Genomic DNA, 61,859 nt, shown 5'->3' with positions numbered 1-61,859 from the left:
AAGTAAGTTTACGGATAAGTATGGGGAAGTGGGGGGGGGGGGACGAGTGGCTGTTTGATGTACAAAGAATCAGTAGCGTCTGTAGGGGGGGTGCTATCCGCAATGGGAGACATCATTTAGTGGTTGATGACGACAACACATTTTTTTTTAATTCTATCGAAATAATGCTTTATCCAGTTAAGTTAAAAAGTAAGTAGAAAGGAGATCATACCAAACCGAAAATGCTAAATTGTTGGTGGGAGGTACGGTAACCCCATCAGCCTGTCACACCTTACCGTACCTTCCCTTCTCCCCCCCCCCCCCCCCTTCTATCCACGAAGCTTTTCATTAGATATTAAAAGAGACGTCACTTAGTCAGGTGTCACCCAGCAAAAAAAATCGAACTCTACAAGAACACAAAAAAAACGTGGCCTCACTTATCGATAGCAAAATGTATGCTAATCTAATTCATCTTTTGTGTGATAGGCCTAATTATAGAGTTTTTAGCACACGAACACGGGATGTGTGTTCGTGTATCGGACAATGGGAAGTGTGTGTGTGGGGGGGGGGGGGGGGTATGTGTGTGTGTGTGAGGAGAGTGGTCAGTGACCTGGTTTTCACTCACCACTCAAATCTGCGGTTACTAAAATAAAAACTTTCTGACCCAGATACCGGGCAGGTTTTTTAAAAAATGTAGAGGCCAACATTTCTTGTCAACCAAATTTCTCTCCCCTCACCTCAAGTGGCGCTATGGCAAGTCCGAACTGCCACCCCCTCCTCCCCCACCTTCCGGGTGCTTTACGTCATTTGTGAACAGCCCACATTTTGTTTTATTTTAAAAAATTGTTTTGTTGTTTGTTGTTTTTTTTTTCATCTCTCCATGCTTGAGGCAATTTCAAAATATAAGCTTTCAGACACGTCATCAAAACCTTTTATTTTTTTACAAAAGGGGTCGTCCATAAATTAAATGACGTCACACTCGTAGTTGGAGGGAGGGTCCGTAATTTTGTGACGGTGTGGGATGAGGGGGATGGGGAATCAGATGGTGTGACGTCACACTTTTGCATTATAAAAAACAATGTTAGAAAACTAGTTTTAGCCCTTATTTTGCGGTTTAGAAAACTGTTTTAATAAATTGTAATAGGAATTGATTAAATACTCTATGTTGACAGAGTTCAGACACGATTTTGGAAAAATATCGATTTGAGATATGGGGGGGGGGGGGGGTTGTAGGCTGAGACAACGTCAATTTAGAGGGGGGGGTCTGGCTTTTTGTGATGATGGGGAGGGGGAGGTAAAAATCGTAAAAAAAGCGTGACTTCAATAATGGTTGACCCCAAAACAAAATATAACCGCAGGAGCCATTCTACATAACCTTATTTTTAAACAAACCGTTACGTCAAATAATGTTTGTCTTACCTAGGATACACAGGAGCAGTAGAAGAAAGGTGAGACATGTCGATGGGCTCCGTATGGAAGGGAACAGCAGGCCACATATCTTCCAGAAACGTTTGAAAAACTTATAATTGAAACTTGCTCTGTAAAACAAAACAACAACATACTGAACAGCAGCGTTGGAGGGTGGTGTGTTGTGGGAGGGGGGGGGGGGCTGTCTCACGTTAAGCCTCAGGTAGACATATAGTCTAGGCCTATCATATTGATAAAAAAAATTGGTCCTTTATTATAATTAGCCTAGTGATTATTTATTATGTATCATAGTGTCTTGATTTTTCTTTTCTAAAGCTCTGAGTTTACGTATGAGTATGTATTGATAATTAATAATTATTAATTAGCCTAAGAAGATTCATAGGGAAACGCAAATTGTAAATTAAGTTTTTAAGTACTAAGTACTAAGCAGGCTTGGATCTATTTACAAGATTTAGTATTTACTTTTATTAAAGTAAGAAAATACTTAACGCTATGTGAAACTTAGATAATATCTATATAGTATATAGAAAATAGTAAAATGTGGGCCTATAGTTTTTCTTTAGATAACTACTACTAGATCTAAATCTATATCTAGATTTCTAGGTACTAATACTACTAAAATCTCGATCAAAGGTATCTAAATGATATGTAAAGGCCCATAACTCTAATAATTATAATAATAATGGTTGAAGTTGAAGTAAATAATCCGTGTTTGTGTACTTTAATATTTGATTATTTGTACTGTTGTAAGCATGCTAATTTATTAAAATACCATCGTCGATTGTGTTGTTTTATTACCACAAAAAACGCGTTTTACTACGTGTTTTTTCACAACGGTAAAACATAAAACTATACGCTAAACATTTGAACTCACTCGTCCGACGAGAGCCGCGTTATTAAACGCCCTCCACGATTCTCCATTGGTGTTGAGAAAACGAAACAAGGTTATGTGAGGCCGCATGGTATTTATAGATAAAACATTTATAAAAAAGATGTACCATATTTAACGAATAAATGTAGTCACTTTTTTAAATAAATGTAGCTAAACTTGTGCTTGTTTGTTCAATATATTTAGTTTTTGTTTAATATGCTAAATTTTAAAATTATTTTGCATAACATTACTGAACTATAAAAGAAAGAAATAACTGAGACATAGATTTAGATCTAGATCTAGATCTAGTTGCAAACAATGATGGCTCCCTTTGAATTCCATAGTATTCCTTAGCGTCAAAATGGAGGCTGACGGATTAGGATTCGGTACAGCGCAGAAAAAAGTAAATATTTAGTAAATATTTGAGATTTAATAATTAGATCTAGATCTACCTACTTAAAATCAACATTCCCGAGATTCTAATTAATTATAATAAGTAAACCAACATACTACTATCCTATAAACTAAACATCTAGATCTAGAATCTCATCTGATTCTAGATCTGGAGGTAATCTATCGTTTTGGGTACGTAAAATCGCCCGCGGCTATTAATGTACGAAAACGTTACCTCATTGTCAAGGCTGTAATAGAAGTATATTGTGATATGTTTGTGTCAAATATTATAGATAAATGAATAATAAACCTTAATCAATGGCTAAATATATCAATATAGGCCAGAAATTAACTTTAAACAGCAGTGTCTGCAAGCAAGATTTGCTATATAAACAGCAGCCATTTGTAAAATAGAGTGACTTCCGCCTGAATCTTGCGCTATAGGCCCTATGTCTATAAAAATAAAACTTAAACAAGATGGCTGCTATAGTAAATGAGCATGGTTGCATCTGTTGGAAACATCGCTGGTGTTCATTTATTACTGAAAAGTTTTAATTCAATTGTTTAAAAACAGGTACATAAATGAAACAAGGAAACATTTTTGTATTTTTCAAAACATAAATCCTCCTCAAAATGCGAAATAATTATTAAAATGTAAGGAGTCACCTGTTTTTCACATTACTAGTCGCGGGCGATTTTACGTACCTAAAACGATAGATTACCGATCTGGATTATAATTTGTAAATTTTAAAAATTTTTTTATTGTATTCATATTTTATTATTATTATTATTATTATTATTATTATTATAAAAACAAGTGATATGAATTCACATAAAAAATAATAAGACTATCTATTAAGTGGGCCACTATTTAAATTTAATTCTAACTTAACTAAAGTAATCTAACCTTTACGAATTAACAATTGCAGGGTCCTAAATCTGGAAGACGAGCTGCACAGGCTACAAATAACCCTGCACCAAATCTAGATGAAGAGGTATTAGCTACTGAAACATCCAATAAAAAGAAACCTTCAGTAAGTAGCTAGCCTATTCAAACATTACATACTATTTTTAAAATTTCATTTTATTTATGTTATTAAATGGCAAATAATGGACACATATTATAAGTATTCTCGTAATTTTGTTTTGTTTTTTCTGAAAAGGGTATAGAAGTCTAGTTCTTTCTAATTTATTTTCGAAGTTTTGTTTTTGGTGGCATTCATTCAAAATAGTATAGCTACAATTTGATAGACCCTATGTATATATGGATAAGGAATTTCATCCTTTTGACATCAATACACAATCATTCACTGTGAAATAGGCTATTTATCCTATTAGATATTATATATAGGCCTACTTATTTTTATACTGTGTGATCATTTGCTGTATAAAAATTACATTGCTATAGTAAGTAAAAAAGGCTTTAAAAAATATATTGCAAAGGATGCAACCAAAAAAGTGAAATCCTTAAAGTGAAATCTTCTCCAACTCCAACTGATTACCAGGATATTAGATAAAGAGATCATGGGTTGCTCATGCATTGTAATCCCTTTCTTGACCTTTCCCAGTGTAGTCCAGAATGAATCTAAAGTTTTATTGTTTTTTTTTAGCCTTAATTTTTTGCCTATTTAAACTATCTGAGTTACTTTTCATTTTCACCCGATTAGATGAAGTAGAGTACACCTGTTTCTGTGACATTGGCGCATAAAGAGACAGTGTTTCATTCAGACATTCTTGTCAGGGGGGGGGGAGGAGATGGTGGCTAAAGTATAAATTTCAAATATCTATAAAAAAAAATTTCTATGCCTATACATCTTTACTTTCTATTATTGGAGTCACATTCCATTTACCTGGGTGCGCTCCATATGTTAGGGTTAACAATCAAGTTCAGTACCATATGACCTCATTGTCCCATCAACAATAACACACTTGCATTACTTGCAAGTAATTTGTCTCACCATTATCTAGGATGGTCCACCTGGAAGACCCAACAAGGCTGTGTCAGGCTGGGGTGAAGATGCACCTGCAAGAAAACCACGGTAAGAATTTCATAGTACTGCCATTTGTTAGCATTGGAATGGCTGTTCAAATAACTATTTCTTGAATAATGATAAAACGTGACATTATTTACTACTGTAAAACTGTTTTAGCATTTGTTAAATATCAGTTTTTTAAAAATGATAGGTAAATTATATTATATACAGACTTATTCTGCTTTTAATAAAAAATTTGATGTTTTCATATGCTGCATTTCATTTTTAGTGTAATCTCATTAAAGTGGTTAATCTGTATTTTTTTATATTATGTTCTAAAAAAAAATAAGACTGCGTTCACAAAGTTAGTTTATTTGTCTGCTTAAATGTGCTTTTACATTTAGTGTCTATGATTTGATATGTTCCTGCTATTTCTCTTTTTTTTTTTATTTTTAAATGTGCTTCAAAAGTTTAATAAACTTACATCTAATACAACTTTAAATTTAAATACATGTTTGAAAATTGCTAAGATAATTTTTTAAAGTTATTTTATTGGTTACAAGGGGAGAGTTGAAATGACACAGAATTTGTATTCAGCCCATAACCAATGCCCATATCATTTCTTATATTCATTACTATCTTTCTTTATACATTTTGTCAGTGACAATAGATAGTGTATAATAAAATACTTCATATTGAAGTTCCCTTGTTTACATTTATCTGTAGACAAAGGTGATGAGCTTGTTTTATTATTATTGTTTTGATTTATGTTCTTGTAAATAAACTTTGGTGAGTCCATGTTTTCAGAGCCAGGCAGTTAGGGGAAGGATTTGAAACAGTGGAAGAGTAAGTCTGGGGTGAACCAAATTTCACATCAGTTTCACTTTGAGAATATTTTGTTTTTATTTCTTTTCAACATTTATATTTTATTTATTAGTTTTAACTATTTTTTTTATATTATCTTCTTAAATACTTCTGAAATAATTCATTTATTTATACTATTTTCTTGAATATTAATTTTTAAAACTATTTCTTTATATGATATTAATTATTATATTGCTGACTTATCAAGCTTCAAGTTATCTTTTATGAATGATGGTTATATTCCAACCCTTTATTGAATTCTAATAAATATGACATCAACAATTATAGATATATTTTAACTTTTTAAGTCCAACTTGTCATAGTGTGTTGCTACTTAGAGCTGCATGTTATCTTTCACTTTATCACTTACCTATAATCTCAATGATAACATTTTCTTAAGTGTAAGCAGTTACAAGAGTATTGCACTCTAGATTTTTTAAAATATTTACCATACTGTTTTATCTTTAAAAACAATAATTTTAAATTTTGGTCCTATTCCTTTAATGAAACAAAAGATAAAAAAGATAAAAACACAAAAGTAGTTTTCCAACCTCTGCAGTGTTTTAGACCTGAACTTTCAGTTAAATTACTAAAATTATTGTTGGAAAATAAATTTTAAATGTATTTTGCTACACTTTTACTTTTGAACTAATACTTTTACATTGTTTTACCGTGGACAATCTAAATTCCAAACTGTATTGTTTTGTCTGTTTGTTAGGCTATATAATACCCTTGATTGATTGTTTATAGTATGTAAAGCTTTTCAAATATATTATCAGAATTTTAGTCATTTAATTTTTTAATCTGTTATCTATATTTCTTACAAACGTGTATTAACCTACAAAACAATTCCTGCTTCTGCAATGTCTATAGTAAAAAAAAACTATAGGTTAATGAAAAATTATAACACATTGTAGGTAAAGAGTATAGCTTATTTTGTGGATATAAATCCATTTTGTCGGTTTGTTAGTATTAAAGAATATTAAAAGAAAGAAATGTAATTTTCATTAGAAGATCATTAATCTTACTAAAAATCTTATATTAATCTAATTAAAATTAGGTCTGATAGATAGCAAGTTGTTATGACTTTCCAGTGTCAAACAGATATAAACACATTTATTGTTTCAGTGGTGAAGGCACTTATGGACATGTTTGCTTGTTTATTTATATATGAACATAATTGGTGTATTACAAATAATATTTCCCGTTACTAATATAAAAATTACATCATAGCTTGCCTGCTTATATTTTTATAATTTTAAATAAATTAAAAAACTAATAAGCTGTCTAACTATTTAAAGTAAGATTAATTCAACAGCAATGATCATGTTGGTCTCTATAGCCTTGCTTTTTTTTAAAAAAAACTATATTTTACAAAGTAACATTACTATAAATTACTTCTTTCAATTCCAACTATAAATTGTTGATGGAGCTTTCATCTTTAATTTGGTAGTGTGTTAATTTTATAATGACCTAGACTGAAAAAAAAATTAGCCTATGTAATGTAAGCCAGTTAGTTCAGCCTAAACTTTCAGCAGAAGTAAAATACATGATGCTATTTAATCCCCTGGTGCATGTCAGGGCTTGTCAAAACACCATTAATTAAATGCACCTGATAAAGTGTCAACATGACCATTTGAGAGCTGTCATATCAGCCGCCTGATACCACATGTATAATATTGGTCAACATCAGGCCTATGGGGAAATGATGGAGCTTTTTATTTTATTTTTTTTATTAAATAGCTCTTTATCAGTTTATTTTATCTTTTGCTTTCTATGAATAATAATAAAAAATGTTTAATTTGGTCAAGTAATTAAACTACGCCCCAATTGTATGGTAGCCTAGTATGCCTGTTTGTTCTACATACATATATTATTCATTTAGAAAAAGAAAAATCTTTCTAGATCTATATGTTGATTTAGGCCTATGTTTTTAGAAACATCATATTATTTTTATTTATTTTTACCTGTTTTCCAGTGATAGATTCAATAAAAAGAACTCAGATAAAGATGATGATTCTGAAAGTGGTGAGGACATTTTGCCTGCTTTGAAAAACATAACAATGTTTTACATACTTTAATTTTTCTTTTTTTATGTATCCTAAATGTCATTGTTATATAACAGTGTAGGGGAGTTAATTATTTTCTGGTCATGTCCCTTATCTGAAATGTTTTCTATTTTCTAATTATGTCCCTTATCTGAAATGTTCTCTAGGTTATCATCTCTTAAAAGTCAAATTCAAAGGTTATTTTTTCTAAATCTATCTACTGTGTGTTTTAGATATACCCATCATCCCAGAATTAGAAGAGAATGTTGAAGAAGACTTCACAAGTAAAGTTGCTTTAGCTCCAAAGTACGTATCTGTGCCATAAAAAGTATGCAAGTTCACAAGTGGAATTTGAAGTACTATTTTCATCTCTGTTAGTCAGTGTTAGTCTTTAGGTCCTGAATTAAATTTTAAGCGACAACTGCAGCTACTTAATTATTTTTACAATATTTATTTTAAACAATATTTTTGGTTCATGCTGTTAACATTTTCCTGGCTGCTCCACCCACAGTGTTGCTGTCAACAGAGTCGCGACATACAGGGAACTGGACACAGATCTTCTCAAGCAGGCAGCATTTTTAACATTGGTATGTTTACATAGGTTTTTTTTTAGCCTAGTTTGTTCTATTCCATTGCTAAGTTTACACAGGTCCTTTTCGCCTAGCATGTTCTGTTCATGCGCTCATATCTCCTTTAGTACACATTATTTTTAACATTTGGTGTAATTTTTAAGCCCATTATTTCCTACTCATGCTACTCCTAAGAACCTAAGCACATTTAAAAGCTATTTTTCTAACTTTGAAAATTTACCTTTGTTTTATCTCATGTAGGATAATGAAATAGATCTCAAGCTACTAACAAAAACTCTTTCGCCATCAGAGGACATAATAGAAGTAGGTTGTTGTTTTCAGTTACATAAAAAGTTTGTCTAATTATTTCTTATATTTTTTAACAACAATTGTTCAATGTTTGACAAGTTTTTTTGTGTGTATGTTCACACATTAAGTTTTTACACATCATTCCAGGATGACAAAGAATGGACATGGGATAAATTATTCACTGAGGTTTCATCAGAGTTGCGGTTGGAATGGGAAAAGAAAGAGACAGAAAATGAAGAGAAGACAGAAGTGGAACCATGATCTCAAAATTCTGTACTGCTAATTTGATTTCAGGACTAACCCCTGCTAAGAATTTAATCTAAATTCATATAACTATATTTTGATTTCGTTTTTTTTTTTCAGAAAGTACAATTTTTTTCTATTGCAGTAAGTTTTTTTTTAAAAAGTAGATGCCACACTATAACAAAAAATTGTAGGCCTATTATTTTAAATTTTGTAGACCATTTTGAATTTTTTTCAACAGAATAAGGTGTAACTTGTCACAGTTCAGCTTGAGTTATTATTCTGACACAAAACTTAATACTACAGTAAAAACTGTGATAAAATTAAATGTATATATTTTTTTAAATATCATTATTTGATTATGCACATACACACTGTGGTTGTTTGTACATAGTATTGATTGTTATAATATAAAAAATGGATTCATTAAAGTTTTTTTGTTGTAATACTTTTTTGTTTTCTGATGTTGACTGTTTAGACAGTAGATGTGTTTTTATTTTTAATATATATGATTTCAGCTTTAATAAAGACCTGTGATATCCTAATATATAAAAGCCCATGTGAGCACTTTTTTAATAAGATAAAACAGTGTTGTGATAATGGTGGTAAGCAACCTGAACACATCTCTAATTTAAAACTTCATAAAAGATATATGGGAATGTTTAAAGTGGTTTTTAATGTTAGCTTTATCCTGGCTGTATTAAAGCAATGGAATGCAAAATAGACTTTATTTAATTTCCATCTGAACATTTTTTTAAAAAAACATTTATTTGATGACAGAAACCTCACCTGTTTTTCAACAATTAAAATTATTGCACAAAGATTCACATGAAATAGGAAGAACTAGGAGATCAATGATGGAAAAACATCTTAAATTGCTTTATTCATAGTGTAATAGAAAGGTTTTTCTAAATACCAAGTACATGATCTGTTTTCTTTTTTCCCCCAAATAAATATATATACACATTATAATGTACTTGATGTCATAAAGTTTTGTACAACAAATAATTTATTAAAAAACAAATCATATCAAAATTCATATTAAAAAATGGTAAATGTATATACTTAAACAGGTTTAATTTTATAAATATTACAGGACAACTGTAGTTCATTATACCTCAATGGTTTTTATAATCATTAAGAAGGGAATAACCATTATATTTACAGGTGTGAATGTTATTACCTTAATTAGCTAATGTTTTAACGAAAAGTACAGGGCATTTTTTTTAACTTAAAACATTATCTTCAACTAATTATGTGGTTATCAATAAGCTTAACAATTTCTTATGCGCAGTTAAATGTGACATAAATAAAAAAAACAGTAGTAACCAGGTTATACATGCAGACATTTAAGTAACTGGTCACTGAAAGTTCATGAGATGTTGTATATATATATATATGTTTAGTTCATTTATACTTTCTTAGAGTTAGATATTTTAACAAGCATTGGAATTATAAAGCTCTTCTGGAAGTTGAATATGATTTTTAAAAATAAATTAACTTATAATAATGCAAATGTCTTGTTGTAAAACATTAAATCAGAAGATTTGCTTTTTTCATCGTTCATTTGAAATACTTAAAGTGTTGATTAATTTGGAAAAAATCAAAGACTATTGGGATGTTATAGTGAACTCTTTCAACAAATATGATTTAAACAGTTTCAACACTTTTTAAACATATCAGGCTGCAAAAGAATTATTGTCAATTGCCACTCCGTACTTTTTTATTTTCCTGTGAATATTCATTTTCCAGACTCAATATTGTCCACATGAGTATGTGTCATTGAATTTATCAAAAACTGGTATAGGTGGTACTTGAGATTTAAAATCCTGAAGAGAAAAATATGTTCAATATAAACAATAATTTCTAATTTTTACAACATTTTAGGTAATTCTTGACAGATTTATAACATTAAGAATGAATATTTATAATGTAATGTGAGTTTCATTTAAGTCTACAAACTGATAAATACTAATAGTAAGGTGTAGTGGTATGGTGCTTCATGGTATTTAAAATTGCGTAATGTTTTTACTTACAAAATGATAACTTAATTTCAAATTAAAGCTAATTTTATATTGGTGTGACAAACCAAAAAAATGATTGCATTAATTACACCTCACAATTAGTAACAGTATAAAAATGAACCTTAAATTTTTTTTTTAAAAAGCAAAAGTGATGATTATAATCCAAACTATCTACTCAATAATAATAATTAAAATAAAATAACAGAAAATCTACCAGATATGGAAAAAAAAAAAGATTTAATATTAATTTTTGCAAAGGGGTCATCTGTATATGACATCACACTACTAGGCTTAAACTTTTACAACAAATAATCTTATGAAGAAAAAATTACCCAAATTAATGTGATTGTGATCTGAGTTTCTTCCAGGCATCTCTCCACCCCCACCCCCGAACAAAATGGAATTTATATAGAAAACATATACTTTTACCAGTGTCCGTCCACCACTGTGCACCCCCGAAAAGATCAAGTGCCACCCCCAGACAAAAAAGTCTGGAGGAAACACTGATTGTGGTGTCATTTATGGATGACCCAAAAGAGAGCAAAATGCATTTTGTCCAACTTACTTGAGGGCTTAAAAATTTCTCTACACATCTTTCTCTAAAGAATTTAGTTCCGTAATCAATATGGCCAAACTTTGTTGTCGTATGAAGCAGAGGCTCATATGGAACAAATCGGTGTGTAAAGGGTTGAAGACTGAAAAAAAAAATATTATGAATTCCTATAAGTATGCTTTGTTTGTAAAAAAAAAAAGAATTATTTTTCAAAACGAAACAGAATATTGTAGTATACTCACAGTTAACAATTGTTTAACTAATATTATGTAGTGTATATACACTTACCAATTATTTAATCGGAAAAATGTAGTATGCACAGATTTAACAATGTCATTTACACAAAACTTTTTAAAAAAATAGAATTATGTAGTATACACACATTTAACAACTGTATAATTAAAAAACATGTAGTATATATACACTTGACAATTATTTAAATAAAACTGTAATATGCATAGATTGAACAATTGTTAAAATAGAATAAATAGTTTACTCACATATTGTCATTTAATCTTGTAACCCACTCTTCATCTTTCATTTTCTTCCTGGCTTTCTCGAGCGAGTAAAAATCAGTGGCCACTCGTAATGAGGGCTGGAAAGGTTTGTACCTCTGTTTCTGTACTTCTTCAGGCTCCCTGAATGGACCCTTTGAGAAATCAGAACATGTATTAACAGTTTATAGAAAAGCAAATAATTCTCAATGACAAATACCTTTGATAATTTGAAATAGATGTGTAGATGTAGAAGCATTACTGTATAAATATATGATTCTCTTAGACAAAGGAATAAATACGGTGGTTTAATTTTTCATAAGTATCAAATGAAAATAAATTTTAATATTTTATTAAAGAATTAATGTAAAACTTTGTAATTTAAAATCCAAAGTAATTATAATTTGAACTAACCTTTGGTTTCTTGATCAGAGGAGGTAGAGTTTTGGGTACAAGAGAAGAATAACTTGAGCATGATGGATCAAATTTACATTTGTTTGTTTTCTTCTTTTTATGAGATAGAGGCTGAGCATTACGCAGCAAGAATTCCATCTCTGTGGGATACCTGAGCCAACAAAATGCAATAAAGGTTGTAAACACTAAAACAGTGTCAAAAATTTATTTTAATGTCAATTGCCTTTCAAAATAAAAGAAAATTACAGATTACTTATCAAATGTGTTTGTCTTAAAAAGCAACTCAAAGATAGAGATATTTTTAATATATTTAAATGAGAATTCAAAATATCAACTGACATTTAATTATAACTTACAACTCTAGGTATTTAGTTTAAGTGGTGAGTACTTACAGTAAAAATGGTGAGTTATATACACCAGGTATGACGTAAGTGCTGACAAGATGATGTTGTTTCCTGGCCTCATACGCTTTACGCTGCTTGGCACTTTTCTCCTCCTCTCGTTTTCTTGCTGCCAGCTGCTGTTCAGCAAAATCTGCCAATTCTGACCTGTTTACCAAATTTTAAAAGATGATTACTGCTAAAGGATTTGGGTACAATATTTTTTCAATACAGTGAGGCAATGGATCAATTATATGAAGTAATCATACAAGATATTATTTGAACTTAATGGGCGACTATAACTACAATATCTAAAAAGAAGAAAATTAGGTGCAATATCATGACTTTGTTGACACACTACTCAACAGCAACTTTATAAATTTCCAGATCTCATATAACTCTCCTGACTTTCTATAACAAATAACAACCCTAAACTTTTCCTAACACACTGACCAACAAACTAGCTTTTACCAACATGCCAACATTTTTTTCCCTGTCTTTTTGACACTTATAGATTTAAAATATTTGTCCACTTGCTTAAATATTACAGTCCTGTAATGCTAATGACCCTAGTTTTCTAGCAGTCAGCAGCGTAACTCAACACGAGTATCAACATCTGGTTTCTTTAATCATACCTTATGAGTTCATTTTTGACTTGTAAAGCTTCCAAATATCTCTTTCTTGAAAAGTAATTAAATACATATTTTCTAGCATAGTAGCCTCTCCATGTTCTCTGAATCTGAGCAAATGCACATCATTCAAATGGTTATCAAATCAAAGCATTTTAAAAAGTATTTCAATACATTTTTTTTCATACTTAATACAGTGCAATCATTTCTAGATCTTTTATTTTTTTAATATTTCTTTTTAAAATAGGCATTCACAAAAAAAGGAATATTTACTTAAATTAGTAAAAGAGTTTAACAGCCTGACAATACATAAATTGAAACTTTACCTTGCAAGCCATTCCATTGTAGTAATTTAGTTTAATTATAAATAATGTATTCTGTGGAAGAAAATAAAAGGACATAATCATCCAAAATTAACACATTTTTTTTTTAAAACTATCTTCTTCTTCTTCTTCGTTCTTAATTTTTAGTGTTGGGAGGGATCGAGCCTTATCTGCCAGAGGGTTTGAACTCGAGACTTTCTTTTTCAAATTTATCAACCATGAGCTTTGCCGACTGGACCATGCTTCCATCACAATTAAGGATTACGTGTCAACTGGTTATGCGCCATTGAGGCCATTGACTCCGAATTCAGCCTGCTTTTCTTTTTGGATTTGCTTCCATAGCCTTTGTCCAACCAAGAACAAACTACAAGGCAGCAGTTGTTTTATTTTTGGAGTTGTCTCTCCTAGAAGAGTGGCTGTCCCCAGCTAACGAGCCTCATCTGCCCGAGGGTTCGAACTCGAGACTTTTCGGTTTAGCAACCATGAGTTTTACCGACTAGACCACGCCGACCTTTAAAACTATGTTATCCTCAATAAGAAAAATGACCAACTTCATGGCATGTCTGTACTAACCTTTACTAAAATTCTGCAGAATTTTCTGCCCAAATATCCCCTCCATGTTTTTTGGATAATTGTGGCAGAATGGTTTAAATGTCTGGGAAAAAAATTTAATAATAAAAATATATCTATATATATGTAAAGAATTACTTTTTGTTAATTGTATTCAGATAATCAAAAAATTTAATTAAAACAAGCATCTTACTTTAGGTAGAATCTCACTCTTGAGCCCCTGAACCATGACTGAATTTTGACAGCTGCTGCATACTCTTTCTGGCGGACTACCTCTGCTACACTAAATTAAGAACAAAGATGCAAGCATGATAAGTTATTGCTAATATTGTTCAAACATAACTACATTCCAATCAATTTAGAACAAGGTTTCATTAGTTTTAATAATAAACCTAACATAATAAATAAGTCACATGGCAATCACATGGGTATAGTATAAAGTATAATATATAAACCATAGAATGCTTTAGTAGTGGTTTTGGTAGCTTGATGGCAGAGGTTATTAAAGTTATTTCATTTTTGTTATTATTGTTATGTTATTCTAACTATGACTGAAGCATGGTCTTCGTGACGGTCTTGTCATGTAAAATTCAATTGTGATGTTAGTATTGTATTGTATGTGGGTAGTGTACAGTACTAGATTCTAGATCTAGTAGTACTAGTAATAACTAGTAGTAGTAGTAGTTTTTACTTTAATGAATATTTTTGTTTTGTTTTCAGTTTTGCGTCAGTTAAGTTAAGCTATATCATTAAAGAACCACAAAAAGAAAGAAGATATTCACAAAATTCTGGAGCAAAAAAAAGTACTCTTACTTTTTTTTATCATAAACTCCAGCAATTAAGGTATTAATTTCTCCAGCTAAGCGAATCATCGCCGCCATAATGTTTACAAGTCACTAAGGACCAAAAGCTGGAGTACTTCCGGCTGTCTCATAGCAACGTTTAAGTATGGCAGCAAGATACTGTTATCATCGTACTCACTCATTGTTATAGATCTAGTCTATTGAAAATCTACAACTTATCTTAATTCTTATATTTAATAGTCATTGAATATAATTTCAAAATGACTATGTTTATTCCTCCAATACAGCGTAAAAAGAAAGTTCCTGAAAAATATAAGTAAGGTTTTTTTAAAGTTTTTTTTAATGGAGGTTAACGAGTTGATGAAAAGAAAATCCTTCCATCATAATCATGTTGTTGACATGGTATAAAAACGTGCTTTTTTAGATTTAGCAAACAAAGCGACCGTAAAAATAATAAAAAATTAGAATTAATTCAGACATTTTTAGAATCAATGCTATAAAAGTTGCAAATCCAGAGAACTTGAAAATAATTTGTTGAGTTTAAAGGCTACATTTTACATTTCTATTTATTTTCATCAAGCCTAAGTACTAAGTAAGGCTAAGTTATAACCGGATGTTTCACTTTCATAAGACAAATCAAGACAGACAGGATTTTATATCCCTATTAATTGTAACTACGCAGTGCATGCTTTTTAAATTATTTAATGGGCCTCTTGAATACTTTCTGGCTCGCGTGCATTAAAATTTACTTAATTTAAAATTTTGCCCTAATGAAATGCCCTATTATTAAAATTAATTGTACTATTGAAATAATAAAATAAATTAATGTATTATTATAGTATATTATTATTTAGTAAATTAGTACATAGGGGTCATCCATAAATGACGTCGGGGGGGGGGGGAGGGGGTCTGTAATTTTTTGACGGTGTGAAATGAGGGGGGGGGGTCAGATGGTGTGACGACACACTGATGCATTATAAAAAAGCAATGTTAGAAAATGTGTTTTAGCTTTATTTCATGTTTTAGAAAACGGTTTTAATAAATTGTAATAGGAATTGATTAAAATACTCTATGTTGACAGAGTTCAGACAAGATTTTGGAAAAGTATAGATTTTTTTTAAGAAAAATTCAACTGCAATTTTGAGGGGAGTTGTAGGCTGAGGTGTATGTCATTTTAGGGGGGGGGGGTCTGGCTTTTTGTGACAATGTATGATGGATGGGAGGGAGGAGGTAAAAGTCATTTTTAAAAAGCGTGACGTCATTTATGGATGACCACATCCATAGGCCTAGATTTAGTATTTAATGTATTTTTTTGTTGTTGTTTTTAATAGACTTATTGCAGGCTATTGTACTGTTTAAGTTTTATTCAACAATTTAAACTTTGAATAATAAATATCTCACATCAAATTAGAAAATTATTAATCTTATATATAAAGATAAAATCATGAAATGGACTCTGTGTCTCTGTATGTATGTTATTAATAAACTAAGGTTCCTATGCTCATTCAGCTCTAGGTCTAGGTAAAGTGACTTAGTGTGATTAATAGGTGCCGGTCTAGCTTCAAGTCTAATACAAACTTACAAAGGGGTTGAAATTTTAATATAGAAAATTAACATTGTCTGTATAATATGATCTAGGTTTAGCATCAAAATGTAGAAAACAGGGGTTGGTTATAGATGCAGGTTTAGCATTAGCCTGTGGTGTGTCTTGTAGTTACTTTAAAGGTACTTTCCTTGTAATTTTTTTTTCAGAGAATACTGTTTGTAGCACACAATTATGGTCTAATATATTCACATAAACTTGTATATATATTGAATGCAAACACACATAGAATCCCCCACCCCCAGTTTATTTGAATTTTGTGTTTTGAGTTACCAAACTTCCATTGAATAGAGTAGGAGGGAAGGGAAAGACTGAAATAAAGAGTCCATTGAAAAAGTCATCTTATGTAGCCTACATGAGATGAAAGGATGTGATTCAGGCATTTAGATTTCTCTTCACAACATGCATTTGATATCATGGGTTTATTTGTATCACATACATACTAAAATCACATTTGTAATGATTACAGAAAACAGTGTGAATGTTGTGATTTTCTTTGATTCTAAATTTTAATTTTATTACAGATTTTAAAACTAATTTTAATTGTTTCCTTTTTTTTTAAGTCCAGATACATTTCGTGTGATAAGTGATGATGCATTAACAGAACATCCCAAATTTCAAGCTCTACCATATTCGGCTTCATTTGAACCTCAAACACCCAAATCTCCACTATACACACCAAATACTGAAAACGGTTTTGTTGAAACTAAAAAGCAACTAAGAAACACCCGAACTCTTCCAGGAGTTATGTTAGATCATCGAGCTCATAAACCTCAACCAACATCATGTGGCTTTCTTGATAAGAATGTGAGACTCCTTTGTGAGCCAATTTGCAATGTAAGGGAAAAAAATGTATATTTTGTTATTCTTTTATTTTATTTTGTATTTTATGTTCTTCTTGTCATGTGATAAAGTGTTTCTCAACAATTGTATTTACATGTACACCCCTTACATTACATCATTTATGGATGACCCTTATTGAGACAAACTACTCGTAATAAATTATGGGATGGTGTGGCTTTGTTTGTAGAGCACTCCTTTACTTGAGTACTTAAGATGCCCTTGTATCCACCCAGCTCTGATGATAATCTGACTCATATACTAAAGTCACAGGAGCATTTCATCTATTTCATCTTCACCATCAATCTTCTTGTCTGAAAGGGTAACTTTACTTTTAAAATTAAAAAAAAATTGCATGATGATGTTCTATTTGTGAAAATCCTATTAAAGGTCTACACCCATGATCTGAAACATGAAGAAGGAAATTGGTGGCCAGCACGTGCAAACCCAGGTACCCTGATGACACCCCCATATGCGGAGGATACCCACTACAGGATACATTACAACTACAGACAGGGTAACCTCCCTCCTCCAGCAGGAAGACACACAGCCAGCAAGACCAGAGATTCAGCTGTCGGGGCTGGTACGTTGCTTGTAAATTATTGTTTTACCACTTTTTAATTTTCTTAGATCTGACTGGGAATTTAATAAACATTGATAGATAATAGAAACATTTATGTCCGAGTGCTACAGAGTATTTTAAACTATTCTGATTTAAACTCCAATTTTCCTTGATGTGTTCATTGTCTTCGAAAGCTAAAAATAGCGCACGTTAATTTTGAGTCGGTTGTTTGCACTTTGGTTAGTTGCATTACATTTGTTTGAATTCTTTCATTATCTAGTTCCTGTAAACTTTCTACGAGAAAAAGATGGGTCACAAAGATTTTTCAATGAAAGCATTTCTTATGAGCATCAGTATAACAGCAGGAGGGACCCAAATTATCCAAACAGAGGAAAAGTAAGAAATGAAACTTTCATGTTATTTAGCTTACCTAATAACTTAGTGGTTCATATAATTCATGTTTTATAACAGATACAGTGCATTTTTTAATTGTTACATACGTAAAATCTTTTTTTAATTTTCCTTTTTTTCTAATTTTCAAGGGTTTGCAATGCTGCTGTAAAGATAAAAGAAGTTTATAGATTAAACGGTGTACATTATTTAATAGAACTTTCATAAAAAATTGCTGAGAAAAATGGATGATTGACCATTGACTATTTACCTTCCTGAAGAATAATACAAAATATACTTTCAAAATGACTATCTCTAAATGGCTTATTTATTTATTTACTTTTGTTAAATTTTTCAGTTTGAAATTAGTATCAATTTTTCTTTTCAGAGTTAACTTTCCTAATGTTTTTAAAAAATTTCAATAACTAAAAATTATTGGGTTTTTTTTTTTCAAACAATTACTTGAAGAAAATTTCATTACTCTTTAAAATATCACAACTATCTTCTTGAATATTTCTTAATATTTTTCAACTCCTCTTGAAAATGTATATAAAAAATGTTTTATCTCGTTTTGTTGATTTATTAGTAGTTTGGTTAGCTTGCTGACCAGATTTAAAGCGTCACTTTAAAATTCAAGGTAGTGGTCCACATCAAATAATTGTTTCTAATAGGTTATAGGAATACCTTGGAAAAGTATCAATTTAAATATCCAAAAAAAAAAATATTTAAAAGTGTAACTCATTCATTTCTAGTTCATGGATATTTTATAAAGTGCTAATTTATTTTTTATGTATTAAAACATCAGTGGAACTGGGCTAGTTAGATTATATTATAAAGATTAATAGAATGAAAAGAATGAGATTCAAATAAGCAATTACCCATATAGTTTAATAGACAAACTTTTATAAAAAGTCAAGAAAATAAATTTCTCTAAAAGGCCTAACAGTTTCTTTTTTTAAATTCTTTAAAGTAATTCTTTTCAACTTTTTTTTCAACCCCAGATTAATGCATGTTCACTTTATTCATCTGAAATATTTTTTTCTTAAATATTTTAGCGCCATGGAGCATTTGTCTGGAGCAGAATGGACCCTATCAGCCAGCGCAAGTTTATTGAATACTACTCCAGGCTAGAAGAGGAAGAGAGACAAGCCCAGGATAAAACAGGACTCAACCCTTCAGAGTCTGGCCACCCTCTAGTGATCAGGAGTGCTGATTATAAACCAAAAAATAAACCTACCTATGCTTTCAAGAGGAGGGGAAGCAACATTTTGAGGTGGCAATCTCCCAGTGAGGTGTCCCCACCATCCATATCAAGTGCTGTCCTGCCTGCCAAGGTTGTTCCAGAAGAGTTACAAGCTAGTTGAACAATGACATTTAATAATGTGTGGATAAATCGAATCGAAAACAATTGTGTTTATGTAAATTTACAATGCTAATGATTGAAATAGAACCCAGTTATAACCAAGTTTAGTTTGTAAGTATAAAATTCCCAAAAACTGATTTTGTTAATTAACTCACCATTTGTTGTTTTTTTTTTTAAATCATAATGGTGTTATTGTATATTATGTATTGAAATCCCGTATAAAAATAATTCCATAAATATAGTATTTTTATAGATTTTAGTATAACATTTTTATATTAAACATATTATCAGTATTCATAAATTGTAGTTTTTACCGCAGTATTACTTTTGTATTTGACATGTTGTTAAGCCAATAGTTAAGTCTTTCTTGCTTCACTGTGAATTGAATTTTAAAGCTGTGATATTTTCTTTCCAATCAGTATAAATTGCATTTTAGCATTAATTATAAAATTATTTTTAGTGAAGATATGCCATATAATCTACATCTATGTTTCTAATTGTGTGTATAATTAGGCCTATGTATATAAATGCACAATTTGTTAAATTTTTTTGCTTTTACTTTGCAATATATACCAAGTAGTAAGAGTCTATCTCAACTATCTGTTTTGTTGGTATTATTTATGGCTACAAATAAAAATTGATGTATTCAACTCAACTGGTAAGTCTAAAACTTATCAACCAACCAATTTTACAATTTTCTAAATAAATTCTCTATTCTACCATTAAACTTCTGCTGTTATCCAGATGTGCCAAATTTTTTTATTCCTTAAAAATGTACAGCCAGAGTTCTTTAATGAGTTAGCATTAAACAGAACTTGACCAATTTCAGTATTAAAATAACTGGCAGTTTATAATACAGTACATGGCTAGTGCAAACACTCTGTAAAAATAATTTGTTTATCAAAGATCATATTACGAATGTGCAAATTGAGCTATTTCATTTAAAACTTAATAATTCCCCCACCCCAATACTTATACAATTATTTTTTTTTCAATTACTGACATTGAAATTGATTAAATTTGCTTTTTTCAAATTTATACAAAGGTTAAAAACACAAAAAAGAAAAATTCATTTCTAAATCTGAAAAGATGACTGAAAGCTTGTAAAAGTTATAATTTTATTATTCTGTATTCAAGGGTTTTTTCAAAAACCTAAGATGAAATTTATTTTTGTAAACTCTTAATAATAGTATTAATAATACAGCATTAGCTACATGAGAAAAACCTGTTACCAGCTATATTGATTGTCAAGTGACAAAAATATATATTTACTGATTTAGAAAGGGTGCACAACAGATATTTTACTTTTTGGTTCTCATTTCCTTACATATTCATTATTTAATTGTATTATTTTTACAGTAACTTATTCATTTTACATTAATCTTTCACCAGAATTATGTTTTAGCATCTTATATTTTGTCTTATATGAAGTGTAAATCTTTGAAATAAAGCATTAAATCTTATGTATATATTTTTAAAAGTTGTTTTAAATCATTTTGTATATTATACACTAGTTGTTTTGTAACATTTGGTACATTTATATTTTAAATATAGAAATTGTTGATAGGTATGTTTGTTACATTATGAATAAATTTAGTTTAGGTATTTTGTGTTATCAGATCTATTAATCAATGTTTAATATGAGTAGATCCTTTTTAAAAAGCAACTTGACTGCAAGAGCAGTAAATATAATTATCTATCATGGATTCAGGTTACTATAACTATAAAAAAAAGAGATAAACAATGCAGTGTGAATGATAAAAAAAAATGTATTAAATGGAAAATAGCAATAAAATTAACCTTGCTAATGAAAGCATCTAAAATAACTCAAATCAACTTAGATAGTCATCAATTTTTTTTTATTTCTGACAACAAATGAAAAAAAAAATGAATCATTATCATAATATGATACATCAAAGTGACATAGCATTTGACCACACAAATTAAAATTAAACTGTCTGAAAATTATATGTTTATCATTTTTAAAGATACTATACTAAAATTATCTGTTTAAAAAAACTCCTTTCACATGGATGCAATACTAATACTATTTTTATTTGACATTTGATTTCTAAGGTTATCTTGATAATTTATGTTAGGGATGTGATACAACAGCCTCTTGTCTTTGTGAAAGTTTTTTAACTCTGCTATTCTTTAGTACTCAATATCTAAGTTTCACATATGCATATTCCTGGATTGGATTACAAAAAAATTTTAACACAAGATTTTTTTAAATGCCTTGAAATTTGTATTAAAGTAACCCATTTGATTTTTCAAAAGAACAAATTAATAATATTATTATTTAATAGCCAGCATTGAAGTTCATACAGAAAAACTGTACACAGAAAAAAAATAGGGTATTTTACAAATCTGTAACCAGGCGTATTTCTTCAGATTTTTTGTAGCATGTTTAATTACTGAAGGAGAACACATCACTTTAAAGATGATTTCATAACATACTTGCATGAATTACACTTTAAGAAAATAATTTTAACATAATTAAGAAACAAAACATCAAAGTGTATGCAAAAAAAATTTTGCCACCTTTTTCACATCTGATTAATTACATTTTAATTGCATAAAAACTAATACCTTTAACCTCAATTTTGTATTACTATATACACACAGAAATGGTAAAAAAAAAATTAAAAGTATTAATATATTAAAAAAAATATAATTATACTTGAGAATTAATGTTAGACTAAGTAGTAATTTTTATAAGAGTTGCTGCTAGTTGTTCTGCTTTATTTCCACTCACAGGAATCTACACCAAACCACTCAAATATATGATTAGTCCCTTAAGGAAAATAGAGCGATCCTTCTGAGAGAATCACATACTCAATCCATAAACCAGAATAAAAGATTTGAAAATACCTCAAGAACATTTGTACTTATTAACCCTTACTCCTTCAATCTGTCATTAGTGGAATGTCTCAATTTTTCTTTTGCCATATTAAAGATAAAACAATCAAAAAATATATTCCTTCTTTTTTTTTTTTAAATTTGAGGTTATAAGACATTTTAAAAAGAAACAATTTTTTTTTAAATCTAACGATTCCTATTTAGTATTACTATTTAAAAATTAACATCAATGTAGCAGAAGAAAGGTGAAAGTGCACCAAATTAAACACAACAGAGAACTGTTAATTTATAGAGATGTTGGCAAACATTCTCAGTAAGAAATTAATATAGTAACTGAATTCAAAACAGCAAATCCATTTCATAAATATAATTTAAAAAGCTAAATTTTGCTGTCAATACTGAGAACAAATCAAATCATATTTAAACATACATAAAAAATTTCTTTTACCCTGAAACTTTACCTATCAGGTAAAATTAGAGAAAAAAATATGACAAGTAAGTGCTTGCTCTGATACCTTAAAATATGGCATTAGAAAATAAAGCTTAATATTAGCAGTGTTTCTTAAAATAATAAAATAACAGAAAAGTTTATAATGCTTTAGTGTGGAGAGTAATCAAACAACAAAATTTTAAGAAATTAATCCCCTTAAAGTATCATAACTTTAAAAAAAGGAGCAAATTGATTTTTTTTTTAAATTGCTAATTGCATGGTTGCTCAGCTAATTAGCTTTAAGTAAGCTGATGTATAAATACTTAACAGATGTATCTTCTTTACGTTTTAATCAAGTGGATATTTCTTTCAATTCTAAAATAGAGCAGTATAACTATTTATAGTCCATAGTATCAAACATGTTTTTGATTTTGGTGCATCTATGAATAATATGAACAAAAAAAAACATATTGCAATATTTCAGCAACATGGATAATAAATACAATTCAATTTAACCTCCTTACAGAGAAGTTACTAGCAGGAAAGTTGATTCATTCATTCAATTATAAATATCATGGCTGTGACAACAAAAATCAAATCCCTTTCTTCCAAAGAGGAAATAAAACTATTCCTTTTTATAAATAACAAAGGTTAAAACAGTAGTTTGCAGTATACAGTAAACAAACTATCTACATAGATATATTGCTGGCTGGATGTTTACTACTGACTCTACAAATCACACCAGTTTTGTACATAGTCTATTGCAAATTGCTAACCAAAGGAATCTTATAGTAAAAAAACAAAGTACAACAAAATAATATTTGTAATGAACTGATGCCAGTTGATTGCTTTAAATATTCTGAAATTATCAGAACCGCATTAAAACACTATCAGTTACCCAAAACCACTAATTGGAACTTAAATTACTTCTCACTTTCAACTAAATAAATACATTGTTTTTCTTATTGTAACTTACTTAATTTTTTAAATCTTACAGCTAAAAACTACTTTTTCCAATAATTTAAAAAAAAAAATTATCCTACAATTTTGAGAAAACCAGTAAAATGCAACTGATGACATGGCCACATGGTGTTTCTGTAATTAAATGCAGTATTTTACAATTCCCCAAATGGGAACAGTTTAGAGAATATTTTTGTCCAGATTATTATAAAAAAAACAACACCGCATGAGTTCTACAATCACACCATATATTATCACAAAACATGATGCTCACAAGTAAACTTTACATTCAGCTTGTTTTCTATGACAGTTGTATAAAAAAAATCTGGCCATGTTTTCACATGCATAGCATGTACAGATGGTCAGTACGTGTATGTACAAAGAACATAGGTCTCGCTCTTGTACTAAATTTTGTCTCAGTAGGATTCAGAGTTATGTCCATTTACAGCTGTCCAAATATAGCAAACTTCAATTTTATGAAACCAAAATATATACATGTATATATTATCTTATGGCTAAAAATGACTGTTTTGTGAATAAATAAATGAAAAAATAACCACAATGAATGGAATATTAAATCCTATTGTTAAAATGTTTCAATCAACGTTACATACAACAGCCACTAGTTTTATCTTTTTATATAGTAAAGTTCTGCAACTAATTATCTTAAAACTAGGCTGAAGTATTATGGTAGAGGAGACAATGTAGCATCTATTTAAAAGTTTTTTTTTTAGCAAAAATTTAGTGTTTTCCAAATTACGTTGATCCAGCTTTAGATTCCATCCAAATACACCAAATATCAGAACCTGAATACATCTAGGGCTATTCAAACACCACTGTTAAATTTTGTCCAAACATAGCTGGATATTTAAAGGTTGGGGTTCAGAGGTCAAGCACAGAACCCCAACTACTGCATGCATCAGTAACAGCAACAAAACCTAAAAGACCACTAGAGCAAGATGCTCTATGTGAATGACAGTAATGAAAGCCACAAGGAAACTATTGGCAAGAAATTAGTGGTTACACACAAAAAAAATCACCAAACAACAAAACCAAACTGGTTCATGGAATGCCAGAAGGTGCGCGAATTATGAAATGCACCTTATGACAAAAGCTAGAGAGCACGAGCTTCTGGTAGAGAAACATTAGAGAAGAAAGTTAAAAGTGACTGTGTCAACAGCCACTCTGTTACCAAAGGGAACAAAACAATATTATTTCAAGGGTCATCACTACTGTTAGAAAAAAAATATCACTAGACAACTGTGATACAAAATGCTATACTCAGGTAGCTTGACAAGAGGCTAGCATTAAAACTTTAAAGGCATTTTTAGAAAGAAAACAGAAATCCATCTACAATGTTCCTATAGTAGAAGAAATTAAAGCCGTGATTGGAAAATATAATATATGCACAATGAGTGAAATAAAGCAAATTATGAGAAAAGAATAGACATAGATCTATACACCTATTTAAAAAAAACACAACATAATACATGTTTATTAACAATACTAGATGTATAATAGAATGTAAGAAGTGAGTGGTTGAAAGGGGGAGCAATAGAAAGATCCATTTTGTTTGTGTCAGCATGTTAAACTAATCTGAATAGAATCAAGTCTTCATTTTCAAAGCAATGGGAAAATTAACATAGTTGCTGTAATTATTTTTACAGAAGATCATAATTTATTAAATACATTTGGGATTTTAGGGGATCTGATGTATCTGTGACCTGAACTTCATTCATTCAAACCTATAAACTGTAGTCTGCTATATAAAATTAAGTATAATATCAAATATAAATTACTGTAACATCAATGAACTGAATTTCCATAATTTATCAACAATAAAAAAAAAGAAGCTTTGATCTCAGTGTGCTTGCTGTTCCCCATCGTCGTCAGGGGTTACTGTGATAAACTTGAGTATCATGTCCTGCAGGGGGGGCTCCAGCTCAGAGAACATCAGATAGTCATGCAGCACAGATGGGATTCTCAGCTTCTCCATTGCAGAACGACAGTACCTGTTCTCTTTACCCAGCTTGTGGACAACCACCCTCCGGCATCTATGTGCCAGCAAGTTGGTTTTTTCTAATAAAGGAAACAATTCATCAGTGAAATAATCATCCCAATTTCATCAGTGGCTACAATACATGTACACATACAATAAATGCAAATGTAATTAATAATAGTCTCAAGTAACAAAAACATTTCTACAAGTCAGCCGTTTCTACTGTGCTACGTTTTTTATTGAAGTAAAACTAAATTTTAATTGATCATTATTAAGTGCCACATATAATGATAACCTTCCCTAAATCAAGGAGGCATCTCACCAGTATCATGCTAGGATAAAGGAGGGTTGGGCATTAGGTTAGCAACCCTAACCCTTAAACAACTAGATGAAGAAAATGACAAATATTATTCAACAGCACACACAGAAGTGATATAAAGATCATCAGGTAAGACCTGAATGCACAAGTGGGAGATGAAAACAGACAGGGAGCTGGGCACATACAACATGGAGCTCTTTACAGATTGCTGTGCTTTGAATGATCTTCTTGGTGGAACATATATTCACACACAAAGCTATCTACTAAACTGGACATCCCTGAATTTAAAAAAATGAAAGCCAGATCATCACATCACTATTAGAAAGTGGAGAAGAATTCTCTTAGATGTAGGAGTGGCCATAGTTTTAGATCACCAGCTACTGGTGGTGGCATTCATGTTCAAACTGAAATCATTCAATAAAACATCAGACAGACCACATTAGTTCTTATAGACCACATCAGTACCTATAGAGCAAAGAGAAACAAGTTTTCAACTGTAGAGCCCTTGGCTAGAACTAGAGCTCTAAACTAATTTGAAAATCAGAACGTACTGAGGACCTAGGAAAGAAAAACAGGGAACACAAAGATTGCATGACACCAGCAACATGGATTAAAATAGACAAGAAAATTAACAGAAAAAAAAACACTGCCAGGACAAACAGGATAAGGAAATCCTCAGGTGTTCTGAGTCCTACCATTATATAAAGAAGAGTGCAAGAAGAAGCTGACACGGATAACTAAAATGGTTGTGTGAAATCATTTTGACAGGCATTAAATTGGAACTTCCACCGCCCCCTTACGACAAAATATAAGAGGGAATAGGCTGAAACAAACATGGAAAATGATTATTAAACACAGACAACAGGAACTTCATAGACCCTTATGAGGGGAATCGCCCAAAATATATACATATAATATACATACTGATATTTATATAACAAAACTAAAAGAGGAAAATTACACTACAATATAATTGATAGTGTCTTCAGCAGATCTCTAGCCAGCAATAAATGCCATGAAGTGAGCCTTCAGATAACATTAAAGAAACAAATTGGGTTAGATTATGTAAAGAATGAAATAGAAAAAGGTTTTTTTTTAATTTTAATACAAGCATCCATATTTTGGTACTCACCAGAAATGTTTTGCAGGACCTTTCGCTGACTAGGTTCAAACTGTGAGAAGATATGGCGAGGAAGGCTAGCATGATCGCTAATACACATGAGTAAGGCCAGTACGGGAACAAGATTCTCCTTACGGTGGAACATATAAAACATGAGACCAAACAAGTTTGTGATGGCTGGGCTGCTAGGGTTGTCCCCGTTCAAGGGATCACTTATGTCAAATAACGAATGAGACTCCGCCCCTGCTAAAAATAGCTGCCAAATGTAGAAGATCTGGAAATTTGGCTGTCTGGAATTGCGCACAATCATCGCTGTAAGGTCTCTCTCCAGATCCTTCTGGAACGCAAGCAGCATAGCAACATTTCCAGTGACATTTTTATGGTAGATGTTGGGTGAACTCCCATGGCGCAGCAACAGTTGAAACAGTGGAACATTATTGGTCCATAGGGCCACCAACAACGGAGCCAGCTCGTCCTCAGTGTCTAATGCATTAGGGGATACCCCATGCTTCAGCAGATACTCAGCTCCACACACAGGCCAGTCAGAATCAATGAGACACAAGAGGGAACATGTTCTAGCGGGTATGAGTGCACCCACTAGATGTCCAAGTTCTAGGCTAAGGTAAGCGGGGATGTTGGTGATGCGGGTGATGGTGAGGTGCTCGTGCAGCAGGCGAAGGATTGCGGTGTCTTGGTGTTTCAGTGCCTGCACCAGGGGATGCATGTTGTCAAAGTTCCCTCGGTCAAAGGCTGCCATGTCAGTGTATGGTAAAAGCAGCTCAACACATCTAAGAGAAAACAAGTTTCAAATCATTAGACATGGCAAAGACACAAAAGGATGTATATTAACAATGTAAAATAATTTACTCTAAAGAGATAATTACAATAAAAGCACACAAAAAGTTTTGTTTAAAAATGTTACAAGTCAAATGTGTTTATTGACCAATGGTTTTTCTAAAAAGCTTTTTTTTTTCTTTTTTAAAGTGGTTAAAAAACGTTTACATTTAAAAGCTTAAATTATTTTGAAAAGTCGAAAAGTATTGTCTGATATTATAAAATTCTTTAAAATGTTCATAGACAATCCATCATTCTATGGTCACAACTAATTTTTATGAACAACAGATAGTAAGCTAACAAGGGTATTGGAAGTGCGTTTCAAATGCTGCTAAATTTGTAAATAAAACTAGAGTATAATGTATATGACTAAGAACAAAGAGCACGACAACGCTATTACCTTTGGTGGCCATTGCATACAGCATACTGCAGAGCTACAGCATGGTCCCCATCTGCTGCTATGTTAGCATCGGCACCATAGTGCAAGAGAATAGCAACAATAGCTGCGTGGCCCTCCTGTGCTGCTATCAGCAAAGGTGTGGCGTTATCTGAGGCTGCAGCATTGACAATATGCATAACACCTGCAAAAAAAGGAAAAAAGTCCCAAGTAAAATAAACTTCATGTATTCAATGTTGTCTTATAAAATACTTGCAAGACGCAATAGTATCCTATTAAGGTTTTTATTCCTGTACAGCTGTAAGACTAAGAAATTCATAAATTAGGCACAAGTACTGAGACAGGCCAGAGAATAGTTTAAATATATAGAAAAACAAACACTCAAATGTTTCCTATCAATGTTTAGTAAATATCCAGGGTTGTCATTTAATGTTGATAATTATATTAAACATTAATCCATTAGAAAAATAATGTTCTCAGTACCTCTGTCTTTGGCAACTTTGATTAAAATTTTCACACAGTCTGTGTGTCCCTTGTGTGCAGCTAAGAAAAGTGGTGACAGGTTATGATCAGCATAAACATCCAGCTCGGCATCGTGCTAAAATTAGAGAAACATATCACTAAGTTCTTTTCCACGCTAAAGCACATAAAAACACATTTTATGATGAAATAACAGCATGATCATTTAAACTGATAAAATTAAAAAATTAAAAAGAATTACATATGTATACCTGTAATAAAAGATTTACAAAATTAGTGTATCCTTTTTCAGCTGCTAGGTGTAAAGCGGAGTATCCAGTATAAATTCTAGCATTCACATCTGCATCTTTCTTAATGAGAGATCGAAAACATTGGAAATTCCCAGAATTTAAAGCTGAAGATTAGAAAGAACAGAAAATAATATTAGTATCAAATAAGAATTATTATTTCACATTCTTATAAAATAAAGCTGTCAATAAAATTCTGAAATTAACTCAAACCTACTTTCTTCTTCAACTTAAAACAAGAAAAGCTCACCCTCCCACAAAGGTGTGTATCCCTCATTAGTAGCAAAATCAACATCAGCCCTGGCATTGATGAGTGAAATCAAAGCATCATGTTGACCCTGTCTTGCTGCTAGTATCAGGGGTGTCTCTTTAGCGTGTGTGGTCCAATCTGGATCAACACCAGCTGAAGGAATTACAAATTTTCAAATTATGAGGGCTTAAGAAATGAGTTGTTTTTTTTAAATGAGAATTTTTTTTAAAAGTCTGATAAATAGTTTTAAAATTATAATACATACGCTGTCTCAAAAGAAATTCCAAACAACCAGTGTTTCCATGGTAGGCTGCCTCATGGAGAGGGCTCCATCCTCTGTTGTCAAAGACATCAATAGGTCTTCCTAGAGTTGAAAATGACAGTAAATATCGAGAATCATTTTTTATAAAAATATTTTTTAACATTTAAAATTTTTTTTAATTACAAGATCTTTTATATTTTATCTATTAAAAATTTACTACCCAAGAAGAGTTATGGGGAAAGGAAAACGTTCTATATTTAAACGAGTGTGCTTTTCTTTAAAATTCCTGTCATTCAACAGGTTTTTAATGCTCATAATACATATTAACCTAACCTTATTATAGTAACAAAGCAAAAGAAAATTCATTCAACAAAAAATATTTTTGTTGTGAAACACTGCAAATCACTTACCATGCCAGACCATTTCTTGCAAGCCCATGAGATCCCCTACTCTTGCAGCAACCCCCACAGTGGCATACTTGTGGGGGTCTTGTTGTAACTCACTTTGCATGTGGTACGTCTGTTCTGCATACAGGTGGCCCTTAATGACCTGTGTACAACCTAACAACAAAAAGTATGGAGAAATAAATTATTCTGGTTTCAATAAACAATGTATAGAAAATTAGAAAAACAAAAAATAAATTGTGCCCACTTATGAAAATTATGCTAAAGCTAATGAAAAGCTAAAGGAAGTACATTATTTATAATTATATTACTTCACAATTTTAAAGACTAAGCTTGTATACACTTTCTGTAAAATATCATACACAAACATGCCAACTATTTCATATTTTTAATCTAGTATTAGCAGGTAATTGGCAAAAGGTTATGTGACCTGAATTTTTGTCAGTTATGCGAAGGGTGAAAAATTACTGACAATCATGATATCAACATGATTCCCAATTATCTGTTTCGAACTGTTCAAACTATTTACTATAATAATATTAGACCTCTTTGCTCCTTGTGGAACATAGGCCCTCAACCATACCCTTCTATTTATATCAACTTAAGAGCACTCAATTTATACGGGCAAGCTTATCCACTCAATATTTCTTTTCTCTTAATTTGCAAATGCCATGACAGTTTTAAACTAAAAAATGTGTCTTAACTATTTATTTATAAATTTAAATAACATATATTTTTTTTAATTTTTAAAGTTGGTGCGATAACATTTAAACATTTTTTTGGTTTTCTTTTCCTCACTCTAATTTGTGAAGTACGACTTTTAAGACAACATATTCAGACTTTATCACTTGAACTTTTGTTACATGCTTGAAAAAAAATTGAGTTTTAATTTATGTAGAGCCTACTCTATCATTGGAATTTAGTTACAAAATGAGTACAACTTTCTTAGTTTTGAGATTATTGCCTGCTAAGGAGGTCATTTATAAATGCCTTGTTTATAAAAATTCCTATTTTTTGGGGGTAGTGTTTTGCCTGGACCCGATCGCCTATGGTAAATCATAACACAGTAATTATTCTAGCATTTTATTGGGAAGAGTTATCTCCCCTATTTTTTCCATTATTATAAATTATATTATTTTTGGCATTTAAAAACAATTACACACTGTAAAACACAAAACCACACACATAAAAAATTAATAGTACAAGATTATGTAAATGAGCTAAAAAACCAGCAAAAATATGTCATAATCGGATGGAGGAAAGACCGATCACGTGGAGGCAAAAACCGGGAAAATTGTGTTTGCGACCAGGACGACAGGGTCATCCGTTTCGGGGGCATATATTTAAAAGTTATATTGCAAATGGAAAAAAGGGAATACATATTTTTATTCTTCTTTGGCTGGAGAGTATTTCTATGCTTTGTTTTTCATTCTATGTCAAATAGTAACGAAATTAGGTGTATCAACCGGAAAGGAGTCTCCGTTTCGGCTAAGTGCCGCTAAGGGTGTTCGGGGCTGGTAATGTTACTCTAGGCTCTTCTTTGCAATGGAATAGGTTAAATTGATTCATAATTTAGTGAAACATTTTCAGACTTCATAAACGAAAATTACAAGTCCTAAGTCAAAGTGCTTAACTTTTTTTTTCCAAGGCCTAGGCCTAATCCTTAAATTTTAAGTTGAAATAAATTGGAATCCACACTATCATAATCATTAGACATTAAAATAAAAGCTATTTCGAGACTGATCTTAAAATCGGCTTGGCGTAGATCTACGTACCGTATATTAATTATAAAATATAAATTAGTAGGCCTAAAAAAAATTAAAAAATTGGGCCCTTTTCTACACACAACTCACAACTGTGAAGTGACAACAGACCGGACCCTGCACGTACGGATCTAGCTAGAATCTACACTGGTCATTTGTTTTTAATGCGGTTAAATAAACTGAGGGCTTTAATAATTTTTCCATCAACTTAGATGTACTTACCGTGTACGGTGGAATTGTATTATTATTCAACCCTATGTTTTAAACAATTTAAATGCACTTGTTCTCTTTAACAAACAGTGTCGATTTCGTCCATTTCGGTGCACAGCACTCACTGACACCGGAAGTTTGCTTATTCAGGTGATTAGTCACTTTATTACACCGAACAATTTTTGTTAAGCAACTCAGTGTTTTAAGAATAAAATTAAGGCCTAAAAGCTGTCAGATAATATTTACTTTGTAGACAAATGTATTACTATTATTTTATATTCACAATAATTTTTATTTTATGAAAAGAGAGTGTCCAATTAATGACCGAGCCGAAGCCGTCAAATGTGGAAAACTAGATCTATTCTAGATCTAGATTCAATGTCCAGCGATGTTTTTTAGTTGTTTTTAGTCTAGATCTAGATCTATCTATAACTATATTGATATGATGATTTTTTTTTTAATTTAGTTGGTTTTTTTTATTAGGAAATTTTTTATTAATATGCCTCTTTTTAAGGTATGTTCGGGCTATTTTTTGTAGGGCTATAGCTTATAAACAATATTCAATATTTGCATGAACGTTGTTTGGATTATTATTAATCGTTAATGATCTAGCGATAGTTCTCAGATATTATGCGTGCGATCTATATTAAACGTTTGTTTAATATTATTTGCTGTGTTATAATGTTTTTTTAACATTCAGAATGTATTATTTAGCCGCTAATTTTAACTAGATATACTTACATATGTTTTCGGTTTACAAAAGCGCTCTCTTACTTACTTACCATTAGTCCTATTGGCCTTGGAGATACATAAAGAGCACGTTATAAATATTTATTAAGCTTATCTTTGAAAATCTCCCATGTCCCATGCGCCCAAAACTGAGCCGATCCCTACATGATTGTTCCCTTTTAAGTTACGATACAGCGCCGATCCTCTTGACTTTCGCCAGCAGAGAGCAGGGCTTACATGTTTCGTCCTTTAAATTGCACATTACCTCCCCTTAAAAGCAGTTTGCCGTGGTTTTCTTCGCCACTCCTTAAAAAAAACTCACAAAGAAAGATTCCTGTCCTGACTGATAGTTTTGGTATATATACAAAACGAGTAAGACAACTTTTTCTTCAATGCATGTAGATAAATAAATTGAAAAACAGAAAGCAAGAAATGCAATGTGTTTTTTTTTTTTTACAAATTCGTTATGAAAATTCACCAGACGCACTTCGTTTTTTTTTTAAAAAGTAAAATGTAGCATCAGTAGGGCCTGTATGATTTGCATATTACATTGTAAAAGGAATGTGAAAGTCTATGTTAGATTTTAATAATTGAAAAAAAACTGTCTTCTAGTTCTACTGAGTCTAAATGTTGTGTAAGTAGTATTAAATATGCCGGACATGAATCTAAAAGACATTTAACTGCCATTTAAGTGCTTCTTTTTTTTTTTTTTTTTTTTTTTTTACAACCAACGTTCATTTTCACCAAATAAATAGAGCGTGAATCATTTCATTTCGTAAAGGGAGACTGGGGTAAATAGGGACCAGAAATGTTTAAACCCAACATGCATGAAAAAAAAATTCTAACTATACTAGCATACGTCGTGGTTTAAACAGGGATTAATCGTTTGCAGAAATCAAAACAAGTTGTACAAAACCATATATATATATATATATATATATATATATATATATATATATATATATATATATATATATATATATATATATATATAATGATGAAGTAAGTTAGGCTAGGTTTAATAGTCAAACAGAAAGGAAAAAATGTAGAATAGCCAGAGGTCAAGCAGACGAGTTAGGTACAATAGGTAGAAAACAATCAGATGCGAGATGCGAAACATCTTAAATACTTGTGTCGTTTGAGGTCTGTTCTAGGACTTTACAAATCAATCCTGTCCAGCGTATCTTCCGAACATTTTTCTCCGGGGGGGGGGGGGGGGGTACTTGATATTTCGAGGCGGGGGGGGCGGAGAACAATTTTCCAGGGTGGGGGGAGGGCAAACTGGTAAAAGTATATGTTTTCTATATAAATTCCACTTAGTTCGGAGGGCGGTGCTCTCCCTCTCTCCCCCCCCCCCCAATAGATGCCTGGAAGAAACTTTGATCCCGTCCTATTATTCATTGAATATGTACGTCATATTTTCTCCCCCCCCCCCCACCCACCACTCGCTTCTCTTTTCAAGTAGCACGTCGTTAAAACCAGTTCAGCCTCTTATAAATGTTTCAAATAGGTAATTAAAATGGCTTTTCTTTAAAATATTATAAATATTACCAAACTGTGTGAACCTGAACTATATATATATATATATATATATATATATATATATATATATATATATATATATATATATATATATATATATTCATTTTAAATTGTGAGGGACATTTTCAGACACGTCTATCTTCATTTTAACTGCTGTACTTCAAAACATTTTTCAGTTACTTCATTGATGGAGGGTGTTAATTTCTTACCATTGTGTGTTATTAACAGCGTTAACAAAATGGCAAAGTATCATGCGCATGTATGTACATGTAGCATGTAGGCTAGACCTAAATTATATTGAAAGTATGGTTTTGACACAGCGATTATCAAATTTAAAAGTAGATCTAGTTTTCGTGACGTTTCGCAGTAATTACATCAATATCATCTTACGTTGTTATTTATTCCAGAAATCAAAAGATAAGCAACTTTAAAAATGTACACCTTTAATGATCACTTGAGATAGGAATTTGAATAAAAGGCGCGTGATGCAATCAGACAATGCAATCCAATAAACGTCGCCATAATGGCAGTCAGGAGAAGCGAGATCAGGCCATTAAGCTGTCTTGAAACTAATGGCCCGACAGTTACTCAAGCTAGTCAGTCGTAGTCCTCACCAGCTGCATTTAAAGTCGCTGCACAATTTGGATATAGCCTCTTCAGCCGCTGCGAAAAAAAATTCTGGTGCAAAGTCATAAATCAGCTTTTAGGTGCCTTCTCTCACTCCCACCCCACACCCTCCGCCCCGGCTAACACATTGTAAACGCCTAACCTGCGTGGAGATTTGTGTTACGCGTAAGTACAGGAGGGTGGAGGTGGGGCTCTGGGTTTTGTGGGTGATCAAGTGCGTCAACGCGAGGTTGATTCGTTCGAAGCAACTAATTGCCCGCGTGGTGTGCTAGCGTCATTGAGTTCATTCGCTTTGAAATAAAATTGTTTTTATTTTCCTCTTGAGTACAATCAATGTCGTACTCACACAATTCAATGTCTTCAATAAAGGCAGTAAATTCACGAATAGAGCTACGCGCCTGTATCTGCATAGACTACTTGCATATATATACGTGTTAAATGTATGCAGGATATATATATATATATATATATATATATATATATATATATATATATATATATATATATATATATATATATATATATATATATATATATATATATATCAGGGGCGTAGCGAGGGGGGGGGGGGCGGGGGGTGCGGACCGCACCGGGTGACACCATTTAGGGGGGTGACACCAAGGCAAAAAATAGCAAAATATATAGAGAAAAACTTGAGGGGGGTGCAAATCGAAAGTTTGAGGGGGGGTGCAAATCGAAAACTTGAAAGTTTGTCCCCGGGAAGGGTCGCAACGCCTCTGGGGGGGGGGGGGGGGGTGACACCATTAAGTGCCGCACCGGGTGACACCCGACCTCGCTACGCCACTGATATATATATATATATATATATATATATATATATATATATATATATATATATATATATATATATATATACATATATATTGGCGGGAAACAATATTAAGGTTGGAAAAAATGTTGACCAACTATCCCTTCATATGCCCCATGTGTCTTGAGCACGAACGGGGTAACATGACGATCTCGAGGTGATGTATAACATGTAATATCAAAATGGACTGACTGAACAGAACTTAATTCTGACCAGAAGTGACATGCTACTGAATGTATCTTCCAAAAAATAGTATTCCTCCCTTCCTAGCATTGAGTGTGAAGTCAATTTTTAATTGAAAGTCCATCTGCAACGAGAAACAGCTTTAATCACAATATTTTTTTTCGTATGCACCTTTAAAACCAAAAAGACATTGTTGTTGTTTTAAAGGTCAATTTTTTAAACCTATTGGTATCACCTTTTTATCGGCGGCTGTGTTCCTTTTAGACTATTTTCTCGGGGGGGGGTGTCATTTAAAACTCTCGGGGGTATGTAGGCGCATTTAAATTTTCATGGGGTGAGCGACCACTGTTTAAATTATATATTCTTTAAAGAGATGTCTGAAGAACTCTGACAGAGGGTTTAAGAACTAGGAGACGAGTGTTGGAATACCCAGCGCCGGATACCCAATACGCCACAGCGGATGACGAAGGTTAACTGTCAGAATGCAACTTATTCGGTCTCAGCTTCTCTTTGGCACTCACATTTTAGACAGTAGACAGCAAGTACAGTGAGTAAAGGGATAGTTTGGTCAGCACTATATCCCCCCCCCCCCAACTTTACTTTCCCTTACGTGCACATCAGAGCTGGGTGGACTCTGGGACGAATTCCAAGAAGCTAGATACGATGCAGAACTCTAAATACCTGGTCTTACACCTGTCTTTGCTATCGTTTCCAGAAAGAAAGAAAAATGTTTTAAATAACAATACATATTAATTTGAAATTTAAGTAAATGACTAAGAAATGTTGATTCTAATAACATTCTAAAACTTCTCTCCATACCTCTCTAACCAGCGTTGAAAAAAAACTGTCTGTGTTATAGGTATAGACATTGTATTATTAAAGTTACAGCGCTGTTAGTCCGAATCCAATAGATGGTCAAAGCTGGGCCATGTATAGATGTACGAACTTAGTGTTATATTTTTGTGTGTGATCAGTCATACCGATACAATAAAGTATATTAGCCTATAGTTCACATCCCACATTGGTTTGTTTTCCTTGGAGGCCCTTTAAAAAAAAAACCCAGAAAACTTTGTTTTCTACAGCCTTAGGACTAAATAATTACAGAGTTTACCTTACTGGCAATAAATAACAAGATGATTACTAGATCTTTTAATCCTAGATAAATCATTGTATTTCTTAGACTACGGAGTTATTTAAAAACGACTTCACGATTTTTGCCTTCTTCCCCCTTCATAAGAGCTTTCCAGACGTCTCTGTCCTGGGCTAGTCTCTACAACTGTCCCCGGGTGTATCCAATCTTCTTGGTGTCTTCTTCCAGTTCAGTCTCTAGATCTTTCTTGGTCTGCCTCTCCTCCTCCTGCCCTTTGGATGACAGGTAAGGGCCTGTCTTGTTATGCTGGATACAGGCTTCCTGGGTGTGTTACCAATCTAATTCCATTTTCTCTGGAGGAACTCTACTTCAGTTGGCAGTTGATTTGTTCGTCGCCATAGAACATCATTTCTGATGATTTTAGGCCAGCGAATTCGCAGGACCTTTCTGGGGCATGCATTTATAAATGATTGCATTTTCTTCTTATTTATAGCAGTTATTCTCCATGTCTCAGCTCCATAGAGTAAAACAGGTTTTACTAGTGTGTTGAAGGTCCGGATTTTTATTCCAAGGGTTAAATCTCCAGAACCCCAAACATTTTAGTTGGTTGAAGACTGCTCTTGCCTTGCCCGTCCTTATTTTATTTTTATGTCTGCTTCTGTCCCACCCTGCTTATCAACAATACTTTCAAGGTAGGTGAATCTATCCACTTCTTCTAGGGCTTCTTCTGCCAATGTTATAGGGTTGCTGTTTGATGCATTGCCTTTGAGAACTTTACTTTTCTCTCTTTGAATATTCAGGCCCAGAGATGGTTTTATCTTGCATTTGCTGTTGTGTGTGAGAAAGAAGGGCCAGGTCGTCATCCAGTGGCCTATATCCCAGGAGGGACGACAGGCAAAATAACTAACCCCCTTGATAAAGTCACATACCCTCACACATTAAGTCAGTGTTTCTTTAAGACTATGTTCGCCGGGGGGGGGGGGGGCTTGATATTTTCTCCGGGGGGACGGGACTAATTTTTCCGAGAGGGGGGGGGGCGGACATTGGTAAAAGTATATATTTTCTATATAAGTTCCATTTCGTTCGGGGGGGGGGGGGGCGTTGAATTTTTCGGGGGAGGGGGGCGTAGACTTTTTTTTGGGGGAGGGGAAGCCCCCCACCCCACCCCCGAAGAGGTGCCTGGAAGAAACTCTGAATTAAATCTGTATCCTACCCCTTTTGTGTGACGTCATTTACAAGCTGAGAGGTAAAACGATAGTATTTTTCTATGTAGATCTATGCCGACTGTTATTTTGTTTAAAGATTAGCCTAACGAGATGTGAACTACAACAACTTATATTCTTAGCACAAAAGCTTTCTCTAGAAATTCGAATTTTTTTCTTAATTTATATTTTTTATGGCCTCCCGTGAGAAAGTATGGAGTAGTCTGTAAAGCCATTAAATAATTTAATGACTTAAAAAATGCAATACAACCCAACTCGCGGGCTATTAAGCTTTAGAGCAGCGGTTCTGAGCTTTTGATATAGTGGCTACACGTTTTAAATAAACCGGTAGTGATCTCCCCTAAACTTTCTCGAATATTCTTATATAAAACAACAGGGGATGGTAACTGGGGATATAGTTATGATTTTTAATCCATTTTAAATACTGAAACTTTTAAAAATAGAATAGAATCTCAGTAAAAAACAATTGCGCACCAAGCGAACGCCTAATAAAGGTGTGTATAATAGTGCGCAATAGTATTAGTACTTAATAAATTTACATTAGTTTTTTGAGAAATCGGAAGTAGCGTAAATTACTACTTCCGGTCAACGGAAATTAATCAAAATTTAACAGAAGGTAGAGAATTAGATCTTTTACTTACATGTGAAATTTCATTTATCTATCTGAAATAGTACTCAAGTTATAGGCTTTTGAAAAATTCAAAGTAGAAAAAGTACCACTTCCGGTTGTCGGAAATCGCTCAAAAGTTGATACGGATCTACGATTTTGATATAATACTTATATATGAAATTTCATCAACCTAGCTGTAACGGTACTCAAGTTATCGGGTTTACACACGGACACACAGACACACACACAGACACACACACACACACACAGACATACGGACAAGATTGCAAAATTATGTTTTTCCGTATCAGTGACGTGTAAAACGTCGAGATTTGTAAAAATCTCGATTTTTTTTTGCACGATTACAATACTTTCTCTATACTACGTATATACGAGAAAGTAAAAAAACAGCTTTTTGTGATTCGTTTGTCAGAAATGTGACATAGCATATATTTTTAATTAATACGAACAAAAATTACGAAACAATTACTTTTTCGTTATGTTTATTTTAATTTTAGGACTTTAGAGTGTCGGATTTTATGGGGTAGTGTAGTTTTTTTGACTTCGTGTGTAGTGTTTCTTCCAGACATTTATCTCCGGGGGGGGGGGGGGCACTTTAAATTTTCGGGGAGGGGGGGGCGGACACTGTTTAAAGTATATATTTTCTATATAAATTATATAATTTCATTTCGTTCGAGGGGGGGGGGGGGCGGTAGAATTTTTTCCCCCGAAGAGATGCCTGGAAGAAACTCTGTTCGTGTGACGACAGGGGTGGGGAGTTTTTAATCAGCTGAAACAGCGATACGTGATTTTGATTTTTGGACGATTCTGTTTACTGTAAAAAACACAATGATACAATCACAAGCTTAAAACTTAGGATAGGCGATAAATCTAGCGTAGAGTAAGGTACACTGGTATAAGAAAAGAGTTACCGTTTTATTTTGGTAAATCAAACCGGAGTTTCTTCCAGGCATCCTTTCGGAAGGGGGGGGGGGCTCAAGAAAAACTACCGCCCCCGGGGTGCAAATCGAAAAGTTTGGTCCCCGGGCGCCGGGAAGGGTCGCTACGCCTCTGCCCCCCATCCCCCGGAAATAAGGGCTATTCTTTTTTTTAATTTAGTAATAAAACAGATCATAGTGTATAGTTACCTCACAGTTACAAATACTATGGACGTTTCAACCCAAGGTTTTCGTCAGCACACAACAGTGTGGTTACAGACTGGAAAGAAAAGACAAACAGGAACACAATTTTGGACTTAGCTCGACAGTGAAAACACTTCTTGTCTAAATGCCACGTATTAACTTATATAATAAACTATTGTTTATAATTTTATCATCAAAATATGATTATAATATATGATATTATTTTTACAAGCTATTATTTTATTATTTTACTTGCTTCCTCTGTCTATAATGTTTTTGTCGTCAGGGATCGAAACTGGCACGCGAAATTTCGACAATTTCTAAATGACCAATTTATCCAAATCTTGGCACGAGAGTTAAGACACGATGACAATGCAATCAGACATCAAATTAGACTTATTTTGGTTGATTCTTAATTTTTTAAATTATTAATTAAAAAATATAATGCACTATTTGCAGCGCTATACGCACATTTTTCATTTTATTTGGTGCGCAGTTGATTTTAGTTAGTCATGCAACTCTATTGTATTAAAATGTTAAATAACTGAAAAATGCATAAACAACGTATTAATAAGCTTTTATTTAATTATGTACTAAAAATGAGAAAATAACTGATTTTATTTTAACATAAAATGATAAACTACTATTTAAATACCCAAAAATTAAAGCGTGGGTCGTTTCTTAAATTCTAGCAAAGGTATTTAGTACATAATAGCGACCCAAGCTTTTCATGTTAGTTATTTAAATAGGAGTTCAATATTATATATATAAAGAAAATCATTTATTTTTCTCTTTTTTAGTGCATAGTTAGATCTATATAAAAGCTTGTTACAAATGTTATTAATACGTTTTTATGCATTAAAAAAAAAACTAGATCTCTAGATCTCTATCTAGCACTCTTCTGTTCAGAAAGTCCAATAATAAAAAGCAGTCAACAGCGCCTTCTGCTGGAGAAAGATTTATAACTTTTCAAGATGGCTACTCTTTCCAGGTTTGTAAACTCGTAAACTAGCAGTTAAATCAACATAAGTTGTTTACTATCATAGTGGGAGTTACACGTGTATGCAAATTACATGTGCTGCAAATTTTTCTCTAAAACAAACATCTACTTAGTCAATTTTCGTTAGTGACTATTTAAAAATTATAATTAATTACAAAAGAAAAGTCGACGCACTCGACTCCTGCTTCTGACCGTGGTGGACGGTAAAACTCCATTTTAGCGTATTTTATTCCCCGCTTCACGTTCACCTCCGGTTGAGCGTATTTTATTATAAATACAACCGAAACACACAAAAACATCAGTAAAACATTGGGGAGAATGTTTACACCGGTGTCTGAAAATAGAATCTTCTTTAAAAAAGGGGTGTTAGGTTACCGATAGTTAACTAAATACACACATGGCTGGCTAATGTCAATGCTAACCCTGTCCCTAACCCCAACCCTGGTCCAAAATTACGCCTAACCCTAATTTCTAATCATAAAATTAGTCGCGATTACAATACTACTACACTGTAGTTAGTCTCATATAAATTCAAATTTCTTCAAATTATAAAAAGAATAGCATATAATTGTAGAGCTTTAAAAATGCAATCCAACAGTACCAATTTTATTAATTGAGCATAATCGGTTGATTAAATATAATTTTTTTAGTGTCGCAAATAAAATATATAGAAACGCGACCAAAAACGCAGGTAAAAAGTCAAATTCACTTGTTTTAAAGCTAGTAAGCAAGAAAAGACATGATTCTTTCTTACTATTGAAATCAGTTTGCTTATACCTACATTTTTTTACACCAAGGTGAAAGTAAATAGTTTATATAAATTTATAAAATGCCATTTATATAATTTATTGTATGTTTTGTGATGAATTTTCAATTGGAAAATACCGCATTTGGAAGCAGAAAGGTAAATTCTACAGAACAGATGTTGTTTGGAATGTTATAGATTATAGATCTAGGCCTATATCAAAATGTTTGTTTAATAAAATTCAATTAGAGTCCACCCATTTCTGATGGGTACCTGATATACATTGGGGAAATTAAAGGTAAAAAGTAAAGGCGGCTGTGAATATCGCTGACCACACGGACAATCACTTTATATGCCGAGGTCAAGAAACATGAACTCTACTTCATCTGCCAAATAGATTGCTTTGTCTACAGAGGAATCTTAATTAATGTTTACAGGGGCCTAATAAAATTGAGTTATGTTTGTAAAAACATTAGGCCTAAGCTTTAAAAACTTATTTTGGTCAGTATCGGAAAAAATAAAAATCTTTTCGACTAAATGGGTTGAAAAAAGCTTTGAATTTGTTTCATTGTTTGTTCTTTATTATATCTTGTAGTATTTAGAATTGAAGCTTTCTTTCTTAATTACAAGTTGTATTAATTTCAAACCTTAATGTAATTTCTTTTTAATTCAGTATTAGCCTAAATGTAAGGTAGGCTACAGAATTCAGATATTACCTATGGTTTTGTGGTTTTATATGTTTATAACATTTGTATTTATGAAATGACCTGATGAAGTTATCAAGCAAGCTGTTTTATTATTATTTTAATAGGCCTGCAAGTTATAAGTACAAAATATAGATATCTAATCACTAGATCTAGGTCTAAGTTTAAGAAAAAACTACCAAAAGGGTTTGAAATACTTAAATATAGTACTAAAAGTAGCTATGTTTTGAAAAAAAAAATATCTTAAACTGGAGACATTCAATTTAAAAGTCATTATAAAAACTCCACGATCTAGATTTATTTCTAGATCTAGATCTCTAGTAGGAATACAGATTTAGAGGCTTTCCCATCAGTATCAATGTACTATCTTAGCTATGTGGGAGGTCAGTACGAGTTCACTGGGAAAAAAATCGGATCTGCCGTAGGGGGGTGGGTTTAGTGCGCAAATGCTCCTGACCGATTGCCAAAAGGTACAGAAATTCTAAAGATACATTTTAAAAGAAAAATGGACGGCTGAACTGCAGTTATCAAAATATCTGTGTAAGTAGAAGTATAAATAATAATATTTTACACAAATATAGCTGTCTTTTGCTAAATCTAGCTCAATTTCCACGAAAATCGCATCCGGTCGCAATAATTTTTATATCAGCTTGTCGGCCATTCAACGATCTATCACGTGTAGCAGACGCCAAACAGATTTACCAGTATGGTATTGCGCGAATGCTATTTTTAGCAACAGTGCCGAGACGCGATCGAAAAAAACGAACTAGAAAGTGGCCATAAAAAAGCGGGTCAGGGGAGGTAATTCAACTCGCGTTATGAGACTAGCTATACACTGGTATCTATGATTAGTATTTCTCGCTAACTTGGAGGCGTGGTCGGTTGCTAACAACAATATGGCGTCCGGACCGGACGCTTGACTTCCGACGATTTTTTGGCCAAATTCCAGAGACCTTCTACTAATTAGTTTTTAAAATGTTTACCACGCGCAAAATGGCAGGACTTTCACGTTATAACAACAAGCTATAGGTGGCAGGGCTATATATGCCAGAAAAGCATTTTAAAATTTGCGTTGGAGAATGAAGGCTAAATTTAAAAGTTGGTTTCATCAAAAATACTAGAACTTTTTAAATATCGATTTCCATATTACAAAATTGATTTCCTTAGTAAAGCATTATTAGTTTTATCAGTCTATGAAAAAATAAATCAAATATCGTCAACCGTTTTTTTATAAGACCAGCCGCGAAAATGACAACCAAATTTTTTTTGAAAAAAAAACCACGTGACCACTATTTGGAGATCACTAGTGAGGAACTCTTGTGCATGGCCACTTAAAAAGTCTAACCTGATTTGTGGTTTTCTTTACCTTCAAGGGTTAGAAGAGTTGTCATGGAGAGATGTGTTGGACATGGCAGTTATTGACAATAAATATTAAATTAAGTAATTTAGTTTAAAAAGAACTAAAAACTCCAAAGTTATTGCCTAATGGATTAAATATGGATGTCTATTATTCAGTGGTCATGTTTAAATTGATAATTGCGTAAATTCTAGATTTAGTGAGAAAAACTACTATAATCATCCAAATTTAGAATATTGAATGTGCAATGTTCATGTGTCAGTTAGGATTTTCTTGGCAATGGGTGAAGTACGTAAACGTAACTCACAATTGCAAGGCGGTTAAGTTTGTATTGTTACAAGTATCTCCCACGCATGATACTATAAATAGTAGTATTTCTCGCTAACTTGGATGCGTCGTCGGTTGCTAACAACAATATGGCGCCCGCACCGGACGTTTGATTTCCGGCGATTTTTCGGCCAAATTCCAGAGACCTTCAACTAATTACATTTAAAAATGTTTACCACGCGCAAAATGGCGGGATTTCCGTGTCATAACAACAAACCATAAGTGGCAGGGTTAGATGTGCCAGAAAAGCATTTTAAAATTTGGTTTGGAAAACGGAGGCTAAATTCAAAAGTTGGTTTAATTAAAATTAATAGAATTTAAAAAATATCAACAGTGTAGGTACAGAAATGAGCGAGAACGTAAAGCATTATTAGTTTTATCAGTCTATGAAAAAAGAAATCAAATATTGTGAGCTGTTTTTTTATAAGACCGGCGTCAGTATCACAACCAATTTATTTTTATTTTTTAAAAACCACGTGACCGCTATTTGGTGATCACTAGTGAGGAAGTCTTGTGCATGGCCACTTAAAAAGTCTAACCTTATTTGTGGTTTTCTTTAGCTTCAAGCTTAAGAAGAGGTGTCATGGAGAGATGTGTTGGACATGGCAGTGATTGACAATAAATATTAAATTAACTAATTTAGTTTAAAACGAACTAAAAACTCCAAAGTTAGTGCCTAATGGATTAAATATGGATGTCTATTATTCAGTGGTCATGTTTAAATTGATAATTGCGTAAATTCTAGATTTAGTGAAAAAAACTAATAAATAGGGGCCTAAACATTTATGAATTCACAATGACCCCAAAACTGAGGCCAACACAATTTCAAATAGCTATTGCCCGAGCTATGAAGTATTCTGATAATTAAAGTCAATGTGAACTCTCGTTGAACTCGCGACTGTGTAAGGATCTTTCTCCCCCGAGCTATGAAGTATTCTGATAATTAAAGTCAATGTGAACTCTCGTTGAACTCGCGACTGTGTAAGGATTTTTCTCCCGCTGATGATCACGCGATTTTTAATTGGAACAGATCTAATGCTTTTTTATGGTTTTTTTTTACCTTTTCTAATTACAATAAACCCATTCATAAAAAAATAAGTAGATCTAGCTCTAATCCTAGTATTTTCCTAATGTTTTTGTGTGTTTCGGTTGTGTTTATAATAAAATACGCTCAACTGGAGGTGAACGTGAAGCGGGGAATAAAATACGCTAAAAGGGAGTTTTACAGTGGTGGACTGATGAGCTACTTCGGTATGTTGATTCTAGGCTTCTGCCGTCTAGATCTACAATCTAGATCTATGTGTTAATTTTTAGCAGAGAAGACTACAAAAAATAGTTCTAGATCAGCTACAGAGCAATACAAATCATACCCCCCCCCTGAAAAAAATGGAATTTATATAGCAAATATATACTTTTGGCGGGGGGGGGCGGCATATGTCCCCGGGCGCCGACCTTAGGGGAGAGCCAAAATGGGTTGAAAAAACAAAATGAAAGTTTGAGGGGGGTGCAAATCAAAAGTTTGAGGGGGGGGTGCAATTTTGGGGGTTGTATTTGCAATTATTTAACTAATACACCATTTTTCTGGGCTGATTTGTGGTATTGATTATCTTATAATGCAACATGCTTTTATTGGGCCTAAACTTAAGTGCTCATTGTTTTTGGGAATATTTTCCCAAATATTTGTCATTAGTCATTTATCTTTTTTTAATGGTAAAAAATGGCATGTCCTCTATGCCCATGTTTTACTACTGGTACTGAATTATTTATATTCCTGTTTTTTTTCACATGCTTAACTTGAATAGATTTGCATGTAGTAAACACCAGGAAAAGTATTTACCAGACAAAGTACAAGACTAGGTATGATTTTGCTAGACTTGCTCCAGATTCTGGATACACCACCTGAAAATAATGAGACAGTACTATTTTTTGCACCATTTATAGTTATGGGAAAAAATGTTGCAAGGAAAAATATAGAATAAATTATGAAGTAATTATTTTGTCCTGTCAAAAACTTTATTTTATATCATGGAGATGTTCTTGTCATGTAGGCAATTGTTTGCATATGACAAGAAAAACAACTAACTTTTTAAGCAAAATTTTGTTACGTCCCCTAAAAGATTAAATACATTTAATCTACAAAAGTAAGACATGGTAATTTTTTAATCTTGCCTTTGAGTTAATCCTGGCCCAGCGCTGTTGGTCAGTTGTTTTTAGGTTTTTTCTTGTTTTTTGGTCTGAGCTAATGTATTTTGTAACTGTATAACTATAGTTACAAATACCTAATAATTATTTAGACCTTAAATTTATAACTTAGCTGTGATACAGGTTCAATCAAGAAATAGTTTAAGCTAAATTTAATTATATGTAATGTATTGTGTATCAAACTGATATAAATGTAGCAAAACATTGATCACTTACACTTACAATACCTCAGTTACCATTAAGAGATAATGCCTTTAATTTGCAATAAGTATGGTTTTTTTTTTTTGCACTGGCCTATATGTTTGATTCTTTTAAGAGATTACTTAAAAGCCTAGTTTGTCTTTTACAATAAAAATATTTGTTACATACTTACAGCATATTACCAGCACCAGTGCAGAGATTTGATAGGGAAGATGAAGAAAAGCAGTACAGGGCCCAAATGCAGGTCATCATTATTTTTAAATAGTTTTAACTTTTCTAAAATGTATATAGCTCTACTTACCCAATTTATAGTTTTAGTATTTGAAGAATAAAAACTAAAAATATAAAAATTTAAACAATATTGAAAGCCTTAAAAAATGTCACTTATATTAGCATTGTTTTAATAAATATTTGTGTATGTATAGGTGTTACCTGTTACTAGCAACCGAACTGCTCCTCCTTATGGTCACAGAAAAGGTTGGGTTCCCAGAACACCAGAGGTATGCCTGAATTCTTTATTTACTCATATATGATAATACAGTACAAGAATCACATTGTCTTAAAGATTGATACTTTTTTATAGTATTATAACCTCGACCCTAATAGCATTCTCTTAATTAAACATCGTGTTGTCCTTAAAAATTATACACTGCTTAGCTTTTTAAACATAAAAATTATTTTAAATTTTTTTTCTGTTAAATCATATTTATATCCAGATGTCAACTAAGCCAATTTTCTATTTAAAATGTTTATATTTATTTTTGAGCAGCAGCTCAGTTAACCTGTCAGAGTTTAATATTTCTATTGTATGTTCACACCTTAGGACTTTGGAGATGGTGGTGCCTATCCTGAAATTCCAGTTGCTCAGTATCCCCTGGGAATGGGGAAAAAACAGACTTCTTCAAATGCCTTGGCTGTTCAATTAGATGCTGAAGGAAAAATAAAATATGATGCGATTGCTAGGCAGGGACATGGTAAAGATAAAGTAAGATGTTTCTTTTTTTTTTCATGGTATACTTATTATAGAACCTTTTCAGTGAAATACCGTAAGTTGCTAGAAGGCATAAAAATAATATTAAATCATTAATCCATGGGAATGAATATTAACATTGCATACAAATTTTATAGTGTGAGGCAAAGCATTACATGTTCAATAAATAGTTCAAAAGGAAATGTGTAATTTGAAATACATTAAAAGATAAGTATTTAAGAGAAGTACATGAAAACTTTTTATTTTACTTGGTTGGTTCTTTAAATTCTTCTTAGACACATTTGTTACTGAATTATTTATATTCCTGGTTTTTTCACATGCTTAACTTGAATAGATTTGCATGTAGTAAACACCAGGAAAAGTATTTACCAGACAAAGTACAAGACTAGGTATGATTTTGCTAGACTTCTCCAGATTCTGGAAACATGTTAATATTTTAAAATAGTGATCCTTTTTTTTTCACAATCTAAATTTGTGATCACATGACAAAATATCTCAGGACAAAATATTTCAAAGTAAAGTTAAAGAATTTAAAAGGCTGTTATTTTATTCAGTCACAAAATTTATTATTGATCCATCTTGTAAATATTCTTGTCAATATCCTCATTCTAGCTACACTAAACTACAATAAAGTCTGATTTAAATCTAAGCAGCTGAAACTACAAACTTTTACACAAAAAGAAGAATCAGAGAAAAAGATATTTTTTGGTTTAATTTTTAACATCAAACACTCTCACACATGCATAGCCATATTGGTTATCACAGAAACACAACATAGCTGTTGTATCAACTTATTTATAATATAAATGTATGGTCTAGAGACGTCACAAGGTAAAAGTAGATTAAACTTAGTTGAAAATTGAAGTAAACTGTAATATTTCTAAAGTTTGAACTTATATATATTTTATATTTTATTACAACAGGTGATTCATTCACGTCCTCAAGATCTTCTGCCTAAACCAATAGATGATGATGATCCCTCATTACAAAAGCCTTCTGAAGAGGCTGTTGAAGAAACCACAGAAAAGACCAGATTAGCATTGGAAAAGTTGGTTTCTGTAAAGATCAGTGCTGCGATGCCAGTGAGGCATGCAGAGAAACAAGCACCAGCTCAGTATATTAGGTAATTTCTTAGGTTTCATTTGTGTTTTGATACCTCATTCAAAACTGTTCTAAATTGATTAATAAATATTTTCATACTTGTCACATCAATTAGGTACACACCATCACAACAAGGAGTAGCATTTAACTCAGGTGCTAAACAGAGAATTATTAGAATGGTTGAAGCACAGAAAGATCCTATGGAGCCTCCTAGATTTAAGTAAGAGGATTTAGATTTTCCATCAGTATATAGTAATTTTCCATTGGGAGATTATAGTTGAGGATCTGTGTTCCACAATGAGTAAAGAGGACTAAGTTTGATTTTATAGTGTCTAGGTTATATAATTCACATATTGATTTATTTTATCTTATAGCATGGTTTATATTTTTGAAAATGTGTATATTCCAGAGTCAATAAGAAAATTCCTAGGGGACCCCCTTCTCCTCCAGCACCAGTGATGCACTCACCAAACAGAAAAGTTTGTACATGTCATGATCCTAACTTGCTCTGTCTTGTCTGGTATTTAAACATTACATACAGCTTACACTTCCCTTAATGGATATGTTACTTTACATCAGATGCATTTAACCACTTATTTATCAATGTACTTAAACTATACTTTTTTTGTTGTTGTTATAATAGTATTTAAAAATTGTAAAAAGTTATAAAGAAAAGTTAAACTGATGTTGTAAATTTTGTGTTTGTAGAAAAGTATTGTCATTTTCAGGTGTCAGTTAAAGAACAACAGGACTGGAAGATACCTCCTTGCATTTCAAACTGGAAAAATAATAGAGTAAGCATGTTTATTGTTTTACAAATTCAAAGCTTTGTTTTTATGTACTATTGAGATTTGTTGACATTTTGGTTTAGCTAAAGGATGGTTAAAACTTGTGAAAAAATTGTTGTGGGGGATAAGAGTAAAATAGTAAAGAGTAAGTTACCTGGTTTTTTCACATGCTTAACTTGAATAGATTTGCATGTAGTAAACACCAGGAAAAGTATTTACCAGACAAAGTACAAGACTAGGTATGATTTTGCTAGACTTGCTCCAGATTTTGGGAACATTTTATCATTAAAAATAGCACAACTACATTTTTCGAAACCATATTAATTTATTATTGAACAGTTAAGGGTTTTAGGTATATTTTTTAAATATTTGAAAATAGCGCTGGTCAAATAAATGTTTGCACAATTATTTAGTGATGCTTTTTATATTAGGGTTACACAATACCTCTAGACAAGCGTCTAGCAGCTGATGGCAGGGGGCTTCAGGGTGTTCACATCAATGAAAATTTTGCCAAATTAGCAGAAGCCTTATACATAGCAGATAGAAAGGTAATCAGTTTTTATTTATTGATGGATTATTTATTTTCATTTCTTATCATACTCAATAGTAGGTGGTAGTTAGGAAATTACTAATAAGTCTTTCTCTTTTGAACAAAGGCCAGAGAGGCTGTGGAGATGAGAGTGAATTTGGAAAAGAATAAAGTAAAAACTATTAAGGAGAAAAAAGAACAAAACTTGAGACAGTTGGCCCAGAAAGCCAGGGAGGAACGAGCAGGCATTCGCAGAGAGGATGTTGGAGGTAAGAGATCACCACTTTTATTATCACTTGTTTAATATTCAACTGGTTTATTTTCACTTGCTCAGTTTGTGGTAGCTTTGTATAGTTAACACAGCGACTTAAAGTTTTGGTCAAAGTACTTGTCTTGGCAGCAATTCCATAGACTAATTCCAAAAATTATAAACATTTTACTGTTCTATCTCTAGTTAATTTGAATTTTTTTAATGTATCTGTATAAAAAATATTGTAGTTAACAGATGAGTTTTTTTCTAAAGAGTTTTAACATAACTTCTTAGATAAAGAAGATACTGCTGCTGCTGAGAGAGATGACTTAAGGAAAGACAGAGCGAAGGAAAGACAAAGAGAGAGAAACATTGCTAGAGCTGCACCAGATAAACGGTACCTAATTTATGTAGATGCAATTTTTATTTGTTGTTTCCTTTGAATTGAGCTTATCATAACCCTGGTTTTTTCACATGCTCAACTTGTGGTAGGTTTGTGTGTAGTAAACACCAGGAACATTAACTCCAGACAAAGTACAAGACTAGACTTATTCTAAGCTTGCTCCAGATTCTGGAAACATTACAATTCTTAAAAATAAAAATTACTCAGCTTTACTTAGAAACACCTTGACACAAATTAGCAATGTCACTGCTACTCATCATAACATTTTGTAAACTGCTGACATAATTATGACAATTATATCCTTTGACTTTGTCCTCTCAGTGCTAAATTAGTATTATTTTGTCATTTCACTTTTAAAATGATGAATATATTAAAGAATTAAATTTCTTGTACAGAAATCGACTACAGAGAGACAAAGAAAGAGATATTAGTGAAAAAATTGCACTTGGAATGCCCAACCCAGGAGCTGGGGGTAGCAGGGAAACTCAGTTTGATCAGAGGCTTTTTAATCAATCCAAGGTTAGCCATTTTCCCCCCTACTCTTATAGTTAATGACCATATGAAGTTTGAAAGTGTTCAGTTTTAAGGTGTGTATGAAATTAGAGCTATAGATCATTAAATGCCCATAGCTTTGTGGATTGTCCAATTTTATATGCTCACTTATTGTCAATGAAATTTCTTATTTTCTACTTTAGGGCATGGATAGTGGTTTTGGTGACGATGAAGCCTACAACGTATATGACAAACCATGGCGTGTAGAAGGAACTATTTCCAAGTCCATTTATCGCCCATCTAAGAATTTAGACAATGATCTTTATGGTGATGACCTAGAAACAATAATGAAGCAGAAGAGGTATGGTGCACATTTGTTTCTACTGTCAGGCACATTATTTCTACTATCATACATACTAACTGTTTAAGAATCAAAGTAACGTTATTAAGAAAAAGAAAATTGATGTGTTATATTAAGCAAATTAATATTTAAGGTTTTATATATCTAATATCAAACGAACATTGTCAATCAGGTTTGTTCCTGACAAAGACTTCGAAGGCACAGACAGGAACCGCAGGCGAGAAGGGCCAGTTCAGTTCACCAAAGATGTTGAGGAAGATCCTTTCAATTTGGATAGGTTTATTACGGAGGCTAAGAAGGGTCAAAAGAGGTCGGCAGCAGATGAATCTCGATCATCAAGAGATTATGATAGCAAAAGTAGTAGCAGCAACAAGAAGCGGAGAGAATGAGATGTTTTTTTTACCGATATGTTTTGTCTTATTGCTGAGGTCGAACATTACATTGATGTGTTAATTTAGTACAAATGATGTTGTTTTCACTTTGGCTGTTGCTCCATTTAAAGTTTATTCTCATCTGTACAAATCTCAGTACATTATGATCATGTAAATACTGTCTGATTTTTAATTGTAAGAATGCACTTGAGATATATTTTTGAATGAAAATGAGGACACAGTTATAGAATAACTTGTTATAAAGTTAATATTTTGAATGTAGCATTAACACAATTGATATGAGGGCATCAGTGAGACTTTTTATTGCATTCCCTATTTGTTCTGGGTGAAACCACAATTTTTAATCTGTTGTTAGTGGTTTCTTAAGGAAATAGTATGTTTGCAAATGAGTACCAACTTAATGATGTTAAGTCTTTATATTTTTTATTAAAAAGGAAGCTAATTTAAGAAATTTAAATCATTTAAACAAGTCATTGTTTAAAAGACTTTGATTCCTTTTTGCTTATGGCTGTAAACGCCTGTGACTTAAGATAATGAATACATTCTAATTAAAAATTAATCTGTCATGTGCCAGGTGCAAGAATATTTCCAGAGCTATTATTTAAATCTCAACCTTTTTAGAAGGTACATACATTTTAAAAAAAACTATTGAAAACAGCTGATTTAGTCTCCTAATTTCAATCTTTCTACTGAAGCAGTTTAATACAAGACTCCATACCACATCACATGTCGAATTAGTTATGCTTGATAAATGCTGTATTTTTGTTATTCATAAAACTGAATTCAAATTCCCTAAAGAACCATTTCTATTTTAGTAAATGTTGAAAGCCATCTGCCTGATTCAGGCAAGGTAAATATAACTCCAAAGGCTGATAAAGGTCAAACACAGGTTAAAATTCTGTTTGGTAAACTATTAAATAAAAACTCAAAAGATTTTCTTACTTGTTAACAGATATTGAGAGCTTAGAAAAATATATAAATTCCCTACAGACATTGTATGAATAGTTCTTGTAAATAAAATGTATAACATTCAATGCCCTCTTGTTTCTTTCACCATTTTCACTATTTTCAGTGTAATATTTTAAAATTTAAATTAACAGTTTTTCTTGATTTGATTACTAATAAACAAGCACATCATTTATTAATAATATGGAAGTGAATATTTATTGGGCCTTAATAAATAAAATATGGATTGGCATTTTTATTAAAAATGCCAATCCATGCATTTCTATTTACTATTTAAATATATAAACAAAACTGCCGTTAACCCATGCGCTCAGATATAATTGTTTTGCAGTGAGATGTTAGCTCAGGCCTCCCGTATAACATTTATCAAGAGCAGAAATCAATCAATCGATTGTTGCTTAACCGCGCTGCCATAGTGAATCAGCAGTTATTTTTAAATAGATAACTAGTTAATGAGCGCTCAAAGACCTCATGTTCACCGATATGAACATGTGTTGCCACATTGGATGAAAATCGAATTTTAAAAAAAAATCTTGAATCACGTATCGTGGATTATTTTTTTTTTCTTAATTAATAAGTAACTTTCGGTATTATGAATAATTAATAACATTCCTGCCCTAATTAAAATTTTGAAAACGTCACACTATTTAATGGAACACGTTTTTAAATATTTTAAACATTATCGTTTAACGTTATATTCAATATTTTAGTTTGCAGAATTGAATGTTAATGTTAGTGAATTTTTAACAATTAAATTTGAAAGTTACTGGAGAAAAAAGTTAAATCTAGTTATTTTTAAAATAAATGTAATTCGTATTCTCGATGTAATTCCATTAATTATATCACTACGAAAATGTTGCTTTTTCCTGGCCACATCACTCCAACCATCAGCATCAAAGATGGCGGGCTTTCGAGATCGAGAGAAGAAGCATTTTCCACTTACTGACATTGCATCTGTTGTAAATCTTTTCAAAGAGCAAATTGATGGCCCAGATGAGCCAAATCTTGCTCTTTTATCAATAACTTTGGGTTGCATTGAAAATACGTTAACACTGAACAGAGCTGTTTCGGCCAGCGAGGATGCAAAATTACTGCGACCAATATTTCCAGTTGTCGACTTGAGTACAGTTGACGCTTTGTATACTAAATTTGAAACTTTGGTAAAGGGATCAGTAGATCTGACTAAATATCCTGGTGAATATTCAACAAGAGAGCTTGTGAAGAAAATTTCAGATGTTATTTGGAGTTCGCTGTCTCGTAGTTTCAAAGATAAAGCACATCTACAATCTTTGTATAGTTTTCTGACAGGTATGATTCAGAAGTATGACTACTCACTGTATGACCTGTCTCCAGTCATAGGGGAAGCTACCCGGGGTCGGTGTCAAAAATAAAATACAAAATACTAGTAGTAATAGGTCTACCTACCGGAAGATCATACCCATTGGTAACTTAGTTTGGTTTATATACACTTCACAGAAGTATAATAATTAGTATAATTTTAATTTGGAAAAAGAGATAAGCCTAGGACAAATTATGAAATTAAATAGGGGTCTTTTAATAGGCCATCATATGTAGATCTAGTTACTATATGAATATGGATGTAGCCTAGTTAGTTTATAATAATTAAAGCTCTTGTTTAAAAATATGTAGACCCACACTGGTTTATAATTATTGGCTATTAATTTTACTGTCCCTATTAATACTATCAAATGTTTGCTATTTATTGTCCTTTTTGTGTGTTAGGGCAATGGGTCTACAGGCATACTGTATTTTAACGTTTTAATTGTAACCAGTGGGGGGGGGGGGGGGGGGTCATAACCCCCATAGTATGAGGGGGGGTGTAAATCGAAAGTTTGTCCTCTGGTAAAAATTGGAACCCCCCCCCCCCCCCCCCCCCCCCCCCCCTTGAGACGATCCTGGCTATGCCACTGAGTGTAACATATCTGATGAAAGTTACAATACATCTCAATGCAGTTAACTAGGCTTGCTGTCAACTAAAACTGTTTGATTACTTTAATTACACATTAGGGCTAATTATTTTGAATTGACTTTTAACCTTTGCTATTAGATATGCCTTTTTTGAATTTCAGGAAACAAATTAGATTGTTTTGGAGTAGCATTTGGAGTTGTTGCAGCTGCACAATTGCTTGGACAGAATGATATTCATTTAGCATTGTCTGAAGATCATGCATGGGTTGTGTTTGGTGAAGATGGAACTGATACTGCTGAAGTGACTTGGCATGGTATAATTTTTTTTATAGATTTTTTTTTTCAAAGTGAATATGATATCAAGCACATATTAAAGGCCTTTAGATAGACTAGCACAGCAATAAGATGTTGGAAGCAAGTAATGTATCGTAAACGATTCTCTCAACCATTCTGTATTACAGAAATTTAGAGAAAAAATTAATAAAGAAAATCAGTTACTGATTCAATGGTAGTGTTGTAAACAGTGTTTTGTAATGTATTACTCCTACCTTATGTAATGCAATACAGTAACACACTCCACCCTCTTTGTTGTTGTATCAATATATGCACAATTCCTTTTGGTTTAGCATTTTCAAACTCATTTTCTGTCTTTCAAAATGAATCAGTTTTCTCTCTCTGTTGGTGAAATTTATTAACATTCAGTAATTTTAAAATCATTAACTAGGTAAAGGAAATGAGGACAAGCGAGGACAGTCTATTGCATTAAGTGTAGCTGAAAAGTCATGGTTATATTTGAATGGTCACCCTGTTATATGTGACCGCAAGATGGAAGTGTCTGCAATTGTGTCTGCTATCAATCCATCAATTAACTTCTCTACAGACAGTATTGAAATGGGAGCACTGCAGCAGGTATTGTTTAAAACTATTTTGCCTAAGTTTCTGTTATCATAATAGGCTTTTACAAATTGAAATGACAAATATTTAGGCCTACATCTAGCTTTTAAATTTTTTTATTGTAATAATAATTATTTTTGTTCCTATATTGCTAGTTTAGCAATGTTTATATTGTATTGGATATAAAATTCAACTAGATCCTTTGACATTCTCTTCATGTTTGGCCCCTTTTTATATTTAATTATTGATACCAAGAAATATTATTAACCTTTTAAATCCTTTTTCAAGATTCTATTAAACTGTTATTTTTCTTAAAAAATAGGAATTGCTTTGGCTCCTATATGATAAAGGTCACCTATTGAAGTAAGATCATTTTACCTTGTTTATTATAAAATATTCACGCTGATACCATTAATGTTACAATATAAAGCCAATTATAATAGATTAATGTTTTAGTATGCTTAGATATTTTTTTTGTGCTTTAGGTATCCAATGGCTCTAGGTAATCTTGGTGACCTTGAGGAAATCTCACCCACGCCTGGTCGACCACCACCCTTAGTCATTTTCCAAGAGGCAATAGGCTCTGCTATTAAATATTATGACAATCATCATGTTTATCCTTATACATACTTGGGTGGTTATTTGTACAGAAAACGTCGCTACAAGGAAGCCATCAAATGTTGGGCAGAGGCATCCAACGCTATTAGGAAGTAAGTTACAGCAATTTTCATTAACATATTTTGAGTTAATACACTTAAATTTTAAAAAATATAGTTGTAATACTTTTTAAAAAAATGTAATACCTAAATTCCTATTATGGCATGAAAAGTTTATATACCATTTTAATATCTAAATTCTTCAATATTAAAAAAAATTAATTGAAAATGTATCGCTTCTCCAGAACTAGTCTTTTTTTTTTTAAATGTTCACTATAAGGCTTGGTCCTTGGCATTTTTTAATTTGATCATTTTGTGAAATGGAACTGTGGTAAAAATTGAAAGAGACATGACAGCACATCTACTTATCTTGGTGGATTTATAGTTTGTTCAAATACTAGAAAGTGTCTGAAATTTTGAAAATTGTGTTTCATGCAACTAAAATTGTTTGGGAAAAACCACTACTTTTGAGAATTTTTTTGGAAGTCTGGAATCGGTAATCATTTAAAAAAAAAACCTTATTTGTAGTCCCAAAGCTAAAGCAGTTCTTTACTTCTGCAGCATGATATCTATTGTTATTTACTGTAGATCTAGATACTCATACAGCTCAGCTGTTTCTTAAAGGGGGGGGGGGGGGTGAAGTCAAGTTTTGAAAAGGTGAAAATTGTTTACATGTTTGAAAAATCAATGTTTTTGCAATTGAGTAAATTTATTATGGAGTTGCATCCCTGGATAATTTTATTTCCTGAAGATTGGCTCTATAGAAATAATTACAATACATTGTCTAAAATAAGTTATTTGACTGTAATCAATATGTGAGTGCTTTTTTAAAATTTGTTTTTATAAATAATTGCTTCATTTTTCAATGAAAAATGTGTGGGGGGAAATGTTTAGATTTTCATTTGCAAAAAGCTAAATGAACTCAGTGTCTTTTATAGGGAAAAATGGAGTTAGAACATATTACTACTGGTTAAGAACAGACATTGATATTTAATTGAAACATATTACTACTGGTTATTTATTCTTTATCATCTCAGGTTCAATTACACAAGAGAAGATGAAGAAATTTACAAAGAATTTCTTGAGATTTCCAACGAGTTGATTCCAAACATAGTGAAGGCAGTATCTTTAAACACAATAGATCGTGCTCAAATGAATATTTTATATAATCCTGAGGTGTATGCTGACATACTTCGTTTCTATGATGGGATTTGTGAATGGGAAGAAGGCAGCTCAACACCTGTTTTACATGTAGGCTGGGCACAGCATCTTACATTTTCTTTAAACAAATTTGATCCAAGAACTAGAGCTAAAATAGATGTAGGAAAGGATGAGGAGGATGAAGACAGGAAAGATGAGAATGATGAAAATGACAATGAGAACAATTCTAAATCTAAAGAAGATTCAAACCAGGAGGCAGACAGCAATCTATTGAAATCAAAAGATGGGAAAGATAATTTGAAAAATGTCTTGGACGATCTGAAGAAAGAAGATTCCTTACATCTGTCTCAGTCTCTGCTTGCAGGTCAAAAGGTCACTGCAAAAAACCGCAAGGGCCAGCGAAGAAGGAATTCTAATGCATCTAAAGAAGTAACAGCAAAAGTATCTTCGGTTGACTCCAATAGAAAACAAAGTTTGGATGAAAACATCAAAGCCGATGTGAAAATCAAACCAACCATTGAAGAGTTGGCTAGCAAAATTGGACAGCATGAGAACTTCCAAGAAACGCCCCCCAACCCCAACATCACTGCCCTCGCCCAGCAGTGCAGTCTCAGTATCCTCAACAAAGACTACCTTCTCGGAGCGGGAGAGCCCTTCTCCACCTCACCTGCCACGTTGTCTGCATCTGTCCCAGCGGACGAGGCATTCACGGCCACATCCAACTCTTCCGGTCACTTCACGGGGTCGGACTCCCGGATCGACGTGGATGAGTTCCTCAGCTCCAAATCCAATGGCACAGCGTTCATCGGCTTCACCATGGATTCAATGCTGAAAGCGGAGAGTCCATCAGACCTGATGCTGGCCATCAAAAGATCTGACGATGCAAGAGCTGCGCCCTCTCCTTCCCCGTCCCCCACAGCTGAAATGCTGGCAGCATTAGGCCCTGTCCAGGTGGAGCTGAGAAGTGTTAAGATGAAAGGTCTGAAGAAAATGTTCAAGTCTGCCAAGTTGAATGCCAGTGCCATCAAGCTGCAGCTTACAGCCCAGTCACAAGTTCATGTCAAAGACTCAAGATTCCTAGACTTCTGTGAGCCCATGGGCTCAGCCAGGAAGAGACCTAGGAGAGATATTGTCTGAATCTTGGATGGGAGCTAATCCATTTTGTCAGAGCTGCCAACTATTCCATAAATTATGGTAGAATTTCAATCATTCCAGTTTTTGTCTGTGATTACATTATATCTTGATAGAAGATTAGATGTTTTCCATTTACAATACATCTTTATTTATTTTAAAATTAACAAGGGACATTAATTTGGCAATACATGTTTTTTTTTTTAAAGTGAAATATAAGTTTAAAAAATCTTAAAACTGTGGTGCTTTTCATTTTCATAAACAAAATAAAACTAAACTTTTAAAACGTTTTCCAATACAAATGATTGTTATATTCATAATGGTTTTAATTTGATAAACTTGATACTTCAATAAATACTGTCTTATTTAAAATACAAATTGTATCTAGAAAAATTTGTATTAAAAAAAATATATTTAGTCCCATTGAGAAGATACAAAACAGGTTTTACTACACTAATATATAACAGGCATAAAAATACATATACAAGACATTTGAATGTTTATCAGTTGGTGTACGGAGGTTGGCAGCTCTGTAGTAGCGTATTTTGTTTAATTTATTACTATTTCTCATAAAATATTCTAAAAACACACCAGTTGTTAAAATTCTAACCCTTCTACCAACTTAGTGACACTCAAAACCATTTTTCCTACTCCTTGTGTAATAGGTGTTAAAAATGCTAAGATATTGTTTTAAAACATGCTTTCTTTATAATTATTGCAATTTGTATTTTTCATTTTTAAAATTTTTCTTCAAGTCAAGATCACAAAATTTTTAATTGCAACAGTCGTAAGGTTAAATTGTTATTTAAAACTACAGGAATGGAATTCTTGTAACTTATATAAACAGGCTCTTTTAAAACCCTCCCTAGAATGGCGAATACAGAAATGTATAGCCTGCATCCACTGACAATTGTTTTTTATTGTAAGTTCTAAGCTTTCTGTGTTCAAAGCAATTTTTTTAATGTAACTTAAAGAAAAATGTCTCTGTATATAGAGTTGGTATCAACAGCCGTGTATACTTTGTTGTTTAAAGCTGCTACCAGCTTAGTGTTAAAAATTATATTTTGTTGTTGATTTTAAATCCATTTGTATATAATCTAATACATATCGAACAAGTCTTATTCATTTGCACTGTAATTATCTGCCAGCTTGATAGCTTTTTGTATAACATGATTTTTTTTTCTTTAATTGAATTGTAAGAAAAGTTATGAAGGTTCACAATGATGTAGTGCTTTATAATAGCTACTTATAAATAATAGATATGTGCTTACCAGTCCATTAGGTTTTGTTTTTAAAATGTAATGTTATTTATTATTTTTTGTATGGAAATTTCTATTTTAAAAAAAGGCAATAAATTAAAGGTACTACTAGTACTCAGGGTACGTTAAATGTCTTTTTAGAAACTCTCAGAGTGGGGAAGGACTTTGTTTTGAACTAAAAATAGGCCTATTAGAGGGAAACATAGGGTTACTACTCTAAGCTGTTACAAAATGTCCTTATACACTGTGTAGCATACAAATCTTTTGAAATGTTTTCCAACCTTAATAAATGTGTACATTTCTGTTGACCATTTTGTTACAGTTAACGTCCTGTTTAGCCCCGGTGCTCTTTTATAAATACCATGTTGAATGCATGCTGCTGCTACAGTTGGAAACTTAACACTTGTCAGAAGGCTTTGATACACAACATATTACATTGTTACTAGAAAGTACCAAAGGTGTATGATATATTTATATTATCTTTTTTCATTAATATATTTACACAATTTCTTGACCCTTCAAAATTGTAATTTTTCTTTTTCATTTAAAAAGACGTTGCTTAATATTTTAAAATGTCACTTTCTAATAGTAATTAGAAAAGTGCTAATGTTATTGAATGTTGCCTTCTGTTGAAAATAAATGAGAATTTTAAAGTAGAGAAAAATAATGAGTAGATCCGCTGTAAAAGCAGTTGAACATTAAATAATGCATGTTTTACCTTGATTATGTATAACTACAGATGTTTTTTTTTTTTTTTAATTTTATTTTCACCATTGTTTGGAAAATCAAAAAAAAAAGTTTGTATTTTTAATGTATACACTATTTTATGGTACAGCAATTTTCTTTTATTTAAATTTAAGTCTCACGGCTACAAGTTGTGAATACTATCATGTTAATGACTTGTTCGTCTGTCTAACTAGATTTTTGGTGTTAAATGTAGTTTGAATATGGTTTCTAGCTAATATAAGTTGTAAATCAGTTTTTTCTTTAAAATATCCATTTTAAAATTTTATAGGAAAAAATACAAAACTAGAATCCAGAAACTTTTTTTAAAGTACTTTAATAATTTTTCACAGAGTAACAATATTTTTTTGTGAAATATGCTAGAAATAGAAGGATACGTTTTTTTTTCTCACAGAAGACTTTAACACAGGAGAGTATACTCTAATTCTAGACAGAGTCACATTTTAAAAAGAACAAATCATCTTCTACTTACAAGCATGCAGTAATCTACTCCTCAGTAATAGTACAGTTTGAATATTTCAAAGGCTGCAGTTATCACATTGCTGAAAGCATTTAAGGGGTTGCACTATTTCTTAACCCTGTAATGGCCTCAAGTTATTTTGTTCCAAATATAATATGTGTAGACCAAACTGGTGTTAATGTATTTTGTTTTGTGGGTAAAGTTATATTGTGCAACACTAATTTTACTAGCCATCTTTTGTGTTTTAATTCAAAATTGAGACATGAACACTTCGTATTTAAAGAGTTAATGTACACTATTATTTACACACAAGTCAGTGTTGTTGACTACTGTTATGTTGTTGGTTTTTTTTTTCTCTCACTATCTGAAGCAAAATAATTGCATTTACATTATTGTTGCTGATGTTCAGCACATCTGTTAAAAAATGTGTTTGGTGCAATATTTCCATCATTAAATGTCCAGAACTGATTTTAAACCATATTTTACCAATATTTGTTGTTGTATTACCATGAGAGAATCCTTATTTAACCCACACACACATCTGTGGCACATCATATAGAATATGACTGGGTTGTTTTATCTCTATCCATTCTCTTCACAGCTGGAAATATTTACACACTAAATCCACTTGACCACTTA

The 61,859-nt window shown here is 32.2% G+C and overlaps 6 protein-coding genes across 6 annotated transcripts in view; 4 read left to right on the top strand and 2 right to left on the bottom strand.

Annotated features, from left to right (window-relative positions):
* Nucleotides 1–2,572: 2,572 nt before the first annotated feature.
* On the top strand, nucleotides 2,573–8,830 carry LOC131931101 (intraflagellar transport protein 43 homolog A). Its single transcript, XM_059287808.1, has 9 exons — nucleotides 2,573–2,681; nucleotides 3,601–3,705; nucleotides 4,640–4,710; nucleotides 5,452–5,490; nucleotides 7,487–7,536; nucleotides 7,790–7,862; nucleotides 8,068–8,143; nucleotides 8,387–8,449; nucleotides 8,582–8,830. The coding sequence occupies exons 1-9, from the start codon at nucleotides 2,640–2,642 to the stop codon at nucleotides 8,693–8,695; spliced, it is 633 nt and encodes a 210-aa protein (XP_059143791.1). The 5' UTR covers nucleotides 2,573–2,639; the 3' UTR covers nucleotides 8,696–8,830.
* A 702-nt stretch (nucleotides 8,831–9,532) lies between these two features.
* Nucleotides 9,533–14,968, bottom strand: LOC131931100 (spermatogenesis-associated protein 17-like). Its single transcript, XM_059287807.1, has 10 exons — nucleotides 14,878–14,968; nucleotides 14,258–14,347; nucleotides 14,068–14,149; nucleotides 13,498–13,548; nucleotides 13,178–13,281; nucleotides 12,555–12,710; nucleotides 12,163–12,313; nucleotides 11,755–11,903; nucleotides 11,267–11,396; nucleotides 9,533–10,506 (listed from the first exon to the last, which is right to left on the bottom strand). The coding sequence occupies exons 1-10, from the start codon at nucleotides 14,943–14,945 to the stop codon at nucleotides 10,432–10,434; spliced, it is 1,056 nt and encodes a 351-aa protein (XP_059143790.1). The 5' UTR covers nucleotides 14,946–14,968; the 3' UTR covers nucleotides 9,533–10,431.
* Nucleotides 14,969–15,005: 37 nt separating this feature from the next.
* Nucleotides 15,006–21,094, top strand: LOC131931098 (uncharacterized). Its single transcript, XM_059287806.1, has 5 exons — nucleotides 15,006–15,183; nucleotides 17,034–17,307; nucleotides 17,701–17,893; nucleotides 18,153–18,268; nucleotides 19,318–21,094. The coding sequence occupies exons 1-5, from the start codon at nucleotides 15,128–15,130 to the stop codon at nucleotides 19,624–19,626; spliced, it is 948 nt and encodes a 315-aa protein (XP_059143789.1). The 5' UTR covers nucleotides 15,006–15,127; the 3' UTR covers nucleotides 19,627–21,094.
* Nucleotides 21,095–21,545: 451 nt separating this feature from the next.
* LOC131931104 (ankyrin repeat and SOCS box protein 2) lies at nucleotides 21,546–32,434 on the bottom strand. The gene is made up of 9 exons (XM_059287812.1): nucleotides 32,215–32,434; nucleotides 30,236–30,385; nucleotides 29,829–29,927; nucleotides 29,564–29,716; nucleotides 29,278–29,420; nucleotides 29,030–29,144; nucleotides 28,550–28,730; nucleotides 27,328–28,103; nucleotides 21,546–25,956 (listed from the first exon to the last, which is right to left on the bottom strand). The coding sequence occupies exons 2-9, from the start codon at nucleotides 30,333–30,335 to the stop codon at nucleotides 25,739–25,741; spliced, it is 1,785 nt and encodes a 594-aa protein (XP_059143795.1). The 5' UTR covers nucleotides 30,336–30,385; nucleotides 32,215–32,434; the 3' UTR covers nucleotides 21,546–25,738.
* An 8,665-nt stretch (nucleotides 32,435–41,099) lies between these two features.
* LOC131931103 (SNW domain-containing protein 1) lies at nucleotides 41,100–53,054 on the top strand. The gene is made up of 14 exons (XM_059287811.1): nucleotides 41,100–41,168; nucleotides 46,888–46,957; nucleotides 47,139–47,213; nucleotides 47,537–47,698; nucleotides 48,628–48,827; nucleotides 48,921–49,025; nucleotides 49,215–49,284; nucleotides 49,534–49,599; nucleotides 50,025–50,141; nucleotides 50,250–50,391; nucleotides 50,667–50,769; nucleotides 51,171–51,294; nucleotides 51,471–51,628; nucleotides 51,801–53,054. The coding sequence occupies exons 1-14, from the start codon at nucleotides 41,152–41,154 to the stop codon at nucleotides 52,015–52,017; spliced, it is 1,626 nt and encodes a 541-aa protein (XP_059143794.1). The 5' UTR covers nucleotides 41,100–41,151; the 3' UTR covers nucleotides 52,018–53,054.
* Nucleotides 53,055–53,877: 823 nt separating this feature from the next.
* Nucleotides 53,878–61,859, top strand: part of LOC131931102 (menin) — an 11,313-nt gene continuing 3,331 nt past the window's right edge. The window contains exons 1-6 of the mRNA XM_059287809.1: nucleotides 53,878–54,294; nucleotides 55,077–55,229; nucleotides 55,640–55,824; nucleotides 56,132–56,172; nucleotides 56,295–56,519; nucleotides 57,503–61,859. The exon at nucleotides 57,503–61,859 is cut by the window's right edge and continues 3,331 nt beyond it. Of these exons, the coding sequence (XP_059143792.1) occupies nucleotides 53,886–54,294; nucleotides 55,077–55,229; nucleotides 55,640–55,824; nucleotides 56,132–56,172; nucleotides 56,295–56,519; nucleotides 57,503–58,763 (2,274 nt within the window). The 5' untranslated portion in view covers nucleotides 53,878–53,885 and the 3' untranslated portion in view covers nucleotides 58,764–61,859. The remainder of the gene's footprint in view (nucleotides 54,295–55,076; nucleotides 55,230–55,639; nucleotides 55,825–56,131; nucleotides 56,173–56,294; nucleotides 56,520–57,502) is intronic.

This window comes from Physella acuta, unplaced genomic scaffold (assembly GCF_028476545.2).
Source record: "Physella acuta isolate Inbredline_101_S28 unplaced genomic scaffold, ASM2847654v3 ptg001891l, whole genome shotgun sequence".
NCBI classification, from domain to species: domain Eukaryota; kingdom Metazoa; phylum Mollusca; class Gastropoda; family Physidae; genus Physella; species Physella acuta.
This window is presented reverse-complemented; position numbering and strand designations above follow the sequence as displayed.

What these genes read in the sequence shown, in the direction of transcription:
- LOC131931104 (XM_059287812.1), bottom strand. Translation starts at nt 30,335, where the DNA reads ATGCAAAGTGAGTTACAACAAGACCCCCACAAGTATGCCACTGTGGGG. An exon ending in GTATGCAATGGCCACCAAAG is followed by an intron (nt 28,104 to 28,549) that starts GTAATAGCGTTG and finishes GTTTTCTCTTAG; the next exon opens with ATGTGTTGAGCTGCTTTTAC. An exon ending in GGTCCTGCAAAACATTTCTG is followed by an intron (nt 25,957 to 27,327) that starts GTGAGTACCAAA and finishes TTCCTTTATTAG; the next exon opens with AAAAAACCAACTTGCTGGCA.
- LOC131931100 (XM_059287807.1), bottom strand. Translation starts at nt 14,945, where the DNA reads ATGGCGGCGATGATTCGCTTAGCTGGAGAAATTAATACCTTAATTGCT. An exon ending in CTCTGATCAAGAAACCAAAG is followed by an intron (nt 11,904 to 12,162) that starts GTTAGTTCAAAT and finishes GATTTCTCAAAG; the next exon opens with GGTCCATTCAGGGAGCCTGA. An exon ending in AGAAATTTTTAAGCCCTCAA is followed by an intron (nt 10,507 to 11,266) that starts GTAAGTTGGACA and finishes TTTTCTCTTCAG; the next exon opens with GATTTTAAATCTCAAGTACC.
- LOC131931098 (XM_059287806.1), top strand. Translation starts at nt 15,128, where the DNA reads ATGACTATGTTTATTCCTCCAATACAGCGTAAAAAGAAAGTTCCTGAA. An exon ending in AAAGTTCCTGAAAAATATAA is followed by an intron (nt 15,184 to 17,033) that starts GTAAGGTTTTTT and finishes TTTTTTTTTAAG; the next exon opens with TCCAGATACATTTCGTGTGA. An exon ending in AGATTCAGCTGTCGGGGCTG is followed by an intron (nt 17,894 to 18,152) that starts GTACGTTGCTTG and finishes TTCATTATCTAG; the next exon opens with TTCCTGTAAACTTTCTACGA.
- LOC131931103 (XM_059287811.1), top strand. An exon ending in GCACCAGCTCAGTATATTAG is followed by an intron (nt 48,828 to 48,920) that starts GTAATTTCTTAG and finishes CACATCAATTAG; the next exon opens with GTACACACCATCACAACAAG. An exon ending in TATACATAGCAGATAGAAAG is followed by an intron (nt 50,142 to 50,249) that starts GTAATCAGTTTT and finishes TTTTGAACAAAG; the next exon opens with GCCAGAGAGGCTGTGGAGAT.
- LOC131931101 (XM_059287808.1), top strand. Translation starts at nt 2,640, where the DNA reads ATGGAGGCTGACGGATTAGGATTCGGTACAGCGCAGAAAAAA. An exon ending in GGATTTGAAACAGTGGAAGA is followed by an intron (nt 5,491 to 7,486) that starts GTAAGTCTGGGG and finishes CCTGTTTTCCAG; the next exon opens with TGATAGATTCAATAAAAAGA. An exon ending in AGGCAGCATTTTTAACATTG is followed by an intron (nt 8,144 to 8,386) that starts GTATGTTTACAT and finishes TATCTCATGTAG; the next exon opens with GATAATGAAATAGATCTCAA.